The 72089-nt window shown below is 41.4% G+C and overlaps 1 protein-coding gene across 1 annotated transcript; it reads right to left on the bottom strand.

The window, feature by feature from the left end:
* Positions 1-14104: 14104 nt before the first annotated feature.
* On the bottom strand, positions 14105-42953 carry TM4SF20 (transmembrane 4 L six family member 20). Its single transcript, XM_089683487.1, has 4 exons — positions 42746-42953; positions 24463-24528; positions 21787-21938; positions 14105-15779 (listed from the first exon to the last, which is right to left on the bottom strand). Exons 1-4 carry the CDS (start codon positions 42926-42928, stop codon positions 15470-15472), a joined length of 711 nt encoding a protein of 236 aa, XP_089539613.1. The 5' UTR covers positions 42929-42953; the 3' UTR covers positions 14105-15469.
* Between the last annotated feature and the right edge of the window lie 29136 nt (positions 42954-72089).

Raw genomic sequence — 72089 nt, 5'->3', positions numbered from 1 at the left:
CAGATCGTACTTAAAACAGTTCTTCACAATTAGCAATAACAATTTCAATATTTATTAGTAGGACCTACTAATGAAGTTTTGACCATCAGACATAATGCATATAGGGGTGGAGCTTAGCTGATTACATCATCACATGGCCATATTGGGATTGCTGAGTAGTTAGAGACAGGTAATTAGAAACTGTTATTGCTTACTGGGAAGCGCTTTTTTAAGCACGATCTGGTGCTTTCTCTTTTGTAAGTGCATTTGACCCATTGCTTATACTATCAATAAATACATCACTATCAGTTCCCTTTCTCTTTTATTTATGTCAGGCATTACTAAATGGCGAACCGAGTCACTGTCCCATCTAGACCACTGCAGTCCCACAATTTAGGAGCCAAGTGATTGGTTGCTAGTATGAAGGGCAGTCCTAGCAACCTTTCACTACCTAAAGAGTACTCTGCAGTGAAGGTGTCATGTACCTGATTGGAGACTGAAATGACGAGGTCGGCCTCACTTGTGTCACTAGTCCTGACCCCACTGGAATTGGAACAGAGGGTGTCTAGGGACCAGGGGGACAAGAGCGCCAGCAGATGTTGTTTGCAGCTTTTGCAGTTGGAGACTTTGGAAGACTGATGAACCTCCGATTCAGGCACAGTAGTGATATGCAGAGCTGGTATGGTAGGTCGTCAGATGTGCACCAGAGTAAGGCAGGAAGCAGGGATGGGAGACAGGAGTAATGTCATAGGAATAGCCGGGGTCATCAATGGGCAGACAGCGAGGTACCATATCATAAGCAAGCCAAAGGCAGGAGCAGAGCCGCAGTCAGGAACCAGTATCAAGCAGGAGATTAATCAGAGTCAGGTCAGAAACAAGCCGGGTCAGCAACAAGGAAATCACACAGGAAGGAGCAGGAAATGGGGAACAGCTGAAGACCAGTCAGCACTCAGCACAGGGAGAGGCACCTTTTAAATATTCCGTCTGGTGCCAATCTTTGCCGTGTGCGTGTGTGTGCCAGATCGCGCATTTCTGTGCGCATGCGCACGTCTATTCGCCAGCCGTCTCACGGGAATTCCCTTACAGAAGGGCGGCAGAGGACAGTACTTTTGGGGGGTTGATGCCAAGGAAGTGTGAGGACACTACTGTAAAAAGGGTGGGTGATGTAAAGGTGGAGCTGAGGTTACTCATCAAGAGGGGATCTTGATGTGAAGGGGGGAGGGGAACGTGATGTACAGTGGGGACTGAGGACACTAATGTAAGAATGGGTTCAGATCTGTGCATGGGCATTTGGTGCACACGTTGTGGGTAGGTCAGCCCATTCACTTTAATGGGTTGCACTAACTGCGAGAAACACAGAGAAAGAAGTCCCTGATCCTTTTTTTTTTTTTCAACATAGTGCAGCACAAAGCCGCATGATGCTGCAGCAACATGCAACATGCTAGAAGAAAATTTTACTGATCAGACCTCGGTGGACTGTATATTATAATTTGAAGTTGTGTTACACTATATGATTTTTTTTTAGTTCAAGGGGGACCTGCCAAACCTTGGGTGGGGTGAGATTGTTGTACTACATGATACAGGGGACTCTGCTCAGCAAAGGTTCTCTGCTGTAGGCAATTTGTGGCAATTGGGGTCTTTTATGCTCAAAGGAACCACTATTGGGTGGCCACCCTATTAGATCCATGATAAAATCGCAAAATGGTCAGTCAGTCCCCTGCCAACATCTCAGAGGAAGCCCAAAATGTGGTACTTTGAAGAGGTACTATGTATGAACCTTTTTGCCACATTTCCTTATAGTGGCAATATCCCCTCTCATGACCAACATGCCTCCGATCATATGATCCCTGCAAGGAGGTGCAGCGGTGGCATTTCGAAAATATCTTTTTAAAGCAACAGCAGCTTGGCCCAGCTGCAAACAGCAATCACAGGCAGCACCAGAACCTGTGCCTAGGGCTGATGCAGACACTTTATTAAGGACCCCATGGACTACTGGGTGTCCATGCTGGACCACTGGCCAGACCTTGCACATTATGTGCTGGAGCTTCAGGCTTGCAGCACTGCAGAAGGTTTTGTAATGGAGAGACAAATCCACCTGTCCCCCACATATTTATTCCCCAACTTGACCTCAGTTGAAAATTTTCCAGCGATTGCTGTAAGGAAAATTCTGCTTTGGGTCTAAAAGTTTATGGCATAGAACAGTTGTTAGAACTCCTGCCCAAAATTGTTCTACAGTCATAATAAAACCTCTTAAAACTGACTTTTTTCTTGCAGAACTACAAATCTCAGATACCCCATTAGTTTTTAAATGAGGAGACACTCCAGTATGTTTACAGCCATATTGTCAGGGTCCACCGCGGCGTCTGATCCGGCGCATGCGCAGTTTCGCCGGCTCGTGCCGGGATACGGCACTAGGTCCCGGCTGACCGCGGCAGAAGGAAGCTCGCGCATGCGCACTAGGCGCCGTGGGTGTGCGCTGTGCACCAATGACAGCGCAGGGCGCTGTATTTAAAGATGCCCTGCGCTGATACTGGTTGCTGTGAGGTCTCCCTGTGTTCCCTTGCTCTGTTCCTGTGTGTACTGCCTGATTGCTGACCCGGATTACCTTGACTCACTGCCTTCTCCTATCCTGACCCTTGGCTTGCCTGACCTCTCTCTTGGATTTCCCCTTGGATTGACAACTCTGGTATTGAACCTGCGTGTGACCCGACTCTCCTCTGCCTGCCGTCTTGTACCTCGCTGCTCCCACGGTAACGACCTGGCCTGTCTGACTACGAAACATCCGTCCATCCGTCCACTCCGCGCAGGTCTGTTGGCCTCTTCACATCAGGCTCTCCCCCTGTAGATTTCCCCAACGGACCCCTCTGCCACGGGTGGGAGTACCCAGAGGTGCTGACCTGGTCCTGGTCTGCTCCAAGTCCATCCCCACCATCAGGGGCCCTGGTGAACAAGTAGACCGGGACTTAGACTCCACGCTCTGGGAAATCCTGTCCAGTGGACTGCCAGAGGTACCACCAGGTGGATCATAACACATATGCTGTGTGGGCAATAAATCTACACTACTAAGGAGTCCATTTATCAGTGTTTTCAAGATTCACCTATTTCCCACATAAGATTCCGTTATGGTAAATGTTGTGTGATTATTGGGTAAAAACATTGATAACTATACCTTAGGATGGCTGAACATAGTATCTTTATTTCATAGCCCCTATAGGGGGATATGTGACTGTCAACACAATTCCACGTGTGATTCTGAGATGTATGTACCCACTTTTCTTCACAACATCATGGTGGGGGTTCAGCGCCAACAGCAAGCCTTCTAACAATCATAAAGTACAGGGTCTGTGGTTTGTTTATATGCAAATAAGAAAACAACTGTCAGTGCTGAAATGCTGTTGTCCATGACAATTCCATGTACTCAATAACATTGTCCATGGCCTTTGCAGCTCTCTCCAGACTGGGGAATCTTTGAGCAATACTAGAAAACAAATAGAAAGGACAGCGGCATTGTGTAAATTTTCAATCAAATGTATATTAACAAATACGGGGACGCCTGCCTTTCCACACACATGAACTTTAATGGCAGTCTTAGTCCGTAGGGTTCAATATTGAGTTGGCCCACCCTTTGCAGCTATAACAGCTTCACCTCTTCTGGGAAGGCTGTTCACAAGGTTTAGGAGTGTGTCTATGAGAATATTTGACCATTCTTCCAGAAGCGCATTTGTGAGGTCAGGCACTGATGTCGGATGAGAAGGCCTGGCTCGCAGTCTCCGCTCTAATTCATCCCAAAGGCATTCTGTCGGGTTGAGATCAGGACTCTGTGCAGGCCAGTCAAGTTCCTCCACCCCAAACTCGCTCATCCATGTCTTTATGGACCTTGCTTTGTGCACTGGTGCGCAGTCATGTTGGAACAGGAAGGGACCATCCCCAAACCTTCCCACAAAGTTGGGAGTATGAAATTGTCCAAAATCTTGGTATGCTGACGCCCCCTTCACTGAAACTAAGGGGTCAAGCCTAACCCCTGACAAACAACCCCACAACATTATCTCCCCTCCACCAAACTCTACACTTGGCAAAATTCAGTCAGGCAAGTACCATTCTCCTAGCAACTACCAAACCCAGACCCGCCCATCGAATTGCCAGAAAATTAGCCATGGAAACACATTCCATGAAGCTCTCTACGCACTGTTGCTGTGCTAATCTGAAGGCCACATGAAGTTTGGAGGTCTTTAGCTATTGACTCTGCAGACAGATGGCGACTTCTGCACACTGTGTGCTTCTGCATGCTCTGACCCGTTCTGTCATTTTATGTGACCTACCACTTTGTAACTGAGTTGCTGTTGTTCCCAGTTACTTCCACTTTTTTATATAACTAACAGGTGGAATATTTAGTAGCAAGGAAATTTCACGGATGGACTTATTGCACAGGTGGCAACCTACCACGGTACCACGCTTGAATTCACTGAGCTCCTGAGAGCGACTCATTCTTTCACAAATGTTTGTAGAAGCAGTCTGCATGCCTAGGTACTTGATTTTATACACCTGTGGCCATGGAGGTGATTGGAACACCTGAATCCAATGATTTGGAGGATGTCCCAATACTTTTGGCAATATAGTGTATATCTAAAGGTAATATTGTGTTTAGCATAAAATCCATTCCAGTTGAGACTCGTTCCAATAGATTTCCATTATGCGTGCATTAAGCGGCGATCACATTTCATTTCATAGAATCATTGTAGGGGATATCTGTGGCTACTGGTCAGAACAAGTCTCATCTGGAATGAATTTTATGATATACGAGGGGCGTTCAGGTCAAACCAGGACTTTTAGTTTTACAGGTATAAAAAGGGATGCTAGCGTGGTGGTACCACATGCAGTAGTAAGTGGCAAGTGTGTCCTATTACTGAAAGGCGGTGCACATGTCACAGGCCAGTCCAGACACCGTTAGTCAATATGCCAGAAAACAGTGTTAGTGCATGCATGGAACAGCATTTATGGAAGAAGTTTCTTGTGAATGAAGGTGCAAAACCCGTAATTATCTACAGAAGACTTCAAGCACAGCACAGTGATGAAACGCTTAGTAAGATATTTTAATGGTGTAAACGTTTCATAGATGGCTGTACATCCATCAGTGACGATCCTAGCCGTAGTGGTTACCAGCCAAAACAGTCATTCCTGTCAACATTCAGCATGTGGAACACCTGATCCTGGATAATCGACTCATTACCTGTCGTGAAATTGCACAAGAGACAAATCTTTCTGTGGGAATGGTGAACACAATGATGATGAAGTGAAGCAGACTCTCCTAGGAGAGTTCAGGCATACTGACAAATCTTTCCATGCCAAAGCTTTCCAGGCATTAGGTAAATGCTGGGATAAGTTTATAAATGTATCAGGGGAGTATGTGGAGAAATAAATGCAGTTTCCACTCCTTGAAATTTGTTCTTTTATTATATAAACTCAAACGTCCCTGTTTGACATGAACGCCCCTCGTAGTTTTGTGAATATTCAATGTATTTATTATTAAACATTCTATTGAAGATTTTTGCACTATGCCAAAGTCCTTTCTATTTGTTTTCTAGTATTCTTTGATTATCTTCAGTGCATACTGATTTTTTAAATGGCCTCTATTGGTCCCTAATGCTGCTCAGCTAGATGCTAGGGCACAAATGACTTAAGCCATTTATGTCCTAGCAACAAAGGACGCCAACCCTGACATAATAAAATTGCAGCAGTCATTTCCCCATCAGATTCACTTTCATAGCTGGTGGGAGGAGGCATTTCTCAGACAACCAAATTCTACATAGGAAGAAACAACTCCTCCCAGCGGCCATCAGGTGTACCTGATGAGGAACTGCAACTCATAAACCATTCTGGCTCAACCTCCCCTTTCCCCAACAGGTCCGCTCTGTTGGCTGGTGGGAGGAGCCATTTCTTGGCCAATCAAATTCTACATAGGCAGAAATGGCTACTCCCACAGGCAATTGGCCAACTAGATGGGGAACTGCAACATGTAATCCATTCTGACTTCAACTTCCCCATATCCAATCAGGTCCGCTCTGACAGCCAGTGGGAGGAACCATTTATGGCTGTGTGAAATTTGATTGGCTGGGGGCAATCAAATTCTAAGGCTCACCATATACATTACAATCTGACTGTACACTCAACCTTAGATCTACCCAAGCTATCCAATCAATTTGTTATCAAATTAGGCAGGCCCTTGCACTACATACTTGTTGGTAGATTTGGAGGAGATTGTACAGTCAGTGTGTGTGTCAGAGGCGATTGTACAGAGTGTAACGTGAGGGGTGAGAATAAACTGTCAGAAATGGCTCCTCCCACCCGCTGTCTGAGTAGACCCCATAGGGAACCCAACTCGCTCTAACTCTCATGCCCCACCAGGGCCATTCTGACGACTGACTTGCTATGACTGGGACTGATTCTATAATGTAAATGTAAAAACACATAGAAGAAGCACTAGCTCCTGCCACACAGTGCTGCATGAATGAATCATTCAGCTGGCGTGCATCTATCAACAGTGTGTAATGAGTGCTGCTTTGTACACTTCTGAACGCTGCACACATTTGTATTGGTAGATGCAGCAGCGTGCATGGCTGCATTAACTTTAACTTTTAGATGCATTCGAAAATATGCACTGTTCACACACAAATGCTGCATTTTTGAATAAGCCTTAATGGTTATTGTCATACCACTAATATATCTTACTATGACAGGGAGGGCCTTCACTAGGAGCTAGTCAGACATTGGCTGATGGAAGGAGAGGACAGAGTTTATGAATCAGAAGTACCTTGCTGCTCCTTCACTGTACAGGTAGGGTGGTGGCATGACTATATGTAACTCTAAGGGCCAGTGCACACTATATGTGCATATGTGCTGTTTTTGATGGAGTGTGAAGGAACAGTTGAACACAGTAGTTTAACTAAAGCAGGATAACTCAAGCAGCAGGAAGATACAAGAAACTCTACTGCACACTGGATGGACTGCAAGCAAACACCCTGGGAAACATCTCTTCAAGTCTGAGTCCCACGCCATGTACCTTTTAATATTTCCCCTCTACTCCTCCTTTTCCTCCTCCTCTACTATCCTGCATTCCCAAAATCTCATTTCTTTACCCCTCTGCTCCACCCCAAAACTTGTACATCTCACCCCCACTACCATCTCCCTACTACTACTCTCATCACCTCCTGCTGATACTTCACTCTCCTGCTGACCCAAACACCAGGACTGGAAGGCATGTGCACTCATGTACATCCCACTAGCATGTTACTTTCCTCACCCTTCTTCTTCTCCTAACCTCTGGGGATATCTCCCCAAACCCTGTCCCCGTGCTCCCAAAAACCACCCTCCCTTTTTAATGTGCGCTCTGGAATGCCCGCTCTGTCTGTAATAAGCTCACCTCTGTCCATGACATTTTTGTCTCCCGCTCCCTTAATCTACTAGCAATTACAGAAACCTGGCTTCAAGCAGCAGATTCTTCATCTTCCGCAGCACTTTCCTATGGAGGCCTCATCTGGACCCACTCACCCAGACCCAGTGGTCGGAAAGGTGGTGGAGTTGGTTTGCTTTATCCCCACTGAGCACCTTTCAAGTCCTCCCTAACCCTCCCTCTCTATCCTTCTCTTCTTTCGAGACTCACTGCATCCGGCTGTTTTCTCCCATTTCTCTGAGGATTGCAGTGATCTATTGGCCTCCTGGACCCATGTCCCGCTTTCTTGATGATTTCTCTGCCTGCTTACCCTACTTTCTCTCCTCTGAACTAACCACTATCATTCTTGGAGATTTTAACATCCCTATTAATGTCAACAACCCGGCTATATCCCAACTCTTCAACCTAACCTCATCTTTTGCATTAGCACAATATATATAGTCCTCCACTCACTCTGATGGGAATACATTAGACCTTGTTTTCTCCCATCTTTGCACTCCCTACAACCTCACAAACACCCCCTTTCCTCTCTCTGATCACAATCTCATCACCTTCACAGTGTCCTCGTCTTCAAACACCTATCCCTCCAAGCAGCAAACAATTACCCGCAGAAACCTTCACAACTTGAACCCAGCTCCTTTCCACTCTGCAACTGACCAACTCTATGAGAGAATCTCTCCCCTGTCCTGCCCTGATCTGGCCACTGCTGTCTACAACAGTTTGCTTTCATCCACATTAGACTCACTTGCTCCTCTAACAACATGAAGCATCAGGCTCCGACCATTAGAACCTTGGCAGACTGATGACACCAGAAATCGTAAACGACATAGTCTCAACAAGCATTCACCCTATATAAATCTGCTTTCTTAACATACAATTCCTCCCTTCATGCTGCCAAACAAGCCTATTTTGTCACTCTCATTAATAGCTTGTCATCCAGTCTCTTCTCTACTTTTAACTCTCTACTTTCTCCACCTCCACCCAGTACCTCACTCACTGCTCACGAGATTGCAAATCATTTCGAAAACAAGATTGACGCAATTCGTATGGGCATTGCCACTGCACAGACATCCATCCCACTAAACCTCCCTCAACACTTTCCTCTTTTGACCTTGCTACTACCGAAGAGGTCACTAAGGTTTTCCCAGAAGCCCGTCTCACTACCTGCCCCCTGAAACCTGTCCCCTTACAACTACTACGGTCACCCTCTTCTTCCATCCTATGCTCCCTCACTCACATTTTCAATCTCTCCCTCTCTAACGGTGCCTTCCCCTCCCCTCCAAAGCATGCACACATCACTCTCATACTTAAAAAGCCCTCCCTGGATCCCACCAAGCTGAACAACTTAAGACCCATCTCCCTGCTGCCATTTACCTCTAAACTCCCAGAACGCTTAGTCTACAATCGCCTGAACGCCCACCTCACTGACAACAACCTTCTTGACCATTTACAGTCTGGCTTTCGCTCACTCCACTCCACTAAAACTGCCCTATTAAAACTCACTAATGATCTACTAACTGCTAAAACCAACGGCCACTACTCCATACTCTTACTACTTGACCTCTCTGCGGCTTTTGATACAGTTGACCATCCCCTCCTCCTCAAAAAACTCCACTGTCTTGGCCTCCAAGACTCCGCTCTCTCCTGGTTCTCCTCCTACCTATCGCAGCGCTCCTTCAGTATTACCTATAACGCTGCCTCCTCTTCTTCACTCCCTCTTTCTGTAGGGGTCCATCAAGGTTCTGTCCTTGGACCCCTACTCTTCTCCATCTACACCTCCTCCCTTGGTCGCTTGATAAACTCCCATGGTTTAAGTACCATCTCTATGCTGATGACATATAAATCTATCTTTCTACCCCTCACGTCACCCCTTCAGTCTCCTCTCGCATTACTAACCTACTAAGCGACATTTCGGCATGGATGTCACTCCACTTCCTCAAACTTAGTATTCCCCCCAGCCCGTGCCCCCTCCCCTGACTTCTCCATCAAGATAAATAACACAATTATCAGTCCCTCCCCTCATGCCAGGGTACTAGGTGTAATCCTAGATTCCAATCTGTCCTTTCACCCCCAAATCCAATCACTGTCCAAATCTTGTAGACTTCACCTCCACAACATCTCGAAGATACAGCCATTCCTAACCTCGGAAACCACTAAGCAACTTATTCACTCCCTTGTTATATCTCGCCTTGACTATTGTAACTCCCTCCTCATTGGCCTACCTAATTGCAGGCTATCCCCTCTTCCGTCTATCATGAATGCTGCTGCCAGACTCATCCACCTTACTAACCATTCTGTATCAGCCACCCCCTCTCTGTCAATCCCTCCACTGGCTTCCCATTGCCCAATGGATAAAATTCAAAACATTAACAATAATGTATAAAGCCATTTATAACTCTGCCCCAAATTACATCACCGATCTTGTCTCTAATAATCACCCAAAACCGTACTCTCCGCTCCTCGCAAGACCTCCTACTCTCTAGTTCCCTTGTCTTCTCCTCCCATGCTCTTCTCCAGGACTTCTCCAGAGCTTCCCCTATCCTCTGGAACTCTCTGCCCCAAGACTAGACTATCGCCTACTCTGGTCACTTTTAGGCGGTCTCTGAAAACCTCTATCTTCAGGGAAGCTTATCCTGCCCTCAGCTAATAATGGAATCTTCTACTCTTCCAACCAGTCCATCGCCCATAGTTACTACCTTTTGTACCACTAGCCCCTCCCTCCTAGATTGTAAGCTCCAAGGAGCATGGCCCTCCTATCCCTCTTGTATTGTACTGTATTGTTGCTGTATTGTCTCCCGTTATATTGTAAAGTGCTGAGCAAACTGTTGGCGCTATATAAATAGCCTATAATAATAATAATAATAATAATATGTGATGACAGACGTTTTACTGCATGGGACACAAAGGAAACAATTGCTTCCCACAGTATGTGTTCCATTCACACTGTGCTGCAGCTTAACACTGTGCTGCAGCCTACTGTGGTAAAATGCAGACATGCTGCATTTTATTGCAGCACCTGGGCTGAATCACGCTGCAATGTCAGGCAGCACAGCTCATCGTGCTGCCCGACATTGCAGTGAATGAAGTGTACGATTTGTACACTTCAAATAAAGCTGGTACAAAAAAAGGGAGCCATGTGACGCTCTGAATCGTGCACCACCCTGTCCCCTAGCACAGCCAGCAATGCAGTGCGGCCAGATCGGTGAATCACTCTGGTTGCTCTGCAATTTAATGATTTATATGTGTGAAATCACCCTTACAGAGGAAGTGGCGTCGCACTCCTCGTTAAGCTGTCTGGCTGAAGTGTATGATTGCTTAGTAGACATTTGTACATTAAAGTGTTTCTTTGGAGTTCTCCTTTAATGTCAATCTGATTTCTGCTACTCTCTCTGTATTTATTTTACTTGACTATATAACACAGTACAGCTACAGCAAGGATACCAAGACGCAAGGGAAAGCCTTTATCATAACCTCTAGGCCAAATCTTGGTGTTACATAGTTACATAGTTAGTCTGGCTGAAAATAGACAAAAGTCCATCCAGTTCAACCATAAAAAAAAAAGCTATAATCCTTGACACACAGTTGATCCAGAGGAAGGCAAAAAAAACCCCAGCAAAGCATGATCCAATTTGCTCCTGCAGGGGAAAAAATTCCTTCCTGATCCCCTGGGAGGCAAACGGATATTCCCTGGATCAACTTTACCTATAAATGTTATCAAGTTATATTCTGTGTATCCAAGAAAGAATCCAGGCCTTTTTTAAAGCAATCCACTGAGCTGGCCAGAACCAGCTCTTGAGGGAGTCTATTCCACATTTTCACAGCTCTCACTGTGAAGAAACCTTTCCGTGTTTGAAGATTAAATTACTTTTCCTCCAGATGTAAAGAGTGCCCCCTTGTCCTCTGTGATGACCTCGAGGTGAATAGCTTCTGTTCTAATCAGGAAAGATGCAGTGTCTGCATCCTCATAATGGAGGACAAGCCTTAAGGAGCATCTCACCAAATAGGAACAACTCTTGCAGACAATAGACTTAGAAAAACAATGAGCCAATCACACATACAAGTAATGAGACTTCTAGGGGTATATCATGTAGAACAGCTCCAGGTTGCCATAAGTGGCATTTTAATTTTTTGGCAGTTTAACAACATTACAGAAGCTACAGATGGAAATTGAAAGGCAGTTATTCATCTTTAATCTTTTATAATTATATAAAATTTTCAAACACCTTGCAATGGTACAGCGTACAAGCTTAGTGGCAGCTCACATTGTAATACATTGGTGACAAGCAGTAAACACAAAACATTCCATTACACGTTGTTCAAAGTACATTTTATATGAAGTGTATACTAATGGCCCCAACATGTAAACTAAAAATAGAAAAAAAATCATGAGTACAGGAGATAGCGCTCCTCGTGCTATTCTCCAATGGCATTATTAGGGTGCGTAAGTGGCTTTTGGTTATTCTGGTAATTTATGTAGATTTTATGTTGGTGGGTGGTGGGTGGAATCCAAGGACTCGAACTATTTGTGTGCATCAGTGAGTAAATTTGTCATCAGTGAAGAAGGAATCAGTCCTCCACCTCACCATGCAAACAGAGTGAATTGGTTGCTTAGGTGTTAATCGGATATAAGTAGCCAGTTTTACTGAGGTTTACAGAAGTAGGGGATTGGAGATGGAGAAACACCAGCCAGGGGTCCATTGTGATATTAATGACATAAACATTGTATGAGCTTTACATTTTGGTCTAGAGCAGGGTTTCTCAACCAGGGTTCCTCTAGGTTGCCAGGGGTTCCTTGAGCAATGAGGAATTTTTGCCTCTCAGGTAAGTTCCCACTGACACCATTGATCTTTTTAACTATCTGTAAGGGGGTAATTCTTCTCAATGACCACAAGCGTAAGGAGCATTCTTACCTCTGACCATCACACTGATGTATCATGAATTTGTAGATCAAGTCATTTTTAGCAGGGGTTCCCTGAGACTGGAAAGTTATGCCAAGGGTTCCTCTGTGTTGAAAAGGTTGAGAAAGACTGGTCTAGAGCCTGCTCAAACCTGAACTCCTGGGAATAGAGATAAATATAGCATATATAGGTATATAGGCATATATACAGTCATGGCCGAAATTGTTGGCACCCTTGATATTTTTCCTGAAAATCAAGTATTTCACACAAAAAAGGTATTGCATTAACACATGTTTTGCTATACACATGTTTATTCCCTTTGTATGTATTGGAACAAATATAAAACAGAGGCAGAAAAGCAAATATGACATAATGTCACACAAAACCCCAAAAATGGGCTGGACAAAAGTATTGGCACCCTTAACTTAATATTTGGTTGCACACCCTTTGGAAAACATAACTGAAATCAGTCGCTTCCTATAACCATCAATAAGCTTCTGACACCTCTCACCCGGAATTTTGGACCACTCTTCCTTTGCAAACAGCTCCAGGTCTCTCTTATTGGAAGGACACCTTTTCCCAACAGCAATTTTAAGATCTCTCCACAGGTGTTCAATGGGATTTAGATCTGGGCTCATTGCTGGCCACTTCAGAACTCTCCAGCGCTTCTTTGCCATCCATTTCTGAGTGCTTTTTGACGTATGTTTGGGGTCATTGTCCTGCTGGAAGACCCAGGATCTTGGACGCAAACCCAGCTTTCTGACACTGGGCCCTACAGTGCGACCCAAAATCCTTTGGTAATCCTCAGATTTCATGATGCCTTGCACACAGTCAAGGCACCCAGTGCCAGAGGCAGCAAAACAACCCCAAAACATCATTGAACCTCCACCATATTTTACCGTAGGTACTGTGTTTTGTTCTTTGTAGGCCTCATTCCGTTTTCGGTAAACAGTAGAATGATGTGCTTTACCGAAAAGCTCTATCTTGGTCTCATCTGTCCACAAGACGTTTTCCCAGAAGGCTTTTGGCTTACTCAAGTACATTTTGGCAAACTGTAGTCTTGCTTTTTTATGTCTCTGTGTCAGCAGTGGGGTCCTCCTGGGTCTCCTGCCATAGCGTTTCATTTCATTTAAATGTCGACGGATAGTTCGCGCTGACACTGATGCTCCCTGAGCCTGCAGGACAGCTTGAATGTCTTTGGAACATGTTTGGGGCTGCTTATCCACCATCCGGACTATTCTGCGTTGCAATCTTTCATCAATTTTCCTCATCCGTCCACGACCAGGGAGATTAGCTACAGTGCCATGGGTTGCAAACTTCTTGATAATGTTGCGCACTGTGGACAAAGGCAAATCTAGTTCTCTGGAGATGGACTTGTAACCTTGAGATTGTTGATATTTTGCCACAATTTTGGTTCTCAGGTCCTCAGACAGTTCTCGTCTCCTCTTTCTGTTGTCCATGCTTAGTGTGGCACAGACAGACACACAATGCAAAGGTTAAGTGAACGTCTCTCCTTTTTATCTGCTTTCAGGTGTGATTTCTATATTGCCCACACCTGTTACTTGCCCCAGGTGAGTTTACAGGAGCATCACATGCTTGTAACATTCTTATTTATCCGCAGTTGTGAAAGGGTGCCAATACTTTTGTCCAGCCCATTTTTGGAGGTTTGTGTGACATTATGTCGAATTTGCTTTCTTTCCTCCCTTTTTTTGTTTTGTCCCAATACACACAAAGGGAATAAACATGTGTATAGCAAAACATGTGTTAATGCAATACGTTTCGTGAGAAATACATGATTTTCAGGAAAAATATCAAGGGTGCCAACAATTTCGGCCATGACTGTAGGTATATAGCACTGTCAATTTACATATATTGTGCATTCACATCAGTCTCTAACCCCCAAGGAGCATGCAATCTAAGGTCCCCAACTTACATTCATACATACACATACTAGGACCAATTTAGACAGGAGCCAATTTGCCTACTAGTATGTTTCTGGAGTGTGGGAGGAAACTGGAGTACCCAGAGGAAACCCACACAGGCACAGGGAGATCATGCAAACTCCGTGCAAGTAGTGCTGTGGTTGGGATTCAATTCAATGATCCTAGTGCTGCCAGACAGAAGTGCTAACCACTTGGCTACTGTGCTGCCCCTACTGCATGGGTTTAATGCTCGTTTTTGGCTAGGGTATCATGAAAAAGGACTTACTTTCCTAATGCCATGTGACCAGGTTCCCTGAAGCCACTTCCCAAGAAGCTCCAGCCAGAGGTCACAACTCAGTTGTTGTCAGGTACAATACAGAACCAATGGTCCTGCATTGTATGTAGTGATGTAGTAGGCCCATCCACTGCCGAAAACGTGAGGGATAAGGTCAGCACCCCATGCAAAAATGAGAACTTAACCCTTACAATGGAGGGAACCTCACTGCAAGGTTTTTTCTTTCCCTGGAGTTCAGCTTTGACATTGCACAAACCAACTGCATGACATCTAAGGTGGCATTGCATCCACAAAACATTTATCGGATTGTGCAGGATGGAGGTGTAATATATACCACTGAGTAAGGATTTTAAAAGTCAGTTGTAGAGAAATGATATTAATAAACGTTGACCACATTTGTTGTCAGTCATGAGCTGAATGGGTCAGTAATTGATTGCTGTCATGTGTTGCTTGGAATTCTTCTTTAACCTTGTGCCAACCACATAATGCAAGGAGGTCTGGCTTTAAGGACCACATGTTGCACATATGCATCCATGTGCTGTCAGACAATACCCTTAGTCTGGTTGTGATTGGGACCTGGTGGGACAGGCTCTTGATCATGTGACCACTGTGACAGCATTACAACTGTTTTGTTAACACGTTACCTAACTAATATACTTGAATTGTAAGAAGGAGCAGTATAGCAAAACTGCAGCAAATGGAGCATTGCAAAGCTTGAAGATGCTGCACATGTACTACCATTATAACCCATTAACATCAACATATATTGATCAGACTATTTACATCAAACTGATGTCTTTTACAGTTATATTTATAATAGAAAAATAGAATTCACTTAACATCCCCCTTTTTCCCTTTAATTTTTACTTATACCTCACCACTTGCAAATGTGGGACCCATTCATGGTTAACCTTGTCAATAAAATTCTCTAGCCCCGCCACTGTGGCAGTCCCTTTTGGCGTTTGGATGTTCCACAAAGGAAACCAAACAAACCAGCCACTATCTGGCTAACAGAGGTCACCACCTCTAATAGTCCCACAATAGCAAGTGCCACATAAACTATAATGTGAATAAGCTTCTGAGAGTCCTCATCAATTGTTAGGTCCAGGTCCAGGTCCAGGTCAAGGTCAAAAGAATTCTGCGAGATCCTATAGACAGCCACACTGTCATTACTTGGTTTGGGAAAACAAGTAGTATTCGTAAACCAAACTAGATCAAAATTCAGGCTTTGGAAGTCACTGTGAAGACAACGATAGCATTAAGTAAACAAAAAACCTGCATGGTACAATGCAAATAAACTTTTCCTGAAAGAAACATGGAGGCTCTCTTTTGTGACCCAAACAAGATTTATATCAATTTACACAAATAGAGCTTTCTTTAGGTGGTATTTAATCACCACTGGGTTTTATATTTTTTATTACATAAACTAAAAAAAACAAAAATGTTGAACAAAACATGTTTTGACAAGTTTCTTTGAAGTTGTAATTATTTTTTCCAAATTTTTTGGAAAATGAAGAAATTAAATAAAATATGGCTTTTTTTCTTAAATGCTTTTTCATACCGTCACCAGTGCAGTATGGGGACACTGACTGGTGACAGTATGTAAAAAAATGTAAATACTTTTTTATTCATATTTTTTATACTTTTTTACATACTGTCATCAGAGTAGTTCAGTGTTGCCATTGTGTATGTACTACTCTGGGGGGGGAGGGGGGTGATCAGGATAACAGTCATCCTTGTTATAAGCAATAGTTTTAACTGTCATGAATGGCTTCCATTCATGACAGCTTGCTTTCTATTGTGATGCTGTGACTGGCTACAGCTAATCACATGGTACAGGGTGCCAGGTACCATGTGATAGCTGTGGGCCAGTCACAGCATCACAATAGTAAGCAAGCTGTCATGAATGGAAGCCATTCATAACATTTTTGGTCACATGTAATCATGTGACCTCTATGATTGGTCATAGTGATCACATGATACTCCACGGCTGCTCACAGTGGCTGGGTACCAAGCACCATGATCACACGCCCCAGGGGCATGCCAGTGTGCAGTTTACTGTTAGTACATTTACTGCAGTGGGTGGCAAGTGGTTACATTTATTCTAGGAGAATTATACGGAGCAGAAATAATGGAGTGCTCCTGTTGTGTGAAAGATAACATCACATCTTCAGGAATAAAGAAAGTGGAGACACTGACCTGTTTAAATTCCTGTCCAAAATCATACAAGAAGCAGATAGACACTAGAAGCTATCTCAATGAGACTGATTAAAAGCCAGGCACTCAAAATCAGTGAGAATACATTCCAGCATTTTGCAGGCAGGATTCTGAACACCCATTGAGGCAGCGGTATAATGATGTCACTGGCACAACCAGGTTTGCTGCCTCCACAGTATACAGGCAATGCTGTTGTGTTTATGTATACAGCCTGTACTGTTCTTTAGATGATTATTTTTGGTTATGATGCCGCCTTGTGACAATTGTTTTCTATAACATGTTATTTTCTGTATTCTTCCTTCCTTTATTGTGATGTAATTTCCTTCCCCTTTGTGTGGCTTCTGTATTCCTTCCCCCTCTCAAGACACACATTGGGGCTAGGAAAGCCAATACTCATTTTTGATCACCTTAAAGGATAAGTTCATCTTTCTACAAAAAATAATAAATGCAAATTTTTTTGCAGGTAAAAAAATGTGCATTTATAATTTTTTGTAATAGGAGCCTGTAAAGCATTCCACCAGCAATCAGTAGATCGCTGATGCCATGCAGGTCTCCTGCAGACTGTCGGTGTATCTGCTTGCTCATACATTCCATATGGGCAAGCCGATACTTCTGACAGGAAGACTTAAGGAACTACCACAGCAGTCACAGCGCCGTGGTAGTTCATTGAGCCTTAGCAGCTGTCAGGACTTGTAGTCCAGTCATTCACAGAACACTGTGAATGAATGACACAGCCGTGTGTGGGCAGAGTCTCGCACGGCCATGCTGTTTTCATTAAAGTGACAACTAGTACAAGGAACTTCTCCCCATACGTCTGTCAAATGAGGGGGATCGTGCAGTGGCTACAGGATCGGGAACATGTTACACATTCCCAAAGGTGATCTTATCCTTTAACCACTTCTGTACCAAGTCTACCACATCCTTTTGTATTGCCACAATGTCTTGATACAATAAAGACAGTTGTGGATTCCAAATGTTTGGTGAGTTGATCTGTCTGACAAAGATTGTCCACAGTGATCATCTCTGCTGTATCCAGGCCAGGCATAGAGGTCTCAATGACTGGAGTCAGAATACACGTAGTGTTTGGGAGCTTGGACCAAAGTACTGTAAATTGTTTTTTTTTTGTTTGTTTTTTAATAAAAGTTTTATTTTTGCAGTGTTTTTTTCATTTTGGATAGAATAAGGAGGGTTATAACCCCTGTCAGTTTTAGCCTAGACAGGCATGTGAGCGGACGTGTCTCACAGAGCTCCCGACATTGATCCACACACCAATCCTGCTACTGGCACTTTTCTCTTTCCATTTCTCCATGACTCTGTAACTCTGCTGGTGAGCTCCGCTTCCTGTCTTCTCGTGCCATGACCAAGAAGAACCAGGAAGAAGCTGCCACGCCAGAGTCCCAAAATGGCGCCCAGCCTTCACTTGCCATGGACACCTCAAGGCTCTTGGGATAAGCCTAAGAATGCAGTGAGTAGAGCGGGCAAAACTAACCACCTGGTGGGCAAGGATACCACCAGAGATATGCTCTTTTTTGCACACAACCTGACAGGCTGCAACAGAACATACAGGGGAACTTGGATGCTATGCTCACTGTTGCTCAGGCCTTGCCTCTGCCGAGGGGAGAGCATCCTGACCATGAGCTAGACACAGACATGGAGCAGGAGGCTCGGGGGGGCAGATGGCCCGGATGAAGCTGTGGAAGACCCTCCCCAGCCCACTCACCATGAACGGAATACTGCTGTGGAGAGCTGGGTCAGCAACATTGAGGACAAACTCCCACCATTAAAGGATAAGTTCACCTTTCGTAACATATTACATCTTACACCTATATTCAGGGTGTAACATGTAACATGTTATGAATAGACCGCACCCCACTCCTCCACTTTGACAGCTAGTGGGGGATCTTGCCTTCCTACTAGCTGTCAAAATTGTTCTGTGAATGAGAAACTACAATAAACTACCACAGTGCTGTGGAGTGCCATGGTAGTTTGTTGATGCTTCCTGTCAGTATATTTGCTCGCCCGTATATCGTATATCTGCTTGCCTGTATGAGCAAGAAGATATACTGACATGTCTGCAGGAGACATGAATGGCACCAGCAATCTGTTGATCACTGGTGCAATGGGGGTTTTTTCGTCAAAAAAGCAACTTTATTAATAAATAGTAAAAGGCAATAAGGTTGCATGTCATAGTACACATTAAGTGATACACAGTTCACAGACGGAATATACCGATTAAGCATTTGCTGGACCAGTAACAGATAGTAGGTACATTATACTAGGAATGAAAGTATAATACAATCAGTCTCCCCACACAAGGGTTCATGTAATTGGAGAAGTACTGTTAGGTAGAGCTGGACGGTTAGACCCAAAGTCCCTGACTCAGTTAAGTCACACAAGTGTTTGGCATTTTGAGCCACCTATCCCATATTTTATTGTACTTCATAGGAAAGCCCCTATGTAAATAAATCAATTTCTTATAAGGGAGTGTTGAGTTGACTTCTATTAACCAAGCTTGAAAGGTAGGAGGTGTAGCCTGCATCCAATGGAGCACAACTAGCACTATAGAGGGTTTCATGCAAGAAAGTAATAAGACACTTATCCTCTTCCAGATCCTGGAGGAGGCCCATCAGACATGATTTAGGGACAAGTTGAAGGGGAGAGCCCATATGGTCATGCAAGAACTTAATAATTTGTTCCCAGTATACCTGAATAACTGGATAGGACCATATTAGATAGAAAATAGCACCTGTATCCCCTGAGCAGCGGGGGCACAGAGGGCTCTGCTTCGAGCGAAATCTAGAAATTCTAAGTGGGGTTAGATAAGCTTGGTGTACTATATAAAGCTGAGTAAGTGTATTGAGTAGTCTTGGTGAAACTAGTTTAGTGCCTTCCAGTAACTCATCCCATTCCTCTACTTCCAAAGGCCCAACATCTGTCTCCCATCATGTTTTGGCTCTATCCACTATACGGGTCACTGTGGGAGCACGCTGTGTACAGTAATGATATCAATTTAGTGAGTTCTGTACCAGTAATAATGTCTAGCAGGAAAAGGGATGGAAGAGAAGGGGCCTGAGCAGGAAACTGAGCCTGCAGAGCATGCCATAGCTGCAAATATCTAATTAACATATGGTTTGGAAGATCAAATTCCTCTTTTAAGGTTTGGAATGCCTGGTATAGATGTATGACCCCTTTAGAGGTCCATAACTCAGTTGGGAATAGAGATGAGTTCAGGTAACTGGTGGTTATGCCAAATGGGAACATGTGAATGGTAGGGAGGGGGATTCACTCACCTAAGAGCCTAAGCTACCAGATGCTTCTATGATGTTGTAGTAGAGGTTCGCATGCCGCAGGGGCACCTACCTGCCATTTTCCCCTTAAATCCACTTGTAGGGGGAGAATGATGCACGGACTGGTTGCCTACAAACTAAAGCCTGGTAACTAGCAGCTTCAGACTTATCTAAGTAGTAAAAATGGGACAATTGTGCTGCCAAATAGTAGAAATGAAAACCAGGGTGCTGGTGCAATGGTTTACTTTTTTAGCAAAAGGTGTACTTATCCTTTAATCTCAGAGTCCCACTCCATTTCACAACCAGCCAAAGCTAATAATTTGCGCAACGAAGATTTTGAAAATCATCTAAGAAGAAATAATGTGAGAATTGTTGGCCTACCAGAACACATTGAAGGCAAAGATCCAATTGATTTTATAGAGCAGTGGCTGATCGAAATATTTGGCAAAAATGCTTTTACGCCACTTTGTGCTGTTGAAAGGGCTCACAGAACCCCAACTCGCCCTCTTCAGCCTGGAAAACCTCTGAGACCTTTTCTAGCTAGATTGCTGAACTTCAGAGATGGTGAGATTATTCTTCGTTTGGCCAGGGAGCACCAAGACATTTGTTATAATGGGATTAAGGTGTCCTTCTACCCTGATCACTCAGCTGAAGTGCAGAGTCAACATGCCACCTTCTCTGATGTCAAGAAATGGCTACAGTTCCTCCAACTCTCATATGCCTTGTTGTACCCGGCTCGTCTTGTTACAGCCTTCGGGCAGACTCATTTCTTTGAGAGAGCTGCTGATGCCTCCTCCTGGCTGAATCCTCCCTAAGTGCTCGGTCCTTCATTTCGGTGGAGACATGAAGATCTGTCGACAGTCTCTAGTGTGAATTTTTCATATCATTCCTTGCCACATTATGGCTCTCTCATTTGCTTTCAATTGCCTGCACTATTTACCCTCAACATTTCCTTTAGTTATGCTCTGAAGATTCTAAGGTGAATTAGGCATCCCATTCTGCCTCACTAGGCTTGATTTGCAGCCCTACTGCTGGTGCTTGCAGCACCCCACACACTGCTTGGAGGAATACTCCATGCCCTCTGAGCTATTTTTTTTTTTTTTTAGAAAGGATGAATCTCCCTAAGGAGAGGGGTGGGAGCTCAGACAGCAATAAAAACCTGACATGTGTTCTCATCCCTCTCCACTCTATCCAAGACTAAAAAAAAGTTTTGCCTTTAGTTAGACCTTAATGCCTAACTCAAGTCAAATTTCAATCAGCTTGCTTTTTATTTCTCTCTTTGAGCCCATTGAGGGTGTTTCCCCTCATTTTCTGTCCCTATGACACCCAAACAAGAAATAGGGGAGTGGCTGTCATCAGGATAGGAAGGCACAGACAGAATTTAAAGCATTGTCAGATGTTCTAAGCCTACCTGACTTAACTTAAAAAATGTTTGTGTCCTCATTGGAGAGATTGTCCATGACAAGAAGTAGACAGAAATCTCCCCAATCTTTCCTACTCTGTCCATGAAGAAATAAAATGTTTTGGCTTAACTTGGAGCATTTTATCACTTTATGTTTTGTGCCAAAAATTATAATTTAGAATAATTCAAGGCAAATATTCAGTATACTGTATAGGAGTAATTCAACATATAATTAAAATATGTGCTCCACTAGTCACACAGATATGCCTTGTACAAAAAGGACTAGGATGTCACAAAAGAAATCACACAGAGGTTATTCTCAGAGAGGAGTAAGTGTACCTGAAGTTCTTCAGGGAGTAATCACAGTGATCCAAGGTATTGCTTCCTTTTTCACAGATCAGGGGTCCTCTACTGATAGCAAATACGGCTATAAGAGTGCAGTAGATGCCACCAATTATACTGAAAACACACAGCAGAGAAGAGGACAGCATCTGCAGGACACAGACTAAGATTAGATCTTTCACAGTTTACAAAGACGATATATGGGCAATCATATAAAAGCATTTGTGAAGGTAATTAACATTCTTTCTCCCTGGAAAAAGAGCCTCTGTTATTGGTTTATTGAATATGTGACCATAGTTTTGTTTAGGATGATTCCGAGTCTTATATTTTAAATGTAAAATCTGGCTATAAATGGTATAAATGAATGAGGCTCTGTATTCTTTAATACATCAATAAATGCATTTTCTAAACTGCAAGCAGTGTAAGTCTCTGCATTTGAAAGTAAACACCGTTCAACACATAAAAAACAAAATAAGGTCAGCGCTAATCCAAAAAAATCAGAAAGTGAAAAATATGATGTGTAGCTGCATGCAATGGATATGATATACCAAGATCCTATAAGTGCTAAAAAGAGAAGTTGCAGCACTAAACACAAATATATTGAATAATGTCAATAGATAAATACCATAAAAAAAATTTAATTCACATAAAACAAAATATAATATACATAAATCCAATGGTGTTCAAATCAATGAATATGGACTGTGATAAACTGAATAAAATAGTCCCAATGTCCACTGCATAATAAATCTTCACCCGGTGATCCAGGAACAACAGATGTGTCACCTCCACCAGTGGCTAGAATGGAAATTCACCAGAAGATGTTGCTATTTAGAAAAAACTGCAATAGGGCTTGTATGATAATAAATTCCCAAGGTACGATCATTCAATGTATCAGGAAACTCAATAGTCCTTTTCTCATATCCTGCTCCACCAGATGTCAGAACATGTACTGGACATGCAGCAATAACGACAGCACATCCTCAAGGGTTCATAATCATTTATGAACCCCTGAAGATACATTTTGGTTTCTATGCAGTGCTGTACCAGGTTATACACTCTTCAATTTTAGTAAATCAACCCTTTAGTTCCCTTCATTGGCCATATATCAATCAGTTGGTTATTTTTGTGGAATTTTAAAATAACACATAATGGGGTTGATTTACTAAAACTAGAAAGTGCAAAATATGGTGCAGCTATGCATGGTAGCCAATCAGCTCCTAAGTTTAGCTTGTTCAATTAAGCTTTGGCAAAAAAAAAAAATGAAAGCTGAGTGGTTTCTATGCAGAGCTGCACCAGATTTTGCACTCCCCAGTTTTAGTAGATCAATTCCAATGAGTCCCAAAAAAAAGTTTTTCTTTAATAACTAAAGTTAGCCAGTAATTACATTTTCTTAAAAAAAAATCATTTATATTGTTACATGAACGGAAAAGTATTTCATTTTGGACTTTAATTGATCCATCGTCAAGAATATGTAAATTTAGGTTGTTTCCTAAGGCCATCTCATCCAGTATAAGCCAATTCCATATAAGCATCTTCCATCCAAGAGCCCTAATTTGAAGTACACCAGTGGAGACAGGATTTGAGAAACTGCTAAAGTAATGACAATTTTTAAGAGAATGTGCTTCCCACATCCTCTTTCCATCTCTTTTGTAGTATATAGAAAAGTATTTGATATGTTCTTTGCCTGGGGAACCTCGGGTGCAGTTACATTAGAGGAATTTGACTATTACCATTGTAACTGTGGATTTGTGGGCCTTCCTGCATATAAGATTGTTTGTATGTTTTAGATTCATATCAAACGTATATGCTCAAACCATAAAAGTTATACCATCGCTGTTGTGTTTATCTTGGGGGCCTCATTTAGGTGGTTTTTGATGGTCTGATTCCTGATTCCTGCTTTCCTGCCTAGTGTTTAGTTCTATATGCCATTTGCACAACTCCATTATCTGAATTTTTATTCTATGTTTGCTGGCCAGCCTTCATTATTTGTGGTTGAAGGGATAAAATAAAATGATCTATGGCTAAAATGATCTTTTTGCCTACTGCCTTCTAAAACCCTTTTCTTGAAAGTGTTTCAATTTTGCAATTTGTAGTAAAGAGTACGGAAAACTAAATATGTTTCATTGGCTTCAATGCTTTGAGTCACTGACCCAGAGCAAATATATGCATATGGAGTTCTTACTTGCTGTTTATGTGTCCCAGGTTGGTAACTCAAAGGGATTGATTTACTAAAAGTAAATAGGCTGTGCACTGCAAATGCATCGCAAGTGCACCTGAAAGTGCACTTAAAGTGTACTGCAAGTGCAGTTGCTTTAGGTTCAGGGGGAAATTAGGTGAAGCTTCTTTGATCCAATCATGTGCAAGCAAAAATGTTGTTTTTTAATTTCCTTGCATGTTCCCCTCAGATCTAGAGCAACTGCACTTTTGGTGCACTTGCAGTGCACAGCCTATTTGCCTTTAGTAAATTAACCTCAAAGTATTGAATGGAGAAACATGCATGCAAGTAGTATTTTCAGAGGCAGGTAAGCGATGGCAGAACCTATTTTTTAAAGCAATCACTCACTTATTTTCTATTGAGGTCCAAGAGAAAACTATATAAATAAGTAATTATCTGTCTATTATCTTTCAATTTCCGCATTAACCCTAGGTAATTATTCAAAGTATACCTACCCCACATCTTGAGTTACAGCTACCTTTCTTCCTTGCTGCCAAGGTCATTGACACAGCTGGTAAAACCTAAGCGAAGCAATAACAAAGGTTAAAGAAACAGCGTTCTAGAATACAAAAATATATACCAATCACTAGAATGAGAAGGGCACACACTAAATTATAACCAAAGTCATGTGCTCTAACAGTTCATATTGCAGGTTAGTCATACAAGAAGGTTAGGATTTTAGCCCAGGATTTTGTTTCGTCTTGGTCTACTCTAAAGACCATATTTGCAACAAAGGGGTTGAAACTGGCTAAAAGACACCAGAGATATTAAGTGGAAATGGAAAACATCTTATAACCCTGGTGCCTGTAGCCTAGGGGTCACATGTGTCCCTTTTGCACTTTTTTCTGCAGACAGTAGTCTGAGTTGTTTTCTAACTTTACGTGCTTACTGAGACCACTGCAGGAAAATTCTTCTTTAGACTGGGGTCTAGTATTTATTTGGTTTAGATTACTGCTTTCAAACAATCTGTGTACTTTTTGTGCTGTCAATCCCTTTCACTTTGTATGTTTTTTTTTATCCCTGATGTTGTATAATAGATCTTGGTGAGAGCAACATCAAATATGGCACAAGTCATTTTTAAAACAGGGAGCCTATGACTGAAGATGGAAGTGCCACACACTGGAACCCAGCCTCTATACAGAAAGGTAAAGATACAGCTTCAACCTACATTGCTCCTGACCATACAACTCTGAGGGGTGTAATCAGGAGGAGCCATGGCTGAAGCCATATCTTCACCTTTCTGTATAGTGGCTGGGTTCTGGTGTGAAGCGCTTACACCTTCTGTTTTCTGATTTGCTTCTGTTAGCCTGAATGAACTTGAATGCTGGCACCCAGTATGTGCTATGGACTGCAAGGGGAGGTTTTTCTAGTGCTTTGAGCAGCTCTCTATGTTCTTGGTATATGGGTCCAGTCTATGACTGTCTCCTATATCATATCCCCAGTCTTCAACAAATTATTGGGAATGTTCACAGTCCCTGACGCTCTCTTATAGCAAATTTACAGTCCCTGACAATCTCTTATAACATGATCATAGTCTTTGACATCTCCTGTTGCATGTCTTCAGTCTCTGACAGCTTTCTGTAGCATTAAATGCACTGAATATTATGTGCGGCCCTTTGATGATGTCAGGAGTCACATTTTAGGTCCCTATATCAATGAAGTTGACTATCACTGTGAACTTGGTAGTTGCTGTAAGAACTCAGTCTACAATATATTGGCATACAAGCAATTTTGATAACCCAGATGGAAATTGCTCGTAGTGTGACTACACAATCTAATAAAACCCGTGATTACATCCTTATTTAATTTGGTGGATTGGCTATGAAGGTGAAGGGGTTGGGGGTTATCAGATGTAGTGGTGGTGTAATAGCCACATTAGTAACAGATGGGGACTGTTCACTTAGCCACCCACTATATCAAGCAATCTTGATGTGCAGAAAATCTGTAGTGGACTATGGGAAATTTCAAATGTTCAAGGAGTTTAAAAAAAAACGAATTCTTCCCAAAATGTATATTTCAGTTTTGAACAGATGCTGATGAGATGAATTACTGAGTCTTTATATCTATAAGGGAATCCAGCACCAAAAAATCTGCCTCTGGATTCCCAGCATCTCCCACCTGCTTTGCTATTAAAACATAGTTTTACACCTGACAGATTATTTTTTACTTTAGATTTTGGAGAATTGAAAGGGGATTATCTTTATATAGCAGAGGAGGAGACATATTTTACAATACGTAAACTTCACTTTAAACACAAAAAGGATCACTGATCACTTATTAATATTTCTAAAGGAGTATTTGAGTCTAGTAGCTATCATTTTACTCCAATCAGAATAAATTAGGTGGTCCATACGAGCTAAATCTAGCATCCAAAAGCTTTATTTCAAATTACTAGCATAAGACAGCAGTCATCTACAAATGTCTCAATGCATTTTGCAACACAGTGGGATTGATTTATTAAAACTGGAGAGTGCAAAAGCAGGTGCAGCTCTTCATGGTAGCCAGACAGCTTCTAACTTCAGCTTGTTCAATTAACCTTTCACAAAAAAAAATCCTGTAAGCTGATTGGTTTTTATGCAGAGCTGCACCAAATTTTTGCACTCTTCAATTTTAGGGAATCTACCCCAGTGCTTTCTTAGTGCCTTACAAATAAAGGCATTCGTTGGGTCAGTGTCATTATGCTGAATTACAACAACATTTTTAGGTTGGGCTTTATGTGTCACTTTATTTACACTGGATGTTGTTCAACAGCCAGACAGGGCTGAGGTCGTAACCATATTTGATAGTGAGTTGAGATGATTTTCCCATGGGGCAGCGGGTAATTTATTGTTTTATCTATCATTGTAATAACCTCTCTGTGGAAATAGAGATAACCAAAAAGGGAAGTGGTCAAATTACCACCATATACAAAAGTAACAAAACATTTCTCTGCTGTATTGGTGTTAGATATGTCTGGGAACTGCCACACTGACCATATGGAAGCTAAAACCTACAACTGAAGGAAATCAAGAGAAAGCTTCTCACTTACTTGCAGAATTCATGTTGAATATAGAAAATATGTGGAGGATCTAGCATGGTGTTCTGCTGGGAAATTAAAGGAGAATCGGTGCAAATTACATCTGATACGTGGATCACTGTCTCTTTAAAAAAGTAAGGACATTTGAAAAAGTTGTTATAAGATGTACCCACTTTTTGGAAAAGAAATGTAAGGTGTAAAATGGAAGGTGTTAGTTGGTTCTATATGAGGCCAAATCCATTGGATGCACAACATATACTGTACGTACTGTATGTCAATCATTTAGTATCAATGTGATTTTAAACGTTTGTTGACCTTTGCAGTGGCGTAATAATCATCTCATGACTTTTTTATATAGCGGTAATTTGACTATTTTCCCATTTGGTTATCTGTATTTCTAAAGAGGAGTTATTACAGTGATAGTTTACCGATATTGGAATTGATCCACCTGGTAAATACTTACTAGATAATTAAAGAACTCCTGCACTCACTCTGCTCAGTATTTGTATATTTTATGGTATTATCTGCATTTTTTTTTTTACCCCAGTTGGCTTCAGATTAAGGAACGGCAACTTCAAAGTCTAAGCCTTTATGCTTTGTAAGCAAATGCAAATTGCCAGTCCTTTAATCATCAACTTGTATGTTTTTGAGCAAACAAATTTTTGTTTCTGACTCATTAGCAGCTTGATTTTAGTAACCAATGTTTATTGGGAACATATCGTCACAATTAGGTTGTTTTATCAGTTTAATATAGATAAGAAATGTTTTCAGTGGAAAAATATTTCATTACAGTCATATTATTTTTGAATAAGGAATTGACAAAGTCTCAAGGTACTTATACAAATAAACAGAACACTAGATCTGGTGAGCAACAATTAGATCTGTACATGAATGCATGTTTGTGAGCTACCCCCCATCAGTGCAGGCTGCCTGGGTGACCAAGCTCGGGGAAACAGTCAGCTAACCAGGAAGGATTATAATAGGGATTTATTATTGTTTTTCTGAAATACAGCCAGCACCATCAAATGTGTCTGCACCAGGCACAAAAATGCACACCCAGCTGGTCTTATTGGGTATTTTTATGTCATGGTTGTTCTACAGCCCAACTTTGAAGAGGTCACATTTGTAACCACCACCTTCTGTACATGGATACCTTAACCACTTCCTGTCAGGACACTTTTACCCCCTTCCTGTCCAGGGCAATTTTCAGCTTTCAGCGCTATCAAACTTTGAATGACAATTGCGCGGTCATGCAACACTGTACCCATATGAATTTTTTACCATTTTTTTGAGACAGATAAAGCTTTATTTTGGTGGTATTTATTCACCGCTGGGATTTTTTTTTTTGCTATGTAAATGAAAAAGTCCAAAAATTTTGAAAAAAGTGTTCTTCTTATAAAATTTTGCAAATAAATAATCTTTCATCATAAATCTTGGCCAAAATGTACTCCGTTATATTTTTAGTAAAAAAAAAATAATCCAAATTAGTTTATAACCAAAAATTATAATTTTTAAACATTTTTTTTACATTTTTATTTATTTTTTTATATTATTATTTTTTTTTTTTTTACATACTGTCACCCTAGCAGTACAGTGTCACCATGGTGACACTGTACTACTTGTGGGGGGTGATGAAGATTTTTATTTTTTTTTACAGTGATTGCTTTTACACCCATATAGGATGTAAAAGCAATCATTTCTCTTTCGCTCTGTCTGCATTCTTGCAGCCATTGAGAAATACTGAGTGAGCTGTGATTGGTCACAGCTTGTCACATGGCACAAGGCTGTTGTGAATAGCCTTGTACCATGTGACCTCTGTGACAGGGGCAGACTGACAACTCACGGGGCCCCCAGATTTCACACGTAGCAAGCAATGATGTCACAAGTACTTACTACTTTGCATGTGATCACTGATTGGCCAATCAGTGATCACATGATCGGGACCTCGTACAGAGGTCCCTTCTGATGATCGGTGTTTCACTGTGTCCGGAGGACACAGCGGGCACCGGATCGCAGTGCTGCGCACACCCAGGGAGCGCGCACAGCTAGAAATTTATGTACGGCAACCCTCCCCTGGAGTGCCACTGTCCTGCCGTTTATAAACAGCAGGCGGACGGTAAGTGGTTAAGTTGCCAAGCATATTTCACATGAGTGCTCTGTTAGGCTAGGTTTACACTAAACAATACTCTGAAAAGTGTTCCGCAGTGGTTAACTTTCCAAAATGTGGCTAAGCAGCCATTGCCAGGCATTTATGAAGTGATCCTGCCACCTCCTGAATGCCTGTTTTGTTTTTTGATGAAAGGCCATTTATAATGGTCCTCAGTTGCTGCGTATTGACTTGAATGCGCAAGTTTGACAAGCCGTGCCACCTGTCAGTATGCCGTGTTAAATTTGTCATGACAGAAAGAATTGTGGCCAAGGCCTGTGCACATTCCCCTCCTGCTATATTTTACTCTTTAGGTGTTTTTACCACCACCCCTAAAGCTGCCTCCCCCCCCAGTCGCCCTTGTGAAAGAGACTTATTGGGGGATGTAAGCGTATGATATCCCTCACTGTTGCATTATTAAGAGTGCACAACTGTGAGTTTGTCAATGAGATCTTCTCTCCAGCATGCCAATTTTACTTGTACCAGAGTTTGTCAGAAAGTGATGAGCGATTAATTCCACCGGCATGCACTCCAAACCAGCTAGCCAGTTTTGGAGATGTTTTTATTAATGAATAGTGTGAAATGCATTTTTCTGGATTTATTGCTGTGTCCTTGTGTAGAGATTCACCCCTGCTATTTTCCACTGTCAGTGGGGGAGAGGTTGGAAGGAAAAAAATGTTAACACTGATTTTCTCAGGTGTTCAAATACTTATGTTCAGCACTGCAAGACAAATAAATTCTTTAAAAATCATACAATGTGATTTCTTGAATTTTTTTTTTAATTCTGTCTCTCAGAGTGGAAATGCACCTACAATGTGAATTTCAGACCCCTCCATGATTTCTAAGTGGGAGAACTTGCAAAATCGCAGGGTGTTCAAATACTTCTGTTCCTCACTGTAAATTAGATTGTACAGCAGAAGCTATGAAGGCAGTTTTGAGGAGCATGGGTCTCGTTTTAAAGAAAGAGAGGAATGCAAACCTTACCAATTTGTTAGAACTATTGGCACAAAAGAAATAGCCCATAAAATAACACCTCTCTTCCTTTATACCAAGAACTTACTAAAATAAGATTAGATATACAGAAATTGCCAGATGAAAAAACAAAATTTTTTCAAGAACGGGTAAAGAGTGTTTTCTATGCAAAGGGGAATAAACATAGGTGCAAATTGGCATATTCAGTAAGAGAGCAATGAGCGGCAACATATATTCCCAAGATTACAGGGACACTAAAGGTAATTTTTTAAAATTAAAATATTAAACATGTTATACTCACCTGCTCTGTGCAATGGTTTGACACAGAGCAGACCCAATCCTCCTTTTTATCGGGTTCCCCGCTGGTGATCTTGGACCCTCCTCTTCTTAATGTGCCCCAATAGCTCTGCTCCGTGCACACACACAGCTGGGTTTAGCCCTGCCCCGTGCTTCCTCCTCACTGCATTCGATTGACAACAGCAGTTGCCAATGACTCCTGCTGCTGTTTGAGTCCTGTGTGAAGAGAAAGAGAAGGAGAGAAGAGAGGCAGCCGAGCAAAGCGCCTGATCTCCTCTCTCTTCCCACTCGCACAGGGAAGAGGGGGACAGGAAGAAATAAAATGTTTTTTTCACCTTAATACAGGGTATGCATTTAGGTAAAAACATTTTGGCTTTAGAACTTTAACTCCCCTTTTAGGGTAGTCAAAAGCAAGGAACAAATAGCTTCAGAATTCCATACATTTTTCTTTTCTCTATATATTATTTCACCTTTTTTTACATTGGCCTCATATGAGGCACATTTACAAGAATATTTGCAGCCAACTGCTTTACCCTGAATGCCTTTGGAAACATTAAAATCTTTGGGTGACCCATTCAGAGAGCATGAACTATTTCAAGCTATTAAATATCTTCCTTCTGGGAAAAGCCCAGGCCTGGAAGCTCTAAGAACTAACTTTTATAAATATTTTAATGATTCTCTAGCACCTATACTGTTACAGACGTTTGATGCTATATTACGGGAAAATGCACACATTGTTGATCTCCCTAAAGCAGGGAAAGATAATTCACATTGTAACAATTATTGTCCTATTTCTTTCCTCCATATGGATGTCAAAATCTATGCAAAAATGTTAGCTAATCGCTTTACACTGTCAATGCCTCTTCTTATACATCAAGTTTATCCCATGTAGAGGAGTTGGCAATAATACTAAGACTGGCCATACATTATACAATATTCTTATTCAATTTCCTTTAGATTTACCTTACTCAACTACGTAGTGCAAAGGCCTGCCTGATTGCATAACAATTTAAAGTGTTTAGGTTTGACCTCATATAATATGGTTTTGGTAAATCTAAAAGGAAATTGTACAAAAAAATTGTTTAATTTATGGCCAGCCTTAGTTGTGGGCTACAACAGAGCGCAATGTAAGCCTAATACCTATATCCTTGTTACTTTGGTTTCCCCCTTCAGTATTGCCTTCCGCTGTAAAGTTATCTTTTTTTACATCAATTGTTTTGCGGACATGGAAACAGGTTTCCAATGATTGTCATCTTTCCTTGATATATGGGCCCTTAACACCTATATTAGGCAATCCAGAATTCCCCACGCCATGTGAATCTGTATCTTTTTTTACATTGACAAATAACCGAGACTTCATATATGTTTCAGTGCTTACAAGGGAGGGATTTACGACAACTTTCTCAATTTTTCTATCCTATAATGTTACCAAGAGGAGCTTGGATGCAATAGTTTCAGCTAAAATATTTTATTGATTTTATTGCGAGTTATAACCAACTGAATCTCCCACCTACATTATTTGAACAGATATGCATGTCGGGAAATTCAGGCAGATACAATATCTTTCTTATACAGCCTCCTACCTGCTAACCAACAAGGAGAGAAAGTGTACAGTATTATAGGAGGGAATGGGAGACGGAATTGAAAATCACATTATCAGAAGATGATATCTCAAAAACCTTTATAACCCATAAATTAAATATGTCAAGCATTGCCCAAGGAGGAAATTATTAATTGCTAAGTCACTGGTACAGAACCACTTATGGATTAAGTAAGATATCAGTGCTGAAACCAGAAAGACAGGTTAAGGAGTACAGTGGGGGAAGGCATGTACTTGCATACAAGGTGGAATTGCCTATTGATTTAAAATTTTGGGAGGAAGTAGAGAAAATATGTAATATTGCTGACAAATCTTGATTGGACCCCAGAGATGGCATTGCTCTTGATGGCTTGTGGCTCCATGTCCTCAATTAAGAATTCATTACTTAGGTTCTTTCTCTGTGCAGCTATAACCTTGTATCGTAGACACTGGCAATCTATAAAACATCCAGAGGGAGAATGGGGGAAAGGGGGAATGCCTGTTTTAAGGCCCCCTTCCCTATGGGACTGTGGCAGTTAAAAAGTTTCAAGGATCCCTTGAGTGAGTGAGAGGGCCATAGGTTTCTTGACCACCCTCATCTCCTTAGGGGATCATTGTAGTGAGCAGGTATCAAGGGAGACTTGTAGAAGGTCAGCTGACCTTGGGAAAATTTCAGGAGGGTCACATGACCTCCTGGAATTTTCTGGAAGGTCTTGGGGGCTATATAAAGGGGGTTCAGATCTCAGGATTTCACATGGCTCAGGAGGCATCTCTGTGGTGCTCCCCTCCCTCCTACCCCTTATCTCTGTTGCGGCCAATTAATATGTGGTAGGGTTACCTTTAAACTTAAAGGAGGACTTTTGTTGATAAAAATGTATTCAGCTTGAGTTTTAATGACTAAGCTGCAATTTGCTTTTTATAATCTTAAGGGATGATTGATAAGATTGTATTAAAAATGTACAGTTTGAGTCACAGTGACTGAACCATTGCTTAACCACTTGAGCTCCAGAGGATTTACCTCCCTTAATGACCAGGCCTCTTTTTGCTACTCGGTGCTGCACTAATTCAACTGATAATTGCGCGGTCATGCAATGCTGCACCCAAACGAAATTTACGTCCTTTTTTTCACACAAATAGAGCTTTCTTTCGGTGGTATTTGATCATCTGTGCACTTTTTATTTTTCACGCTATAAACATAAAAAGGCCAAAAATTTTGAAGAAAAACAATATTTTTTACTTTCAGCTATAAAAAATATATAGTAAACTCAAAGTTGGTTATAAATTTAGGCCAAAATGTATTCTGCTACATGTTTCTGGTAAAAAAAAATCCCAATAAGTGTATATTGATTGCTTTGTGTGGAAGTTATAGCGTCTACAAACTATGGTATAAATACTGCAACTTACGCCATTTTTCTGCTATACAGCGCTGCGCTAGTTTAATGGACAATTGTGCGGTCATGCAATATGGTACATAAATTAAATTTACATCCTTTTTTTCCCCCACAAATTGAGCTTTCTTTTGGTGGTATTTGATCACCTGTGTGGTTTTTATTTTTTGCGCTATAAAAAAAAGGCTGACAATTTTGAGGAAAAAAAACAATATTTTGGACTTTTTGCTATAAAACATGTCCAGTAAAAAAAAATGCAAAAATCAAATTTAGTCATAAATTTCTGCCAAAATGCATTCTGCGACATGTCTTTGCTAAAAAAAAAACCCAATACGTGTAAATTAATTGGTTTACGTGAAAGTTATAGCGTTTACAAATGGCAGGAAAGATACTGGGATTTTTAGGGGTTTTTTTATACTAATAATGGCGGTGATCAGCGAATTATGGCGGCGATCAGGGACTTATGGCAGCGACCAGCGACTTATGGCGGGACTGCGGGACTACGGTGGACATTCTGACATTGGGGGGTACTGACTTGGGGTCACCGACATCCCCAAAAACACTAATACAGTGATCAGTGCAAAAAGAAAAACACTGACACTGTACTAATGGCAATGGGGAGGAAGGGGTTAACTTTATTTTGCAGGGAAGGGTTATAGGAGTGAGGGGAGTGTTTTAGTAGGGGGCGGGGGGGTGTACTGGGCGGGACAAGGCTGATCGAGAAAGAGAAACTCTTCTTTCTCGATCAGCTCATCCTCGAGCTGACAGGGAAGTGACAGACAGCACAGCTACTGCAGCTGTGCTCTCTGTCACTGTTTGCCGCCGATCACCGGAACATAGCCGCTAATGAGCGGCTGTGACCCGGCGACTGACATCTGCGGCGGTGATCCGCAGGACAGATAGGGCGGCGGCGCGCCTCGCGCGCCCCCCTATTCGTTTACAAAACACACGTCTTAAAACGTGGTTTTGCCTGTGAGTGCCGCCCTGCCGCCGTATATGTACAGTGGCTGGGCGGCATGTAGTTAAGTGAGAACACTTAAAGTTATGATTTGTTGTAATAATATTATTATTTAGGTGAATAAAAAAATATTTAATGTTTAAACCAATAATAAAATGGCCGCGGCCAAGTTATCTTTCAAGAAATTGTTTTTTTGATATACTTCCTGTAGACCCATGGATAAGGGAGATGTGTTATTTGATGAGGATGGAGGAAATGATTGCCAAACAACAGGATTGACACCAGGAGTTTAGGGTCAAATGGAGCAAGTGGGTTTTAATTATGGACACATGATTTAGGCTTCTGACCCGATTTGATTTGTTTTGAATTGAGTTTTTTCCAAGTTAAAGAATGGATAGGTAAGCATTGCTGATTAATTTTTCTTATGAAAAAGCAATATAAACATTCTCCCCACTTTCCTCCTTTTTTAAAATTCCCTTTTTGCCTATGTATTAGTGTATGGGATTGGTACATGCTATGATCCTATATTTTGTATTTAAGAAAGTTATAGCAGGTAAAAATTAGAGAAAGTTTTTCTATATATAAATATATAAGTATGTACATTATTGATTTATTTCCTTCCCTTTTATTCTGCATCCATTTGATATTAAAAAATTAGTAAGCTTGGATTGAACGAAAAAATGTATTGCAGTTTACAGTCCTTAAGTATGGTAGTTGCATTTTTATTGTTCCGGCTTTTTTCCCCTATATTCTGGCCTGGTTATCTGACCAGTAACACGCTTCTTGCCTTAGAATGTCTCCACTCTGGATGGAAGAGCAATAGAGACGCCTTTGGAGAGCAGTACTGTCAACCTGGGGAGAGGATAGTGTTAAATGAACAAATCAAATTACGTTGGACTAGACCAGTGGTGGGCAACCTTTTTTTTCAACTGAGCCAAATCTCACCAAAACCACGATTGAAATTTATTTTGAGAGCCACATTTTTAAAACTGAAAATACATCCCCCATATAGTAATTCATCCCCCATAGTAATTCATCCCCCATAGTAATTTATCCCCCATATAGTAATTCATCCCCCATAGTAATTCATCCCCCATATAGTAATTCATCCCCCATATAGTAATTCATCCTCCATAGTAATTCATCCCCCATAGTAATTCATCCCCCATAGTAATTCATCCCCCATATAGTAATTCATCCCCCATATAGTAATTCATCCCCCATAGTAATTCATCCCCCATATAGTAATTCATCCCCCATAGTAATTCATCCCCCATATAGTAATTCATACCCCATAGTAATTCATCCCCCATATAGTAATTCATCCCCCATAGTAATTAATCCTCCATATAGTAATTCATCCCCCATAGTAATTCATCCCCCATATAGTAATTCATCCCCCATAGTAATTCATCCCCCATATAGTAATTCATCCCCCATATAGTAATTCATCCCCCATATAGTAATTCATCCCCCATAGTAATTCATCCCCCATATAGTAATTCATCCCCCATAGTAATTCATCCCCCATATAGTAATTCATCCCCCATAGTAATTAATCCCCCATGTAGTAATTCATCCCCCATAGTAATTCATCCCCCATATAGTAATTCATCCCCCCTATAGTAATTCATCCCCCATATAGTAATTCATCCCCCATAGTAATTCATCCCCCATATAGTAATTCATCCCCCATATAGTAATTCATCCCCCATAGTAATTAATCCCCCATATAGTAATTCATCCCCCATATAGTAATTCATCCCCCATAGTAATTAATCCCCCATAGTAATTCATCCCCCATATAGTAATTCATCCCCCATAGTAATTCATCCCCCATAGTAATTCATCCCCCATATAGTAATTCATCCCCCATAGTAATTCATCCCCCATATAGTAATTCATCCCCCATAGTAATTCATCCCCCATATAGTAATTCATCCCCCATAGTAATTCATCCCCCATATAGTAATTCATCCCCCATAGTAATTCATCCCCCATATAGTAATTCATCCCCCATATAGTAATTCATCCCCCCTATAGTAATTCATCCCCCCTATAGTAATTCATTCCCCATATTGTGTCAATTCACTTACCTTTGCTCCGCGCGTTCTTCTCGCCGTGTTCCCGCGCCGTTCTGGTCTTCAGGGCGGACTGTGAGAGGAGAGGAGTTTGTCACGCTGCCCCGCCTACATCCTGGCTGCCCCGCCTACATCCTGACAGCTGCAGAGTCCTGACTTTTGGGGCAGCCGCCCGAGAGGAGGGAGGGGAGCGGGCGCCCGGCACACAGAACAGCCGCATTTAAGTTTGTAAAGAGCCGCATGTGGCTCGCGAGCCGCGGCTTGCCAACCACTGGACTAGACTAAAGCTGGCTATACAATGTTAGTGCTGGTTCACACATTTGCAGTGCGGGTTGATTCTCAGGCTTCACAACTAATTGACACAGTAGTTGTTCAGGTCAGGTTTAAATCAGGTTCAGGATATGTTCAGGTCAGGATTTTATCCTGTTCACACATGTGCAGTTTAGAAATGGTTTCCATAGAGGTCAATAGTCTGTAATCCGCACCTGAATTGGACCGCACTGCTCAAAAATTGGACAGCACTCTTTTTCAATCCGCACTAAATCCACACCGCCAGTGCTAATGTAATTCCACAGGTCATGTGGATTGGATGTGGTTCAAACTGTATCCAGTCTGCATATCTGTTAACTGGCAGTCTGGCACTTAGTATGTTTTTGTTCAGCCAACACCAACAAGATGGATGGAGGAATCCACCCCATCAGGACATTGTACCATGACAGTTCAACCTGTTGATAGATGTCTATCAATCAACTTCTGTTGAGCAGGGATGGCCACGCACTGATTGAACCAGCAGATTTGTGATCAGTGTATGGCCAGTGTAACAAATCAAAGCTGAACTCCAGCTAACAAATATTATTATTATTACACAGGATTTATATAGCGCCAACAGTTTGCTCAGCGCTTTGCAATATAACCGGAGACAATACAGCAACAATACAGTTCAATACAAAAGTGATTTGAGGGCCCTGCTCCTTGGAGCTTACAATCTAGGAGGGAGGGGCTAGTACAAAAGGTAGTAACTGTGGGGGATGAACTGGTTGGAAAAGTAGAAGATTCCAGTATTAGCTGAGGGCAGGATAGGCTTCCCTGAAGAGATAGGTTTTCAGAGATCGCCTAGAAGTGAGCAGAGTAGGTGATAGTCTAATAAATTGGGGTAGAGAGTTCCAGAGGATGGGGAAGCTCTGGAGAAGTCCTGGAGATGAGCATGGGAGGAGGAGACAAGGGAGCTAGAGAGTAGGTCTTGCGAGGAGCGGAGAGTACGGTTTGGGTGATATTTAGAGACAAGATCGGTGATGTAATTTGGGGCAGAGTTATTAATGGCTTTATATGTTATTGTTAGTGTTTTGAATTTTATCCGTTGGGAAACGGGAAGCCAGTGGAGGGATTGGCAGAGAGGGATGGCAGATACAGAACGGTCAGTAAGGTGGATGAGTCTGGCAGAAGTATTCATGATAGACTGAAGAGGGGATAGCCTGCAATGAGGTAGGTCAATGAGGAGGGAGCTACCATAGTCAAGGTGAGATATAACATGGGAGTGAATAAGTTGCTTAGTGGTTTCCGTGGTTAGGAACGGGCGTATCTTGGAGATAAATAAAAGCTGACCATTGTAAGCACCCCTGTCAGTAGTCAATGGTTTGTGCCAACCCTCTAACTGCCAATTTTGCTGGACTTGTTCTGTTAAAAGAAGAAGAAAAATAACAGACTTAAGCCAGCCATTGATAAGCCGTAAACTGAACGTTCTGTTGTTCAAAAATGAAACAGCTAATATGATTGTGCCATCAATTTTCTAAAAAAAAAAACCACACCATGTTGGATCAGGCATGAAAATCGCATGCCGTAGCTGGCACACTAATGATGCAAAAAACAAATGATTTGACAATCGATATAATTTTAGTTCGGTTTTTGACTCATCTATGGCTGGCTTTAGGCACCATCTATATAGTCATTTAGCCACACTGTGAATCCCAGTAACAAGAATCTACACAGCACAGCCAGTGATTATCTGCGGTGATTGTGGCTGGAAGGACTCTGTGGCTGGCTTTGCAAATAGGCACAAAAGGCTGCAGCCGCCAACAGCCTGTCATTGCACTGTATGGACTCAGCAGCCACTCCTATACGGACGAAGCTATCAATCCTACCCGCAGAAATCAGTAGATACTTGCTGCTGGGATTTGCAGCATGGATAAACACCTAACCAAATGGCATCTCACTAGTTGGGTCACCAAGTGAAAAAAAAGGAAAAAAGCCTATAAAAGAAAATTAAAGCAGCCCCTACATCTAATAATTGGTAAGCTGAGGTATATTACATTTTTGTTTTGAGGTTTAACACTCTAAGTTACACATGAAAGCAGCAGAAACACTTTGCCTATGTAACTATTATAACTCTGACATAACTTACAATATATTTGCCCAATATTCCAAAAAACAATATGTTATGATTGCAATTTTTGAATTAGTTTTGTAACTCTCCGTTAAAAGTATTGTATTAGAAACATATTTTAACTATCATTATTACCTGGTATGTGTGTCTCATCATTTAAATTAATCACTTGCCCTGCAGAGGATTTACCCACCCCCCCCCCCCCCCTTCCTGACCAGGCCATTTTTTGCGTTACGGCGCTGTAATAATTTAACTGACAATTGCGCGGTCATGCAACACTGCACCCAAATTAAATGCATGTCCTTTTTTTCCCTCAAATGGAGCTTTCTTTTGGTGGTATTTGATTGCCTTTGCAGTTTTTATTTTTTGTGCTATAAACATAAAAAGACCGACAATTGAAAAAAAAAAAAGCAATATTATTGACATTTTGCTCTAAAACATATCCAGTAAAAAAAAGTTTTTAAATCTAATTTCGTCATAAATTTAGGCCAAAATGTATTCTGCTACACGTCTTTGCCAAAAAAAATCCCAATACGTGTGAATTAATTGGTTTATATGAAAGTTATAGCGTTTACAAATGGCGGTATATATACTGGAATTTTTTTTTATACTAGTAATGGAGGCGATCAGCGACTTATAGCGGGACTGTGGAGGGCATTCTGACACTTGGGGGGAACTGACTCACTGCCACTGACATCCCCACTGACTAATACAGTGATCAGTGCTAATAAAAAGCACTGACACTGTATTAATGGCACTGGACAGGAAGGGAATAACATGTGGGCGATCAAAGGGTTAACTATGTGGTGTTGTACTGTGTTGTCTGTGTGTACTTTACTGTGTAAGCACGCTGCTTTGTATGGCTCTGCTATGCAGAGCCATACAAAGCAATGTGCTGGTGCTGACAGGGAAGAGATCTGTATTGTTTACATACAGACCTCTCCCCTCAGACCTCAGCGACTTATAGCGGGACTGTGGAGGGCATTCTGACACTTGGGGGGAACTGACTCACTGCCACTGACATCCCCACTGACTAATACAGTGATCAGTGCTAATAAAAAGCCCTGACACTGTATTAATGGCACTGGACAGGAAGGGAATAACATGTGGGCGATCAAAGGGTTAACTGTGTGGTGTTGTACTGTGTTGTCTGTGTGTACTTTACTGTGTAAGCACGCTGCTTTGTATGGCTATGCTATGCAGAGCCATACAAAGCAATGTGCTGGTGCTGACAGGGAAGAGATCTGTATTGTTTACATACAGACCTCTCCCCTCAGACCTCAGCGATCGCTGGGTGACAGCGGTGAATCTCTGGCCGGGACCTGGTGATCGACAGCTGAATAGGGCGGTTGGAAGGCGGTTAACCAGCCTACACCATGTCGCTTATTTACTAATGAAGTCTAGAATTTTCACTCCCAAAATGTTGTGAATATTCCCTTATCCAATCATGTGAAAATCTTATGCACGTGTGATTTTGTACTCAAAGTGAACAGGAATTTGGCTTTTCTTTTGATTGAACAAATGAAGTGAATATTCATAAAATGTTTGAATGAAGATTCTTAACTCCTTTAGTAAACCAGCTTCTATAGCATTCACTCAAAGTATCTTTCATTCAAAAAAGGGAGAGCTTAGAAAAAAAAAAATATGTATATATATAATTTTTTTTCCATTAGTGTTTTAAAAGTATTACTGTTTCACATTTTAGTCACAGAATGCATTAAAGTGGTATGAAACCCATCATGTATTATACTGCAGCTTACCAATCATTAGATGTGGTGGCTGCATCAGTTTTCTTTTTTTAGGCTTTTTCCCTCTGTTTTCACCTAGTGATCTGGCCAGAAACACAACACCTGCATTAGTGAGACACTACTCTGGTGGAATGAGCCCTGGAAACAGCAGACAGCAGCTTGTCAGTCTGGGGGGATGGAAGTGTTAAATGTATTAGCAAATTTGAATACAATAACAAATTGAAGCCAAACTCCAGCTCACACTTTATAATCACTTACAGCAAACATTTTTTTTCCTATTGGGACAAAAGCTTTATATGAATAAATGAAAGCTGATCATTGTAATCAAGCCTGCCAATAGTAAATGGTTTGTCTCATCCATGTAAACTGATACATTCTGCTGGAGAGTTTGCGCTTCTATAAAACAGCAGACTTTCTGCCTGAATCAGCAGATGAAAATAAGAAAGAAAGCCTAAAAAAGGAAACTAATACAGCTATCACATTTAAGAACTGGTAAGTTGCAATATAATAAATGTCTGCTTTTGGGTTTAATACTGCTTTAACCACTTCCTGTCCGGCCCTTGTATATAAACGGCCGGACGGTGGCAGTGCAGGGGCGGGTGGCCATTTATAAACGGCCTCCCTGCCCCCTGCTTGAGCGCTCTCCCTGGGAGCGTGGAGCACTCTGATCCAGTGCCCTCTGTGTCCTCCGGACACAGTGGAACACCAATCGTTATACGGGACCTCTGTGCGAGGTCCTGATCATGCGATCACTGATTGGCCAATCAGTGATCACATGAAGAGTAGTAAGCAAGATGTCACTTCTGACATCATTGCTTACTACGTGTGAAATCTGTGAATGATCACAGAGCAGGGGCGGACTGACCATTTGGAAACTCGGGCACTGCCCGAGGGCCCGGGGTCAGTAGGGGGCCCCATGAGATGCCCCTGGTACCTATTTCATTGGCTTTTTTGAGTTTGGGCAAGGACACAGAGGCCCCATGATCCCCTATTGCCTGGGGGCCCCATGAGTTGTCAGTCCGCCCCTGTCACAGAGGCCACATGGTATAAGGCTATTCACAACAGCCTTGTACCATGTGACAAGCTGTGACCAATCACAGCTCACACAGTATTTCTCAGTGGCTGCAAGAATGCAGCCAGAGAGAAGGAGAAATTATTGCTTTTGCAGCCTTTATGGGTGTAAAAGCAATCAGTGTAAAAAAAAAAAAATCTTCATAACCCCCCACAAGTAGTACAGTGTCACCATGGTGACACTGTACTGCTAGGGTGACAGTATGTAAAAAAAAAAAACATAAATAATAATATAAAAAAATAAAATAAAAATGTAAAAAAAGTTTTAAAAAATTATAATTTTTGGTTATAAACTAATTTGGGTTATTTTTTTTTACTAAAAAGATAACGGAATAAATTTTGACCAAGATTTATGAAGAAAGATTATTTGTTTGCAAAATTTTATAAGAAAAACACTTTATTTCTAAATTTTTGGACTTTTTCAGTTATATAGCAAAAAAAAATAAAAATCCCAGTGGTGAATAAATGCCACCAAAATAAAGCTTTATCTGTCTCAAAAAAATGAAAAAAAATTCATATGGGTACAGTGTTGCATTACTGCGCAAATGTCATTCAAAGTGTGATAGTGCTGAAAGCTGAAAATTGGCCTGGACAGGAAGCGGGTAAAAGTGTCTGGACTTGAAGTTTGTTAATGTCAAATTCGATAGCAATGCAACAAATCTGATGTAGGCAATATAGGGATTAAAGCAAGCCTATAAGCAAATGTTTTCCTAAAGCCATGTTTTGCTGAGATGGGTGGATGAATAATAGTAAAAAGGATGAATTACTATCATTCCTGGAGAGAAAGCTTCTTCAGTCCATCTTTAGTGCTTGACACATGACTAAAAGTCTATTTGGCCACATAGGGGTTTATTTACTAAAGCTGGAGAGTCCAAAATCAGACTCCCTTCTGCATAGAAACCAATCAGCTTCTAACCTCAGCTTGTTCAATGAAGCTTTGGCAATGAAACCTGGAAGCTGATTGGTTTCTATGCAGAAGGGAGTCTGATTTTGGACTCTCCAGCTTTAGTAAATAAACCCCATATTGTCAATGCATTGTCAGTAGTTTAGGTACTGCAGGTTTCTGATTTCAAATCATAAAAAAGACTGAATTCATACTTACAAGCAATCCTCCTCCAAACAGTCCTGGAAGCCACCACTCATAACAAGAGATGGAGTTATAAAAGAGTTTCCCATCTTCTACATAGTCTGCAATAAGTGGGGTCAAGTTCAATATAATAGCCAGTATAGACAATGCCAACAGAAAGAAACCATTACAAGTAGACCAGTTCTCTGTACAGGTCATGTTGGGAGATCGTGAACCGATGTCTTCTAAAGATGGACTGGTAACATTGCGGTCTGGCACAACTCCTCAAAAGGACAAAGTTAAAATTTACCAGAAAGGCATATCAATTATTAAATAGAATTTATGAGGCCACAAGGAAGTAAAAAGTATATTTCTGTAGTCGTCATGAAATTAAGTTGTAAACTCCTGTCATGGATCTTGCTTTGCATATCACTTGATTAGGTAAATGCATACTGTCATTGCTAAATTCCTGTACTTTGCTCCAATAATAAAGTGAATCTGTCTTTATACTTCCTTGATTTCTTGAGTACATTTGAGAAAAAAAAAAACACTAGGTATGCCTTGTCCATTTCCAGAGCACTCCCATACCCACAAGAATCTGAGGTACTTTATTAGGAAAGCAGTGGGGTTGATTTACTAAACTGGAGAGCAAAATCTGGTGCAGCTCTGTCAGTCAGCTTTCAGGGTTTTTTGTCAAAGCTTAACCACTCCAATCCAAAGCATTTATCCCCCTTCCCGACCAGGCCATTTATTTTTGTTACTTTAACAATTGCGCGGTCATGCAAAGCTGCCCCCAAATGAAATATATGGCCCTTTTCCCACAAATAGAGCTTTCTTTTGGTGGTATTTGGTCACCTCTGCATTTTTATTTTTTTAGCTATAAACAAAAAAAACCCAACAATTTTGAACAAAAAACATTATTTTTGACTTTTTGCTATAAAACATATCTAGTAAAACAATTTAAAAAAATCTAATTTTGTCATAAATTTAGGCCAAATTTATTCTGCTACATGTCTTTGCTAAAAAAAAATTCCAATACATGTAAATTAAATGGTTCAAGTGAAAGTTATAGTCATGCAGCGCTAGACATGCGAAATAGCTTAATAACTTCAATAAATTACATAAATGAAGAAATAAATACGTAATGAACAGTATAATAATATATACAAAATTCCAGGTGGATATGGCGCTTTATCAAGCACAAAATGAAATGTGATAATAAACAGTCTTATAGATAAGAAGTGTTCAAAAGTAGTGCAGGCTTGACTTAGTCAGGTCAGCAAATATGTGCTTCACTTTAAAACTTCATAAGTGCCTCTCATTAAGAAACCCGTGTGATTTTAATCCGTGCAGCAACGTATAAAATGCGCACTCACCAGATGCACATAGGTTATGTGCATTAAACCAATATGACTCTGTAAGGGGCCCCTTTAAGTGGAACTGTCAGCCAGCCTGGAGCAAGGATCCCTCCTCTGGACACCAGCCTCCTATGCACCCACGCTTCCTCTGGGGGTCTCTGTGATCTTAGCTCAGATTAGAGCCAAATGATATGAAAGCCTCATAGTGTAGTATTTAAATAATTCCTTTTATTAATGGATGATCATCCAGTATTTAAAATATGTCAGAAAGCGAATTCCATTTAAAAAACACCCAGAAGAAATGTATCAATATATCTCCCACAGCACATGTGGCTGATCAGCCACTTTCCAAAATGGCCACCGGACATTCGTGCGGCTCCTCCTTAACCCGTCACGTTCTCAAAAGGGTTGTGCCTAACATCGGACGTCCATCTACTCTATTTATTAAAGTGGCACACCCGCGCATGTGCATTGCGCGGGCGCCATTTTGTTGGAGGTGATAATCATGAATCCTAAATGCTCATGCGTGTACGTGTGCGCACAGTCCGATCATGGACAGATTCACCGCACCTCCTTAAGAAGTATATGGGATAATTGTTCACCATTACAAACTTACATTAATATCTATAAAACCACAGAATATGCGCAGATCATCACTCATTGTGGGCTCATCTATATATACTAAGACATGCATTAATCCCCCCAGAGACAGACGATATTAACTGTGCGGCGGAATGGTACCAGTTTTTTAATAACGCAGGCTTAGACCTGCTTAAATTTTTGGTAATAAGGAAAAAGAAAAAGCTCATGCATTTAGATACAGAAATTAATAAAGTATGGGAAAAGTTGATCCCATATAAAGGAAAAGATGAATATGGGGTGGAATCTGAAACTCCTTATGGAAAGTACCAAAAAAGAACAAAAAATTAAAAGGAGGTATAAATATACTAGTGATTATAAGGATTAGAATAGTAATAGTGTTTTCAAATGGCAGAGTTCTAAAGATGACACCCAGAATTTGACTTTACCCACCCCGAGGGGACAAGGTAACCATCAATTTTATACACCTCGTAAGACCCCTGCACTATATAGAAATTATAATTCCCCATGCCCCCAGTCCAGAGGTCCCCCTAAGCAGCAATCTAGCTATAGATCACCAGAGAGGACACATTCAGTTAATAGATACAACGCTCCTGTAAATAACAAATACGGTCCTTTACAACATCTTACAGATGATAATGTGGGTTTGAGAGATTTTAGATGGCACCCCACACACGAAAATAGGGAATATCAACAAGAAGGACAGCAATTCCAGACCCGTCCATTCAGGCCTGGTAATAACAATAGGAATAACAACAAAAATCGAAATAATTATGGGCAGCAACAGAATTGGAGAAATCAAAGAAATTACCATCATGAGCAAAATGCATATTATGATTCTCATTATTATCCACCTCAAGGATACAGGGGTAACTCACAACAACTTCCAAGAAATGAAAATATGAGGGATATATATTACCCAACTAATTACCGTGAGAAGGCACATGAGGGCGAGGGACCCTCACATTGGGGGTACAATTATGAAAACAATCAAGGTAGACAATCCGCAAACACATTTTTTAGGGGGAGGTCATACCAGAAAAAGGAGTACAAGTACAGAGGAAAACGAGGGGGAAAGAGGGTCAATAGACCCCAAAAAAAGAAAAATGTAGTTGGTAATGGGATATTCCTAGATTGTAAGCTCCAAGGAGCAGGGTCCTCCTTTCCCTCTTGTATTGAACTGTATTGTTGCTATATTGTCTCCCGTTATATTGTAAAGCGCTGAGCAAACTGTTGGCGCTATATAAATCCTGTATAATAATATTCAACCTCAGTAATACTGACTTGTCTCCTAATGAGCTTTACCTACTTGACAAGGGATTAAAATTTGCCTCAAAATTGAATAAATTTCAAACTTACATCGACATCCACAAATTTGTTAGACAAGCATCCCTTAAAAGGCACTTTGCAACTAACCCCATTACATACTCTAATCCAATAGATGGAATGAGAACCTCTAATCTCAAAAACACCTCCCTCTATAACCCTCCCCAGCAACCATATTCCCATGTTAATGTTTTTAAGTAGATTCTCCATCTCCCCGTCCTCTAACACCCCCCCGCCCGAACCTCAAACCATCACCAGTCGTGACCTCCGCAACCTGAACCCGGCCCTTCTCCACTCTGCTGCTGACCGTCTGTACGATAGTATCCTCCCACTGTCATGCCCTGACCTGGCCACTACTGCGTATAACGACTCGCTATCAGCTGCCCTAGACTCCTTAGCACCCCTGACCACATGTACCATTAGACCGCTTCAACCCTGGCAGAATGACCACACTAAAAATCTTAACGCAGTCGTGCGCTGGAGCGAATATGGCGTAAAACCAGATCCCCTCAAGCTTTCTCCCTCTACAAATCCGCCTTCCTCCCCTACACCTCCTCCCTCCACGCCACCAAAAAAGCCTACTTCATTACCCTCATCAACACCCTCTCCACCTGTCCTCGCCGGCTCTTCTCCACTTTCAACTCCCTACTCTCTCCCCCCTCCACCCCCACCCAGTACCTCACTCACCGCCCACAAGATTGCCACTCACTTCCAAAATAAGATCGACGCAATCTGTAAGGACATCGCCAATGCTCAACCTACCTCCCCACCTAGCCTCCCTCCCACTATAACCCCATCAACTCTCCCCTCCTCTGACCTCGCAACCGCCATGACCCCCACCACACCTAACATCCCGCACACCTTATCCTCCCCAACACTCCGTTCCTTCAGCACTGCTACCACTGAGGAGGTCACTAAGGTCTTCTCAGAAGCCCGCCTCACCACTTGCCCCCTTGACCCTGTCCCCACACAACTCCTCCGGTCACCCTCCTCCTCCATCCTACACTCCTTCACCCATATCTTCAATCTCTCCCTCTCCACTGGCGCATTCCCGTCCCCCCAAAAGCACACGCACATCACTCCCATACTCAAAAAACCCTCCCTGGACCCCACCGACCTGAACAACCTTAGACCCATCTCCCTACTGCCATTTACTTCCAAGCTCCTTGAGCGCTTAGTCTACAATCGCCTAAGCGCCCACCTCACTGACAACAAGCTCCTCGATCCACTACAGTCTGGCTTCCATCCCCTACACTCCACCGAAACCGCCCTACTCAAAATCACTAATGACCTGCTAACCGCCAAAGCTAATGGCCACTACTCAGTCCTCTTACTCCTCGACCTTTCCACGGCCTTCGACACAGTTGACCACCCCCTCCTCCTTAATAAAGTACACTCCCTCGGCATCAGAAACTCCGCTCTCTCCTGGCTCTCCTCCTATCTATCCCAACGCTCCTTCAGCGTTACCTATAACGCCACCATGTCAGGGATTAAAGTATGACCAGAGGTGTGTGGACTGACACAGGGAATGGCAGGCTTCAGGAGTGATGTAATAAGAATATAATTTATTAGGAACTACATGAGTATACAACGCACAGTACAAACAAAACCAAACATCCAACTAATGTCAGTATGTTCAGGAACACAGACAGGCGTAGTCAGGCTGGAGAGGTAGAGTGGTCAGGCAGGCTGGGTCAGGAACAATCGGGCAGACAAGGTACAAACGGAGCAGGCAGGAGAAAGGTCAGGAATAGCCGGGGTCGGTGCAGGCGGAGTTCGATCAGTGTCAGAGTCAAGCAGAGGAAACAGACAGGCAGGCAGCCGACAGGCCCAGGTACAGGGGCTCATGGGAAACAGCACCAAGGAGCTGATTGCAGGCCTGGTCCTGCTTAAATACACCTCCTGCAATCAGCCTCAGGTGATGGCTTGATTGCAGGAGTGAGATCCTGGCTGCTGAAAGCACCCGCTGGCGAACACCGATACTGCAGCCCACACAGCAGATGAGCCCCAGCACCACCAGCGGTGAGTCCATTCCTGACACACCACCTCCCCCCCTCTCCCCCTCTCTGTTGGGGTCCCCCAAGGCTCTGTCCTGGGGCCCCTTCTCTTCTCCATCTACACCTCCTCCCTCGGCAAACTGATACACTCCCACGGCTTCAACTACCACCTCTAAGCCGATGACACGCAAATTTACCTCTCCACCCCTCACCTCACCCCCTCAGTCTCCGCCCGTATCACCCACCTACTGAACGACATATCAGACTGGATGTCGCTCCATTTCCTCAAATTCAACCTTTCCAAAATCGAGCTCCTAATTTTCCCCCCAGCCCGTGCCCCCCCCCCTCTCCATCACAACCAACAATGTCACCATCAGTCCCACCCCGCAAGCCAAAGTCCTAGGTGTCACTGTTGACTCAAATCTGTCCTTCCAACCCCATGTCCAATCGTTGCCAAACTCATGCAGGCTCCATCTCCGCAACATCTCCAAAATACGTGCGTTCCTAACCCCCAGACACTACTAAACAACTTGTTCACTCCCTTATTATCTCACGACTCGACTACTGCAACTCTCTCCTCACTGGCCTACCTCATCACAGACTATCCCCGCTTCAGTCTATCCTGAACTCAGCTGCCAGACTCATCCACCTCACAAACCGCTCCGCTTCTGCCACCCCCCTCTGTCATTCCCTCCACTGGCTTCCGATTGCCTAACGCATTAAATTCAAACTACTAACACTGACATACAAACCATTCCTAACTCTGCCCTAAACTACCTCACTGACCTGATACCCAAATACCACCCTACCCGTAATCTTCGCTCCTCACAAGACCTCCTACTTTCTAGCTCCCTGGTCTCCACCTCCAACGCCCTACTGCAGGACTTCTCCAGGACTTCCCCCATCCTCTGGAACTCACTACCCCAATCCATCAGACTGTCACCTTCCCTCCTCACCTTTAGGCGCACCCTGAAACCCATTTCTTCAGGGAAGCCTACCCCACCCTGACCTAACAGCCGATCTACAGTCTACACTCCTCCTACCACTCCATCCCCCTCAGCCACTTCCTCCTGTACCACTATCCCCTCCCTCCTAGATTGTAAGCTCGAAAATGTAGGGCCCTCGAACCCCTCGTGTTTTATCTTGTTACTGTAATGTCTCATGTACTGTCCCCCACTATAATGTACAGCGCTGAGCAAACCTTTTGGCCCTATATAAATAATGTATAATAATAATAACAATAATATGGTCCTTAAGGACCTGGAAGCGTTAAAAATTTGGTGTCCTAAAAATCAACAAACTATTAAGGCTGGAATTTAATCTCTTTTGGAGAAAAAAGACTTGGTAATCAGACCAGCCGACAAAGGAGGGGGTGTTGTGGTACTTAATAAAACAGATTACATGACTGAGGTACTCAGAATTCTGAATGATAAAAATACATATTCCATTCTCCCCAGAGACCCTTTGATCACCTATAAAAGGGATTTGAAAAGTTTGATTAAAAAAGGGGTTGAAAAACAGGTTATTAATAAAAAAAGAAAAAGAATTCTTATGCCCCTCTGCTCCCAAATTACCAATTTTATATTGACTTCCCAAAATCCATAAAAGTTGCACACAACCACCTGGGAGACCAATTGTTAGTGGGATAGGCTCTCTGTGCTCTAGAATCGGAGAGTATATCGATTTATTCTTACAACTTTTAGTATCAACCACACCTGCATACCTAAAAGATACTAAACAGGTGCTGAATGAAATTAAAGGGATCATCACTAACCCTGAAATGTTTCTTGTTATGGCTGATGTAGCCTCTCTATATAGTAATATAGACCATAAAGATGGAATGGCAGCTGCAAAATTTTATCTAGATGGAGATAATAGTATTGCTCCCTCTCCTAAAAAATTTATTCTGGAGTTACTTGAATTTGCCATGAAAAGAAATTATTTCTAGTTTAACAAAACATTTTACCTGCAGACTAAAGGAGTAGCCATGGGGGCTAAATTTGCCCCCAGACTGGCAAGTCTTTTTCATGGCCAGATGGGAGGAAGATATGATTTATGCTAGGGACTAGGGACAATTCATGAGAATTAGGCGTAATTGTGGAGACATGGATATGTTTTTTTTTCCCAAGCAGCTATCCTTAAAAAGAGATTTGGAGAAAAGGATATGAAGAGGTAGTATTAGACCGAACAGTGGAACAGGTTGCAAATATGGATAGGGAACAGATGCTTACCCAACCAAAGAAAGAAAAAATGAATAAATTCTGTCCATTTATAACCAACTTCTCTATACAACACAGGGAAGTAAGGAAAATAATAAATAAAAATTGGGGAGTGCTGAAAACAGACCCCATCTTGTCTAAATTGCTTCCGGATAGGCCCGAAATTACATTTCGAAAAGCAATGTAATTTCTCAATTTCCGCTCAGGACAAAAATAGCACCAACTATTGTTGAACCCCCTACCACTACATCGCTCTTCTCCGATATGAGAGGTTTTCACCCCTGCAACAAATGTGTGATTTGTAAGTGCAATGGAGTAAGGAAAAATAAGAGTGAATCTTTTGTCTCCCATGCTACAGGGAAACAGTATACAATCTCCCATTTCATATCCTGTAATAGTCGGTATGTTGTGTAATTATTAGAATGCCCATGCCATAAGCAATATGTAGGAAGGACCACAAGGAGACTGAGGGACAGACTCAGGGAGCATGTGTACAACATTAAGAGAGGTTTAAAAGAGCACTCCTTATTCAAGCACTTTACATATCATCATTATTATTATTATTATTATTATACAGTATTTATATAGTGCTAAAAGGTTTGCTCAGCGCTGTACATTATAGTGGGGGACAGAACATGAGACAATACAGTAACAAAACAAAACACGAGGGGGTCAAGGGCCCTGCTCTTTCGAGCTTACAATCATAACAGAGATCCCTCATCTCTGAAATTTACAGGAATTGACCTCATCCAACATCACTGGAGGGGCATAAACAAGCGAAGGGCAGTTTCCCAGCTAGAAAACAAGTGGATCTATGAAATCCAATCTCTGAATTCACAAGGGTTAAATATACAGTGGATCTAGACGTCAACTGTTTTATCGATAATAGCTGGACCTTGTTTGAATCATTTGGATTATTCTATTCTATATCTGCACCCTAGAATCATGAAAGTGTATTTTTTGACAGGTAAGATTTGACCATCTGGAGAGTAGGGGTTTATTTATACCATTTATCTCCCTATAGGAACTTTATTGGCACATTATATTATATACATTGAGATTCATTCTTATTATATTCCATATCATTAATTTTTTCATTTATGTAATACGGTTTCATTGTTTTATGAAATATTATCTCATGACTTTTATGCTGGGACAATAATTTATTTATTTATATATTTTATGTGTATCGGGATTCATTCCTATCCTATTCTATATAGATATTTTATATGTATTTTTTTCTTCTTTTTTCTTTTAATTTATATGGATTTAAACATACTAGGGTGTACATCTGCGCTTGTTTGGGTTTACATTTTAAGTAATTTGGTTTTATGAATATCTTGCCGCATGATCCCACATTGTGGTGTTATCTTGTTTTTTTGCATTTAATCATTATTTATGGTTTTAAAGGGGGTTCCTTTCCTCCCCCTTTTTTTCCCTTTAATGTTTTCTAATTTTATCCCTTTATACATATATTTTTTTCCTTCATGATTTTTATTTTATAGGGACATTAATTGATTTTTTCCTACTATAATGAACACCATTAATAACATTTTATATGCCTTAATGTATGTCTTGTATAAATAGAGTAGATGGATGTCCGATGTTAGGCACACCCCTTTTGAGAACGTGCACTGGCACAAAATGCGTCAAGGAGAAGACGTCACGCCGCCGGAGCCGCACAGGATCAGCCGCGTGATTTTGAAAAGTGGCTGATCAGCCACATGTGCTGTGAGAGATCTATTAATACATTTCTTCTGGATTTTTTTTTATGGAATTCGCTTTCTGACATATTTTAAATACTGGATGATCATCCATTAATAAAAGGAATTATTTAAATACTACACTATGAGGCTTTCATATCATTTGGCTCTGATCTGAGTTAAGATCACGGAGACCCCCAGAGGAAGCGTGGCTGCAGAGGAGGCTGGTGTTCAGAGGAAGGATCCTTGTTCCAAGCTGGCTGACAGCTCCACTTAAAGGGGCCCCCTACAGAGTCATATTGGTTTAATGCAGATAACCTATGTGCATCTGGTGAGTGCGCATTTTATACGTTGCTGCACAGATTAAAATCACACAAATTTCTTTATGTGAGGCACTTATGATGTTTTAAAGTGAAGCACGTATTTGCTGACCTGACTAAGTCAAGCCTGCACTGTTTTTGAACACTTCTTATCTATAAGACTGTTTATTATCACATTTCATTTTGCGCTTGATGAAGCGCCATATCCACCTGGAATTTTGTATATATTATTTTACTGTTCATTACGTATTTATTTCTTTATTTATGTAATTTATTGAAGTTATTAAGCTATTTCGCATGTCTAGCGCTGCACATTCATATTGATGGATTTTTACTAGGTTTTAGGGTTTCTAAGTCGGTGCATTTGCAGCTGGTTATAATTTTAACATCTAACTTTATTACTGAGATAATATACTTTTATGATTTTACATCCAATTTGAGCGCTCGCTATATAGTTTTTATACGTGAAAGTTATAGTGTTTACAAATGGCGGTATATATACTGGGATTTTTTTTTAATACTAGTTATGGCAGCGATCAGTGACTTATAGTGGGACTGCGGCGGGCATTCTGACACTGGGGGGGAACTGACTAACTGCCACTGACATCCCCACTGACACTAATACAGTGATCAGTGCTAATAAAAAGCACTGACACTGTACTAATGGCACTGGGCAGGAAGGAGTTAACATCTGGGGCGATCAAAGGGTTAACTGTGTGCTGTTTTACTGTGTGATGCCTGTGCTTTACTGTGTAAGCACTCTGCTTTGTATTGCTCTGCTATGCTATGCAGAGCAATACAAAGCAGTGTGCTGGTGCTGACAGGGGAGAGATCTGTATTGTTTACATACAGACCTCTCCTCTGTCACTGTTCCTTGGCGATTGCCGGGTGCCAGCGGGGAATCTCCATCTGGGACCCGGTGATAGACAGCTGAAGCTGCCAATGGCCGTGTAGGCAGGTTGACGCGCGCGTCCTCTACCCGGGAAATGCAAAATCACGCATATATAAGAGATTTTACACAGCCCTGCCACCCTGTAGCAGTACTTCTGCTATAGGGTGGTCAGGAAGCAGGTAACTGAACAACCTGAAGTTCGAAGCTGATTGTCTTCCATGCACAGCTGCACCAGATTTTGCACTCCCTGGCTTTAGTAAATCAACACCAATGACTTAATTTATCAGGGTCATGCCATGTTGCACTCTTTTTTGCTCTTCTTGGCTCCTCATTAGTTGCAGAGTGTGATGGGCAGCCTCATTGACCAATAGTGAGCTATGGTTAGTGAGATGGGACAGACCACTGAGTGACCATGAAAGATCAGGTTGTTTGCTTAACTGGCCCCTTGGATATTCAGTGTATTGGGGGGCCCTAGTAATAAACAAACTGCATGTGCAAGGACCTGCAAATGCTGCCTTACTGTCCTGCCATGATTGGTGTCAGTTGTTTTACCAGCCCAGGCTGAAGATGTTCTAGAGACAGTCTAAGGGAAAGTCTAAGGCAATTAACTTCACAATCGAAATAAGATTTCAACCACAGACTGTCAACATTATGGCAGACCACAGCCTTGGGGTGCAGGTAAGCAATAACCTGGGGCAGACATTGTGGCTTGTTATGTCCAGAGATTTAAGGTGGGAAGGATGTGTGAAAGTGCACATGGCTTTAAGTGGCCAAGGGTCTTTCTAAATGGGCCACAAATAGCAAAAGGATATTCTGTCACTTTGCCTATTCAAGGGCGATGTCCCATGTCGGCACTTACACAGAGCAAATGGCTTCCTCCCCATCCTCACATGACAGTGTTTGTGCCTTGCATCTTGCTGCTCAGACTTGACTACATAGCAGAAGGAGAACATATGCTCTACTATACCTGGAAACACACCAACATAGCAATGTAGTGGTAAGGAGCATGCTGGAAGTGTGTATCAGAACCTCCTTATGGGGGTGAAGCTGCTCAGATGGTTCCTCTTCATGTTGATTTTTTGACTCTTTGCATAATGATGATTGAGTCCATTATCCTTAAAGCAGAACTCCAGGCAAAAACTTCATTACAGGTCCTTGTTGCTGATTGCTGTGTGCCTACCTTCACGTAATATGTCATAAATCTTCTGGTTCACTGTTTGTAAGACCGATGGCTACTATGCCTCCTATTCCCTCAGCCATTGGTCTTGGCACATCCCTTCTGTAGTTCTTGCTTCAGGAAGCAGGGATGTAATTCAGCTGCACTTGCAGTGCTGGGTGGACTGAGACTCTCAGACACATTCAACATGTACAACATGTATAGGCCTAGTGTACCTGCCCACATTTACTACGATTCCCTGTGGATGATGGGAACTGTAGTTTCCTTTCACTACAGAGAGAGTAGAGGATATGATGTATTCCCTGCTGTTACACCTCCTCCTTGGCAGAGCAGATGCTGTTATCTTTTAAATTATAGAGATGAGGCCACGAACATTCAATTAGACTTTTCTCCTAAGTGGTAAGGATTTTCAAAATGGTATAAGCTGTTTAGTGTTTTGTGTAGGGGGTGTACTAATGGGGGATTTTTTTTTCTATCCCAGAGTTCTTTAACTGAGAAGAGAGGAATGAAAATTTAGTTTTCTGGATTTTTCATAAAAGGGATGATGGGCAAATACCTTATTTTAACTTCATAAATCTGTATTTCATAGTATTTAATGGAAAGGCTACGGGCTTTTGGTATCCACAGTGCCCTCTTAGCATAACCTAACATTTTATACATCCTAGTCCTCCTCAAATTAAACCATGCTTTCATTATCTTGTATATACAGAATCTAATATGCTTGAAACAGGTAAGTATATGCAATCTGAATAAATGACTCTATATTTTAAACTAAATACTGTTCTAAACTAACATTACTTTGCCAAAAAATACCCAATCACATGTAAGGACAATAAAAAAAACAATTCATTTTTGCTTGTACATTATTGGATGATGAAAGTCAGCAGAGTTTCACCTAATTCACAAAGCTCTGGGGAAAATTCACTTGCAAAGACCAAGTCCCCTTACAAAGTGAACAGCCTATTTGCCTTTAGTAAATGAACTATACTATCTGTAAATTAGGGAAAGGGATGAGTCCACAGTTCTTTGGAATGTGTTCCTAGATTGTAAGCTCGAAAGAGCAGGGCCCTCGATCCCCTCATGTTTTGCATTGTATTGGTATTGTTCTGTCACATGTTCTGTCCCCCTTTGTAATGTACAGCTCTGAGTGAACTATTGGCGCTTTATAAATACTGTATAATAATAGTAATAATGTGTGATGTCTGTGATAGGTTTTGAAGGCTTTGTTGACTCTACTTGTGACTAAATGCTATCAATGTCCTGTAACCAAACAATTTATTTCTGTAATAGCTTGGTCTGTTAATGCAGTATACAGTCATAGAAGGAATTATCTAAAATCTACCACTTTGGAAGGAAGTTACTGACAACCTAGGAATGCTTCCTTCCCCCTCAACAAGATTGATTGTATTGTTGTGTTCTAGAGAGATTGGACTGTATTTGTCTTATTGCTAAATTTATGAATATTTTATATTTGCCCCAGACATGTCCCAGGATCTTGGTAGAGTTCTTTGACCCAAACACAGATTTGAGCCACTCCTTAAGCAATATTAAACCCAAAACCAAAAATAGCAATAACGAAAATGAAATATATTGCAGCTTGTCAATCATTAGATGTGATGGCTGCATTAGTTTTGTTTTTATTCAGGTTTCTTCCCTCTGTTTTCACCAGGTGATTTGGACAGTAACAATATATATATATATATATCACCCCTGTTAGTAGTAAATGGCTTGTCTCAATATTCTAATTGCTACATTTGTAGGACAACTAGAAAAACAACAGACTTACTGGCCAGATTTCTTTTTTGATTACTTTCACTCTTCACCCCCCCAAAAAAGTTTAAACTTTAGATAGATTTTAAATGATCATTAACCCTATTGACCTTTACATAAACCCACTAAAGTGACTAGCATCATGTGATAAACAGTGATTAATTAAATCCTTCTACATAAACTTTACCTTTTAAGCTTTACCTGAACTGTTCAGGGGGTAGGAGTGGCTGTCTCAGGCTCTCCAGGACATGCTGAGAAGCTGAGCCAGCTGCCAGTCAGGCATCTGGGTGGATTCTGACATTAAAGGAGAAGTACAGCCAAAAAAACTTGTCATATACTTTGTAATATATAAAAAATGCATTTCAATATACAGTGTGTATATATATATATATATATATATATATATATATATATATATATATTGAATATGGCCAAAATTTTAGTATTTCAAATATATGTCAATATATTTGGGAAAATATTTTTAAAATATATTTCAAATATATATTTTTTCCATGTGGGTGTACACAAGTCAAACTATTGATCAACTTGTGTACATCCAGTCTGTTGGGTTTTTCTTGATCAATCAGTGCTGCTGGCTATAACCAGCAACACTGATCACTGTATTCTGATGTGGGGGATGGCCTCCCGCTGTCTGAATACAAAGACACAGCAGAAAGCATTTCCCCATCCTCATCAAGTGTGTGGATGGAAAGCGGCTCATGTTTTTTCCTTTCAACTCGCTGGTTAAATGAAAAAAGAATGAATAATGTATGGCCTGATTAGTCTATATATTGGGCTTTTCCCAGTCTTTGTACTCTGTTACCCACTCTGTATAATATAAATACCTTTCATAAGGATTTATATTTCATTTTTACCTGTACATTAATATAAACGAAAACAACATTTTGATTAAAAGAATGCAAATTAAGGTACTAAATACTTCAGAATTATCCCTAGGTGAACAAAGTAATTGCGAAAGTGCGTTTTGCCTGATTTTCCCAAAAATTACCTGTATATTATTGTTGTATAACCTTTGACTGTTTTCGTACAGGATCATTTTCTCTTCACAGCTTCCTTCTGAAAGCATCATGTTATCTGGTAAAATTAATGATTCCTATTTCCTTGATGTACTATACAAGCCCGATCTTTGGACACATACCTTACATGCATCAGCAGTACAGAACTGAAATCAGTTTTAGACAATTTAGACACTCTTTTTTTTTTCTTAATTCTTTTTATTAAAGTTTCGCACAGATATACAGAAAAAGAAGCAAATACAAAAAGTACGGAAAGTATGAAAGGTACAAAATATATAAAAATTGCAAAAATAAAAATACCAAAATACAAATAAGACACAAAAAGTACACCTACCACCTAGCCTGCAAAAAAAACAAATTGTCACTGGCTAACAATTCACGTTAAAAACAGAGGTTTTAGTTGGACACATTTGTCAATAGATATGGAAGCCACAGTGCCTACACCAAGGCTTTGTTAGACAGGGTCAATTTGTTTTTTGGGGGTTTTTTTGCAGGCTAACTGGTAAGTGTGATGGGAAATGTTTGTCTGTTTGTGTTGTGCATTATCCTTCTATGAGCAGCTTGCTAGTTATAAATTGGGATGGTTGCCATCTTGTTCATTTGATTTGGTGTGGCAAAACATTGGATACCTCCAGTGGCCACTGTGCTCTTGCTGGGCGTTCAATGTGTCTCTGTGCCTTTAAGAAGGAGTGGGATACCTCCAGGTAAACCTGCCCTTAGTTTATCCACTGCCAAATATGCTCCAACTTGAAGACTCTCAAAAATATAGATTTAGGACCGCAGTATACAAAGGAGCCTTGATGTAGGCACAGTGGCTTCCACATATATTTGCAAATGTGTGCAACTAAACCCTCTGTTTTCCTGTGAACTGTTAGACAGGACAATTTGGTGTATTTGCAGGGTAGCTGGTAGCTATGCTGGGAAATATTTGCCTGTTTGTGTTGTGCATTGCCCGTCCATTGCACCTTACTGCAAAGGATAGTTATACTGTAGATTGGGGTGGTTACTATCTTTTTGTATAACTTATTTTTAAGCAGTCTAAAAAGTCTAAAAAGGTTTAAATGGCTACCTGAGTATTGTTGTGACTATGTCCATTACTTTATAACTACAGTGTACCCATCTTCTGATGGCTACTTCCAGCAGGATAATGCACCATGTCACAAAGCTCAAATCATCTTAAACTGGTTTATTGAATATGACAATGAATGAGTTCAGTGTACTCCAATGGCCTCCACAGTCACCAGATCTCAATCCAATAGAGCACCTTTGTGAAACAGGAGATTTGCATCATGGATGTGCAGATGACAAATCTGCAGCAGCTGCGTGATGCTATCATGTCAATGTGGACCAAAATCTCTGAGGAATGTTTCCAACACCTTGTTGAATCTATGCCACAAAGAATTAAGGCAGTTCTGAGGGAAAAAGGGTCCAACCCGGTACTAGCAAGGTGTACTTAATAAAGTGGCCGGTGAGTGTTTATAATCTTCAATCTACAATATGTAACCGTTACATTCTGTAACCCAATATATGGACTGTTGAATTATCTGACCACCAATGTGCGACAAGAAAGGGGGGACAAAAAAAAGTAATATAAGTAATATAGAGCAGAGTGTAGAAATGGACTTTGCAAAACAGAGTGCATAGATAAACTGCAAACAGTTTACAGAGTTATTGAACAGATTTACACTGCAGAAAAGAGGAATGTATATACACACACAGATTGTATAAATCGGTAAAGGGCATACATACAGAGCTAAACATATAAATAGATGACACAGAGCAGAATGTATAAGCAGGGAACACAAACAGATTATATTATAGATGTTTAGTGGGAAATAGGTTGTATAATATAGTTAATAACTTGTATAACACAGACATATTACGCCTAACACTGATTATTTTCAAAATAACATAAATTAACAGTACAAAGAGATAAATAAGGCCAATTGTAAGACCAGAGATGAATGTCACCGGAGCACATGCAATACGCATCCCTATTCTCCAACCCTGCATTAAAGAGTATTGCTTTTTCAGACATGCTGCATAACATAATAGTTGTTACATGTTTCCATTCACATAGCAGCTACATATAAATATTTATTTTTAGTTATGTTAACATTTTAATTTTAAAAAATAATTTTAAAAATATTTTTAGGTATGCTATGTAAATAGGAACATATAACAAGTATATAGTGAGGTTTTCCCAAATTTAACTTCAAAAGTGAGAATGCTCCTAAATAAAGCAGTAGTAAACTCTCATTATTAAATTGTACTTACAGGTAAGCGTATAATACAGTTTACCTCTAGGTACAATGAATATCTCCTAAATGTGCGCCATTTAGGAGATATTCATATTGGCAATAGCTGATGACATTACTGCACATGCGCAGTTAAACTCCGCATCCAGGGCGCATTGAGTGTGCTGTGAAATACAGAGCACCATGCTGCAATTATGACTTCTGTGTGCGGCAGACCAGTGGTGGGTCCCGTTTTAACCCTTTCACTGCCACAGCTGTTTCCACATTTTTTTAGCCCTGAAGATTGCATAAAATTGGATAAAATAAAAAAGATGAAGTTGCACCGAGTAAATAGATACCCAACATATCAAACCTTAAAATTACGTGTGCCTGTGAAATAGCAACAAAATTTTAGTATCCTATATTTTCTATAGGAAATGCTTTAAAAACCCTTGCAAGCCATCTGTTTAGAGTTACGCAGATCTGCTGCTAAAATCATTGCTTTCACTCTGGCATGCGTGGTGATAGGTAAAAGGTTTTTTGCAATTGACGTATTCATTTAATCTGAAATTGAGGATCAATAAGTATAGTATAATACCTGGATATTAAAGCAGTGGCAAAATCTACCATTTTTTTTAAAAAATGGCCCTCCTGCAGTGCTATGCCATAATGTGCTAGCATGCAAACAAAATCTTTGAGGCCTCAACACCTGCGTTTATATTTGTATATTTATTTTTTACTAGCATATTATGGCATAACGCTGCAGGGGGGCCATTGAAAAATAAAATGGTAGATTTTGCCACTGCTTTAATATCTAGGTATTATACTATACTTTTTGATCCTCAATTTCAGTGACAATGGTTACTGTGACAAAAGAGAGAGTACACGGACAGCAATAAAAATGTGAATTTCTAACTCATCCCCACTTTATACAAAGCTAAAATAAAAGTGTTGACTTCGACTATACTGTAAATCTAGGTAAAGAGCTAAATACATTTACAGTTTACACCTAAAATACATATGAGAGCTATTTTACATAGCAAAACTTTAAATCTGAGCTCCAGGCACAAAAACTATCATTTAAATATATTCCTCAAAAGCCAGGATAAAAATTCACTTTATGTGCACCAAATGCCTCTCCAAATGCAGTTATTACTTTGTTAGTTATTAGTTAACTAGCTAATGAGTAGTGACATCATCACCGTGCTATACATAGCCTGTGCAAAGAGCAGAACTATGTGTCGGATTCACAAAGGGGTAGGCAACCTTTCAGAGGTAGAGATCTACCTGAAAAACATGAAAGAGATCAAAGATCACCATGGTTCAGTACCCTTTTTAAAAAACAAAAAAGAAATTAAAAAGCAAGGCCTAACTAAGTAGTAAGAAAACTTAGAAAAATATAAAAAAAAATATCACTGTAAATATATAAACCTAGTGCTGGTTTACAGATATGAGGATTAGATGCGGTTCGTACCACAGCCAATCCGCATGACATGTGAAATAATATTGCTTCCTATGGTGCCTGTTTACATATGTCCGGTGCGCTGGCAGTGCGGATTCAATGTGGATTGAGAAAGAGTCATATCTGATTTCTGAGTAGTGCGGTTTGGTTCAGGTGCGGATTACAGACTACTGACTTCTATGAGAACAGTTTCTAACCCGCACCTAATACCAGTTGTGAACAGGATACAATCCTGACCTGATCCTGATCTAAACCTGTTCTGAACCTGATCTAAACCTGACCTAACCTGAACTGTTAAACAACTACTGTGTCGATTAGCTATGAAACCTGAGCTTCAATCCGCACCGAGAATATGTGAATCTACACTTAATCTACCTTAGAAGTGGACATTGTCAGTCAGTATAGCAGTGGATGGTGTCAGTAGGACAAAGGACGGTATGTAGACAGTGTCAATAGGGCAGTGGACGGTGTCAGTAGGACAAAGGACGGTGTGTAGACAGTGTCAATAGGGCAGTGGACGGTGTCAGTAGGACAAAGGATGGTGTCAGTGGGGTACTGGAAGTGTCAATAGGGCAGAAGATGGTGTCAGTAGGGCAATGGATATGGTCAGTAGAGCAGTGGACAGTGCGGGTAGGGCAGTGGATGGTGTGGATAGGACAGTGTCATCAGGGCAGTGGACGGTGTCAGTAGAGCAGTGGATGTGTTAGTAGGGCAGAGGCTGGCGTCTCTTGACAACATTTCAAATGGTAATTGAATTCATTTGCAGCCAGAAAGAGGAGTATTAAAGCAGTATTAAACCCAAAACCAAAATAGTAATATATTGATGCTTACTAATCATTAGATGTGGTGGCTCGCCGAACTCCAGTTAACACAATAAAAGCAGTTACAGCAAACTGTTTTTTCTTTACATAAATAAATAAAAGCTGATCATTGTAAGCACCCCTACCGTGTTTAATGGTTTGTCTCATCCCTGTAACTGATACAATTTGCAAGAGAGCTTGTTCTTTTGAAAAACAACAGACTTACTGGCTGGACAACCATACACCTAAGAATTAGTAAGCTCCAATACTGAGTAATATTATGAATTACAGATGCAGACAGCAGATGGAGCTCTTAGCCAATTAGGCCAATCAGTCAAACCATACCTCACTTCCCACTTCAGCTGAAGAATCAGCTTCAAATGAGCCAGGTCCAAGAAAGAAGCATGCCTTTCACTTTGGTACATTGCTTATTTTTAGCTCAACCAATGCCAGAAATCCCAGTTTGGCCCCCCACCCCCCAAAAAAAACAAATCCAACCCCTGAAAAGTATCATTGAATTAAGTTTTAGTCAGCAAATTAAAGAAGGTTTGGTAGCATGCCCTTCACTTTGGTAAATTGTGAATTTTTAAAGCTCCCTTCCTAATGTTATAAGTCAATTCTACAAAATCCCAATGAGTGACACTGTGACCCCCAAACAAGAGATCCAATTCACAGTAAGAGTCCCATTAGTAAAGTTTTCTTCAGTAAAGTAGATACGTTTAGGGCAGATAATGAGTAACACTGTGACCCCCAAATAAAACATTCATTATTTTTCTAGTCTGAGTCCAACTGGAAAAGGTTGAGTCAGAACATTAGTCTAGTGCAGACAGTTTGTCATATACATTATAGAGTAGAATACGGAGGATTATTTCCCTACTTCTTCCATGTTGCTTTTCCTGGACAACTGGCCTGCCCACATACAAAGACCAATGGGTTATCGCTGAGCATTAAATATATATCCCAATTGTACAGGGGGACACTTCTCAAGAATTTTCAGACGTTGAGGGAGGAGTACGGATTGCCCAACTCAGTGTTTTTTCAATACTTGCAACTTCATCATGCTATCATAGCACAGGCCAAACTTTCTCCATGGTTATTGGTTCATCTTGTTCTATTAGAGCAGTTGATGCTCTCACCATCCAGGAGGGGCCAGATATCCCGTTATATGGTGCACTGTTACAGCGGATTTCTAAAGCTTTCTCTCTGAATTACAGAGCTCAATGGGCCAGAGACCTCGATTCCATTTCGGAGGAAGAATGGTCCATGATACTATCCAATGTCACTTTAGTATCCTTATCCTCCTCCCAGAAACTTACTCAGCTTTTCATAATTCATCGCACATATCGCACTCCACAGAAATTATTTGCCTGGCAAAGGAGGAGCACTCCGCTGTGCCCGCATTGCGCAATTGAAAGTGGTACTCTTCTATACATGCTCTGAAAATGCCCCAAATTGGTGTTTTACTGGTCCTCTATCATGCAACTGATTAATATTTATTCTCTCGCCCTACCCTTAACCCAAAACTGTGTTTATTCAGCTGGCTGGACAAGGAAAATTTTGATCCTCATGTGTATACTGCTATTCTCTGCCTTTTATTTGTGGCTAGGAAACACAACATTGGCTGTCTCCTACCCCGCCCTCGAAATCAGGTTGGGTTGAAGCTGTTAACGACATGTTACATCAGGAGAAACTAGTCTTTCAACATAGGGGGTGTGCAGGTAAATTCATTAAACTTTGGGAGGCTTGGCTAGGTGTATCGGGCCTTCCCCTGGTCAAAGATAGATTATTGATTGGAGTCGTTCTGGTAGTTCTGATTTGAGGGGTACTGTGACTATATAATTGCACAATATACCTAGCAGTATTTGGTCAGCTGAGGAATGATGACCCTGCATTTTTAGGATTCCTGCAGATATAGGTAGTGCATTGGCCCTCATTAAGGATATGCTTGATATTTGAGAAATAGTGACCTGATGGGTGTTGTGACTTACTTGTCTTTTATTATATAATATGGTGGTCTCCTTATTTTGTGGTCCTCCTGGTTATGTATAATGGGGGCTGAGGGTTGTTGGCTGTTGGATTGACAGTGAGGCAGGCGGATTACTGAAGGGGTTTCCTCCACCTTTTTTTTTTCTTGGAGGTTATTGCTTATGTTTTATCACATTGAAAAGGTCGGCCTCTGAGTCAAACCTATACGAGTGAGGTGAGGGAGGAAATAATGAAGGGAGAAGATGGAGGAAGGAAGGGAAGGAAGGTTAGAAATGGATGGAGGAAGGAAGGAAATGGATGGAGGAAGGAATGAAGGAAGGATGGAAGGAAGAAAAGACAGGGAGGGAATGGAGGAAGGAAGGAAGGAAGGAAGGAAGGAAGGGAGGGAGGGAGGGAGGGAGGGAGGGAGGGAGGGAAGGAAGGAAGGAAGGAAGGAAGGAAGGAAGGAAAGAAAGAAAGGGAGAGAGGGAATGGATGAAGGGAGGAAGGAATGAAGGAAAATGTAGCCAATATATATAAATATACAGAGAACAATAGCACAGCAAAGAGATAACAGAAAGAAGTTTAGAGGGATAAAGTACTTGCCGTCAGCCTTGGTTTTAAGCAGATCAGGTTTCATGAGCCAAAAGGATGCCTTATCTCCCAACGTTAGTTCCGATGTTAAAAAGGGAGATTCTTCAACTTCTCTCAACTTAGCTTAGCCTTACTTCAAGCACCACAGCCTTTATCTAGGAACTCAGCAGGGTGTCTCCCTGAAGCAGAGAACCAATCGCCTCATTTGGGGAGGGGGTTGTGTAGGCAGGGGGCTCAGGCTATGACCAAAGCCTTCACAAATTATACTATGGCCAATAACTTTTCCTAGGTACATATAACATTCTATCCACAAGTAGATTAATACCCAGAATCTTCTGCGGAACGTCTACATATGAAATATGAGATACCTGCTTGGATGGTTAAAGAGATATAATTTTCTGCTCTCCTGTATGCCACCTAGGGGGTGAAATATACCAGGCAACTTGTCTTAAAGTGAGCCATCTGGATATATGCTCCATGTTTGTGTAATTATTTCCTATTTGGAGATATAAAATTATATGGAAAACTGGCATGTCTTTTGAAGCTCCGTGAGGGCTTGGTTTCTTGGTTTCTTATGGATATGCCAGATTGTAAGCGAACAAGCATCTAGGCACCAGCTTGGCTGGGGGTTTTATAGCCATGACTCCCTCCCAATGAGTTTGCTGCCTGTGATCTCTGCAACAAACAGATCACATGTCACTCCACAAAGAGGGAGGGGGGATGTCGGAGGAATCTGATTTAGGAGAGAGAGATACAATATGGAGGGGTTTGGAGCAAAATGAATGACCACGTCCATCTCTGTGTGCATGATTGCTACACCTGGAACCCCGACTCACTCTGCCACCATGTGGAGTGAAAGGTGAACTACTTTTGGGATCTGAGACTGCCTCTTCCTCCGCTCCCCACACTGTCACCGGACAGTGAGCCTCTCACGGGGCCCCCTACTGACCTCAGGCCCGCGGGCAATGCCCGAATGCCTGAATGGTTAGTCCGCCCCTGATGATGTCATATGATTCTGGGATGCTTGGATGCAATGAGGAAAGCTGCAGGTAAGCAAATTCATATGCTGATAATGACAGCCACCACTCATATGTTCTTAGCATGTTTTTTCCTCACATACTGGACCTTGCTTTGTGCACTGGTACGCAGTCATGTTGGAACAGGAAGGGGCCATCCCCAAACTGTTCCCATAACGTAGGGAGCATGAAAGTGTCCAAAATATCATGGTATGCTGACACCTTAAGAGTTCCCATTACTGGAACTAAGGGTCGAAGCCCAACCCCTGAAAAACAACCCCACAACATAATCCCCCTCCACTAAACTTTACACTTAGTACAATGCAGTCAGGCAAGTACCGTTCTCCTGGCAACCACCAAACCCAGACACTTCCACCAGATTGCCAGACAGAGAAGCATGATTCGTCACTCCAGAGAACACGTCTCCACTGCTCTAGAGTCCAGTGGCAGCGTGCTTTACACCACTGCATTCAAGGTTTTGCATTGCACTTGTTGATGTATGGCTTGGATACAGCTGCTCGGCCATGAAAACCCATTCTATGAAGCTCTCTATGCACTGCTGTTGTGCTAATCTGAAGGCCACACAAAGTGATCAGCATGCACTGACCCTGCTCTGTCATTTTACGTGGCCTACCACTTTGTGGCTGAGTTGCTGTTGTTCCCAGTTGCTTCCACTTTGTTATAATACCACTAACAGTTGACCATGGAATATTTAGTAGCAAGAACATTTCACGAATGGATCTATCGCACCTATCACAGTACCACGCTTGAATTCACTAAGCTCCTGAGAGCGACCCATTCTTTCACAAATGTTTGTAGAAACAGTCTGCCTGCCTAGGTACTTGATTTTATACACCTGTGGCCATGGAGTTGATTGGAACACCTGAATCCAACGATTTGGAGGTGTGTCCCAATACTTTTGGCAATATAGTGTATGTACTGTATATAAACCTTTACAATAACCCATAATCCCCTGTTTAGTGAATAATCCCCATTTGTGACAATCTAAAGGCTAGGCAGGTAAGCAAAGGTCAGATGTCGCAGTGATAACACCTGCACTGAATCTGCATGAACTTAAATACAGGTTGGAGCAACTTGGAAGGGAAAATGGGGGTAAAGGATATGGAATTCACACTCCAACATAATTGTCTTACCTCTCTTTGCAGAAGTCCCGTGATGCTGGCTGATCTTTCTGATCTCCCTGCTGGCACATTATCTCCCTGTCTGCAGATTGAGAGTGAAAGAGAAGTGCTTCCACACTTCTCTTATACTCAGAGCTGCTCAGTGGGAGATCTTTCCCATCTCCCCTCCAGCACAGTGAAAGAGAAGTGCGCAAACAGTTCTCTTATGGCAGAGCCGGTCAGAGGGAGATTTTTCCCATCTCCCTGCCAGCACACAGAGCAATATTGCTAATGTGTGTATGGTAATTAGGGTGTGCCCAGGTACACCCCTTGCGCACTGGTGTATTCCCTGGTGTACCAGCAGACAGTCTGAGCCTGAGTAAAAGCCACAAAACTGGGGCAATCAATCAGCCATCAATCACTGCCATCTATGGTGATAGGAGGTAACAATGACTGGCATCATATGTGTTTACCCTGTTTTTGCTTCACATACTCAGGGCTCACCAGTGAATTACCTGGTGCACCAAGTCTGATTAAAGCTGGGGTTTCAAATCTGGAGGACAGACCCTTCACAACTCAACAAATGCTCTCAAGGACACAGATCAGCAGGTCAGGAAAATAAAGTATTGCTGTTTCTTTGTTTTGAGGAAAATAAATCTGGGATTAATGTAAGACCATTTTTACCTAAACAGTATTTCTATTTTATGTTACGTATGTAAATTAAATTTATACAACAAATATCACAGATGATCAGAGGTCAAATAAAAACACGGAAAGTTATATAAAGAAAGTAGAAACGCTGGTTAAAGCAGAGTTCCAGTGAAAAAAATAAAAAATAAAAGTCAGCAGCTAAAAAAACTATCTGCTGACTTTTAAAAAACAGACACTTACCTGTCCCTCGATCCCACAGTTACCCCCCGCAGCCAGTTTCACCGGCCGCCCTGTGTTCCCAGCTCCAGCATCTTCAGTGTGGGAATGCTGCTGTGAAAGCTTTCATCTTCACAGCTGGGTGCTCACTGCACATGCGCAAGTTGCGCTGCGCTTTGTGAATGGCCCCGTAGTCTTCTGGGACCTGGAAAGTGTCCCAGAAGACTACGGGGAGGGAGGACAATTTCCGTTTCCGATTGCCTAGGCGATTGTAGTGGAGGTGGGAGCAGGTATCCGTCTAGAAATTTTGGGTACTCGTTCCCCAAAGGTGCCAATCCTTAACAGGGAGCAGGGGACCAGTCCTTAAAAGGGAACTTCCTCTTTTGGGTGGAGCTCTGCTTTAAGTTTTTATAGTATGTATTAGGGAGGCACAGTTGCTAAATAAGAGATAAGCAGAAATTATGGTTGGTCTTCAGAACTCAGGGACCCTGAGGCAGTTTCACTGAAGTTAAGCACTTGAATAGGAAGAAAAACTTCACTCTACGCTTGCCAGCTAAAATAGGATAAAAAACTTGCAATTTAAGATTTTTCTTATATAAAATATTTTGTGAACTCATAACTTTTTGTATCACTCCCTCTAGTGGAATTGATGACCACTGCAACCACTTATGTATTTTTGAGTGTTAGGAGGTAATTGTAGCCATTTTACTACTGTTTGGACCTTAAAGAAGGGGACACACCCCAAAAGCTTGTCCTGAAAAATTTGATGATAGTGCAAATTAAAATTATATCACAGATAGTGTACAATTGTTCTTAAGGGGTAGAGAAAAACATTGAGACTAGTAAGAAAAGCTTAATTTTAAAAACATAAGGATTAGATTTTGGATCTCAATCACACTACAGACCCCCCCATATGTTGAAGACAGTGACTGACAATGTGGGTTGATGTCGTTCTTAAGCTATAGAATTTAGGACACAGAGTGAAAGAAGACGCATTAGACAACCATACGTATTTTTCTCATTGCTCTGGTTATGTGTCTTTGTGTGTTGGTACCTGGGATGGTTTCCAAATGGCAGCCTTTCCAAAGTTCACAGTTCATGACATATAGTTATTGTGAAAACTCGGTCACTTAATGGAAAGTTCTAGAGTACTGGGTGCAAAGTTCTAGAGTACTGGGTGCAAAGTGGATTTCCATTTCATCCCTCAAACACCAAAGGTTTACCTCTTGAAGAAATCTCTTTACATAGGACTTGTATTTGGTGCTGACCTTTTCAGGTTCTTTTTTATTTCTGTACATTGAAAATTATACATACAGTAAAACTGAATGCAACACAGTGGCATATATCACAGTCTTATTCATTTCTATTGTGTATGAGTATAAATCACTTACAGTCTTAATTTACAGACTGCTGCAGTCTGTAAATTAATGTTCCCTTGCATGATGCCCCATGATGGAATGTTTATCTGCATTCCCCTTTTGACAGGCAGCAGCCCTCACTGTGTGCTGCTGCTAGATTTCAAACCCGGATGTCACCAGAGTGGCTCCTGATCCTGTGATGTCAGACACACAAAAAAAACTTTCTGCCTGAAAATGCCACTGTGAATATTTTTACTACTATAACTGCCAGATAAAATAACAGTATTAAAAAGTATTTAAGCAAATAAGTTATTTAGTTAATAAATTTGAGAAAAATAAAAACATTAACTCTTTTGCATTACATTTCTGTAAATTTGTCAGCCTATAAAAAAAGAATGTAAAAATGATTATGTCAGCAAATTACAGTAATCAGAGGTGTAGCCAAGATAACTGATGCACACTGATGCTTCTAAATTTGGCCTAGGCACCTAGTTAAGCAAAACACAACCTCAAAGTTGACACGAACTATGCTGTACAGCAGCAATTTCAGGTAACACAGTTCAGGCATCACTTCTTGAAAATATGGATTGCCAGAGTGCAAAGATGTAGACGATTGTAGTTTATATATATAAAGGGTTCCTTTTATACTTTTTTAAGCTGTGCCATAAATTAGTACCAATTTATATAAAAATCATGTCTTTTATTCCTTTTTGAAGTTAAAAACAGAGTGCAAATAGTGATGGGTCAAACACCCCCGTGTTCAATTCGCAGTTGAACATTCGTACCTACCGAAAGTTTGACTGTGAACTTTGAACACAGACAAATCACTAAGCGGTATCTTCCCACTTCTGAGTATGCAGTAAGATGCTGCACAGCTACTAAAATACTGCATGAGATATATTATTAAGTCATGCGGTATTTTAGTAGTGGAAACATTCTTTAATGCAAAAAGAATTGAAAATTTTTCTTTTTAAAACTGGCATGCCCCCCCCCCCCCCAAATCCATACCAGACCCTTATCCGAGCATGCAGGCCAGAAGGTCAGGAAAGGGAGGGGGACAGGTGAGGGCCCCCCCCCCATCTTTACCAGGCCACATGCCCTCAACATGGGGGCTCCCCCTCAACATAGAGGCAAGAGGGCCCCCAAATCCCAGCCCCCCCCATGTGAATGAGTTAGGGGTACATGGTACCCCTACCAGTTCACACAAAAAAAGTGTAGTGTACGAATAACAGATGACAGTCTTTGAAAAGTCCTTTATTAAAAAAAAAACATTTTAAATGTCCTCCGAAAAAGATCCAACGTCAATCATGATGCCCACCGCCACTGCCGACCCAAAAAAAGGAAAAAAAAATGCTCCGCTCTCGATACTGGCTCCTGCAGTCTGACAGCAGAACTGGGATGACAGTTCTTAAATCTTGTGATGATGTCACAAGGGCAAAGCATTGCACCTGACCTGTGGTTGGGTTTACTTAAAGTGGAAGTGATCTCCCTCTCCCACTGGACAGCTTATAATAAAGCTTACCTGTAGGTACAAGGAATATCTCCTAAACATGCACCACTCAGGAGATATTCAGTGTCCCTGAAGCCGATGACGTTACCTGCACATTCACTCTGAAGGATCGGCATACCCGTGCTGCTCCTTCAGAGCTCTGGGCCGCGGTCCAGACTCGTACGTGCATGGAGTGACGTCATCGTGCTCGGCCAATCAAGCGACCAGAGCCTGCGAACCCGGAAGGAAGACCGGGTGAAGATGGAAGCCATGTTAGTGGTGACAGCGCGCCGCTGGAGGGCTTTGTTCTGAGGTAAGTCTTTCATAATGTGCACGTATGTGATGCACACTAGCACATTATGACATTATTTTGCAGGGGAATTATTTTTTTGGCGGTATACTACTGCTTTAAGCAAAGGAAATCAAAGTTTGCATTCCCACTTTCTTCATAACTCACACTCACCTCTCCCACCCTCCTTCTCTCCGCCAACACATGAAATGTGCCTGTGTTCTGCGTTTTTTATAGGCAATGTAACTGCACTTCACCCTGATTGGCTGATTGACTGCTATAGGGTAAGTTCCGTCCTAAGTTCGAGGGTGTGCTATGCACTATGGGATCTCCAGTCTCACAACATACTTTTATAGATGGCATCAATTGTGGCACTGTGTGTTCTTTACCACTCTTTACCTGATTGAAAGCAAACCAGTGGATTTGCCACGAGTACTTACATTTGTGAATCAATTTGCCCATTACCCATACTAAGCTGCAAATAAAACTCATACATCTACATCTGCAAGACTCCGCACTGTCTCCATCATACAAGTGGGGATGAGAGAAATCCAGAAATTGTTACCAGCTGCATTTTTTTGGAGTGGATTGCTTTCCTCTAATTTCGTCTGACAAAGGAAGTGTGTCGTGTTGAAAATCGCACTGTGCTGATGTTGGACTTTTCTGTTCAGCGCAAGGGGGTAAACTATTATGACAGAATCCTTTCACTCATGAACAAACTTAATCAAAGTTAGAAAAGACGCTGTAGCAGCACTGAGAACCAATGTAGGGAAGAGACACTGCTATTTTTTGTATAAATTCTTTATTTAAGAAGAAATTCTTTGGATATTGGAAGTGTTCAAGGCAAAGTAATCAGTTTACAGGTGCAAGATGTACGAGGATGATTTATACTGATGGAGTATAAGTAGATGTGTACTATCAGTGTGGTTAGTTATCTCACATCTGGTCTTATTGTATCTGAGGTTTGTGATTCATAATAGCAAAAACGGATGTATTTCCTCCACTGATGCCATCATTATTTTCTTCTCAATATTATTGGGTTGGGGTAAGGGGAAGGTTCATGTTAAAGGCGGGGTAAGATAAGTAGGGTGGAAATGTAAGGCCGCCTCTGCAGGAGCCGCGGGTAAGTTGGGCCCTCAGTTCTTACCTTGACTTTAATAAATGCCTCAGCATCACTGACACCTCCAGTTACACACTTTAGCAGAGGTAGGTTAGTGATTTTGGAATACCTTAGGGCAGGGCTTGAAAAAGCTGCTCGCCCGCTCACCAAATGTGAGGAGAAATTCCTCTGTGGCGAGCGGCTGCAAGCAACGAGCACAGATGAAACATGGAGCGACTGCACCTGCGCTCCAAGCCTTTCTTTTCTTTAAAGAGAATAATTGTTGCAGAGCTGGCCATCACAGAAACATTGATAATGGTAATGTTGATGATGATAAAAGGTCAATTTAACCAACTTGCTGGTTTATTACATTTTTTATTGACAGCAAGGGCAAAATCTGCTCTTTACAGATCCCAGTTTCCCCCCTCCACTAAGTCTCACCACTTCTGCTGCATTCAACGGTACATAAAATATAAATGGAATATTCCACAGGTGAAGAGGGAACCTCCTGATAATGGCTCTGGTGGGTAAGCAGTGCTGAGAATTTAGGTACAAAACTGGTGTCACTGGTAGTGTAACTCAAATTTTATTTTTTTAATATAATAATAGCTTCCATAGTGGAGTTAGGTCCCTTTTACAGTTTTGCCAATGCTGATCTGTTCCCACTGTTGAATGATACATTAT

The sequence above is a fragment of the Staurois parvus genome, unplaced genomic scaffold (genome assembly GCF_062004578.1).
Source record: "Staurois parvus isolate SC_StPar_1 unplaced genomic scaffold, SC_StPar_1.0 ptg000312l, whole genome shotgun sequence".
Classification (NCBI taxonomy): domain Eukaryota; kingdom Metazoa; phylum Chordata; class Amphibia; order Anura; family Ranidae; genus Staurois; species Staurois parvus.
This window is presented reverse-complemented; position numbering and strand designations above follow the sequence as displayed.

What these genes read in the sequence shown, in the direction of transcription:
- TM4SF20 (XM_089683487.1), bottom strand. Translation starts at nt 42,928, where the DNA reads ATGACCTGTACAGAGAACTGGTCTACTTGTAATGGTTTCTTTCTGTTG. An exon ending in TGTTTGGAGGAGGATTGCTT is followed by an intron (nt 24,529 to 42,745) that starts GTAAGTATGAAT and finishes TGCTTCGCTTAG; the next exon opens with GTTTTACCAGCTGTGTCAAT. An exon ending in TACTCCCTGAAGAACTTCAG is followed by an intron (nt 15,780 to 21,786) that starts GTACACTTACTC and finishes TTGTCTTCACAG; the next exon opens with TGACTTCCAAAGCCTGAATT.